The sequence below is a fragment of the Mytilus californianus genome, unplaced genomic scaffold (genome assembly GCF_021869535.1).
Source record: "Mytilus californianus isolate M0D057914Y unplaced genomic scaffold, xbMytCali1.0.p SCAF_3, whole genome shotgun sequence".
In the NCBI taxonomy this organism is placed as follows: Eukaryota; Metazoa; Mollusca; class Bivalvia; order Mytilida; family Mytilidae; genus Mytilus; species Mytilus californianus.
The window spans coordinates 125,189,315-125,261,403 of NW_026262679.1; the positions used below are offsets into that span (position 1 = coordinate 125,189,315).

Below are 72,089 nucleotides of genomic sequence, written 5' to 3' on the forward strand. Positions count from 1 at the left end.
AAATAGTTGAGTTATTAGTCAATCTAAAATATTAAGCTACTTAACCTATAATTTAAACAAATTATGTTAAGTGTTACCTTAGTGGCAGGAATACCTGAATTAACGACTATTCTGCAAAGTAAATGTATGTCTATACAAAAAATATTTTTTTACAATTTCGTGCATGAATAGTTGTGCTTTTGCTTAAAATACTTTTGGCAATATCGCAATATCTAGTCAAATGTCTATGGAAAGCCAACGGGGTATGGCATGGTATTGGTAGCAAAAATTTGATATTTTTCATTTAAATGCAATATTTCTTATTTAATTGGTATGTTTCTTCATTTAAATGCAATATTCTTTTATTTGAATGGTATATTTTTTCATTTAAATGCAATATTTTTTATTCAGATGGTATAATTTTTCATTCAAATGGTATAATTTTTTATTCAGATGATATAATTTTTCATTCAAATGGTATAATTTTTCATTCAAATGGTATAATTTTTCATTCAAATGGTATAATTTTCGTTCAAATGCAATATTTTTTATTCAATTGGTATAAAATGTCATTTGAATGCAATATTTTCTATTCAATTGGTATAGTAGTTTTTTATTTATATGCAATAATTGCATTATGGGAAATTCTTTGACGTCATAAGGTCAAATTTCCAACAACGTTTGTGATTGGTCGGTAATTGTTTGGATTTCTCCCCTTTCTTTCTAAACTCGAGTGACCAAGAATTAAAAAACGCGTCAGAATATCGCCCCTCTAACTAAATTTGGCGTTCGTGCGAGTTCGTGCACTGGCTGTTAATGCCAATAATGGCCAGGACGAGCAAAAAATGCGAGTGACAAGTAATAATAATTAATTTGACACACAACTTGTTCATGGATAGAAACAGATGCCTGCGTGCATGACAAAAACACCTCCAATGAAAACCTTTTCTGAAGAAACTCTCCTACAGTCTACACATTGAAATAAAAAAAAAATACATAGCTAGCCCCCCTCCCCTTTCTAAGTCCAGATACATGTAATCATGACGTTCTTTAGTGCTATATCATTTTTTACTTATCTGGATCCTCAGAGACGTTGCAGGAAGGCACACATGAAAAAAGAATAAAAAGCATCCAGGACGTTACAATTATTTGGACTAAGCCCCATCTTTTTTACTACATGTAGAAAAAAAATCACCTAATTACGACAGCAGAACCAGAAACCCACAAGTAGAGACATAAGCTGTTATACTCCGGAACTAATTCTTTAATAAAGACAATTCAGGATAAATTGGAACCAGTTACTAACCCATGTTACAACAATAGTCCTATGACATAGGACTTCACTATATGAGGCGTGAACTTCATATTTAATACTATCTATAATATGTGCTCTCATGTCTTATGCTGCAAATCATTTTACATTTAGGATTCGTTGCTGAGCTTTTTTTTACTGTTCTCGTCTCCGAATCCCTTAAATAGATTTTTTTTCAAGCCCCACAGTAGTTCAATAATTACTATATGTCTTTGCATAAATAAGTATGCAGGGCATATTTCAAAACATATTCTATCTTCAGGACTTTTAAATGATTTACTTTCCAATACTGCATTGGGAAAGGGGGGGGGGGGGGGGGGGGGGGGTATACAAGTTTATTTTGTGACACATTATATAATATAATTAGGTATCCAACAAATTATATGATTGTACGTTTAGCTATTATCTAGACCCGTACAAAATGTATATAATTAGACACATTTAACAGGGGCGGATCCAAAACCTCGGTGTCTAGATGGGGGAGGGGGGGTATAGATTCAAATTTAGATATTTGTATAGAGATTTATATATGCGAGTATTGGCAGTAATGGTTATGGTGTGTGTGTGAGGGTAGGGGTTTCAGATCAAAGATCGTTTCTGTAATTCTATATCTTTTAGTTTTTACCATTTCACTCTATTCTTTATCCTTTGATCTCTATTATATTTGTCCTAAACATGCGTGACATATTTGCCACTGGACATAAGGCAACCAAAAGTCAATCAACGTATTCTGTATATTTCATCATTTTTTTATTATGTTATCTATAGGTTTGGTCCCGCCCCTTTTCTATTTTTTTGCACATTAGGGACGACATCAAAAGTTCAATGTAGGATAAAAAAACTTAATTCATATAGTTTTTTGCACTGACCCCCTACCCCCCCCCCCTCCCCTAACTTAATTTAGGGAAAATTGATTGACCAATAAGGATATACATAAAATTGATGTTAATTAAACAAAACTTGCAGCAATTTTGACCCCCCCCCCCCCACCAAAAAAAAAAACTATTTGAATCAAGTTTTTTATCCTTCATTGATTTTCTGATGTCGTCCCTTATCCTCTCTATGTAAACCCAATTCATGTCCTGATAAATGGTGACTCATGCATAGCATCATATGTGGTTATTAAAACAAGAAACATATTCATATTATAATAATTAATGTATGCAAGGACTTATAGATAGATGTCATTAGTCCCAGGTCATGTAATAAAGTAGGTCTTATAAAAATACAATAGCATTTTAATTTTGATTATTATATATACATTTATATCATGTTTATATATTTAATAATGCCATTTTTTTTGGAAAAAAAAAGGGTAGGGGCAAGGCGTTTTTAAAACATATCAATGGGGCGCGTTTTTTTTTTTTGTTCTTCGGAAGTGAGCCAGAAGAAGTCCATTTCTGTTTTTTTTTTTTGCATTGGGAAGATCTTCTGGCTCTCTTCCACCTCTTCTTTTTTGATAGGTTGACGGCAGAGGCACATAACAAACATGGCGTCGTTCAGTCTAAATGAAATTAATAAATTTATGAATGCAGATATATTAGAATGTGAGCTGTTTTATAAACGATTTTATGGTATGACAGCCTTAGTAGGACATCCCTGTAGGACGATAAGCTGGATAAATATAAGAACTACACGAACAAAAACAGTTAAGGGACGATTATTTGATATTCTAGGGAAGGGATTTTGATTGATTGGTGTTTAACGCTACTTTCAACACTATTGGGCTATTCCGTGGTGGTCAGTTTAAATTTATAGATGAAGAATGGGGAAGGGAAGAGAGGGCATTATTATTCATTTAAATCTGTCGTTAATCATGCCTATTTTTCAGCTCTTACCAGGCAACCATATTCATATATGAAATCCTTCTGTCCCCCACCCCAACAAATAACAAATATCAAATGGTTTTCCTCTTATTTAACACAAGTTTAAATTGATTGATTGTGTGTTGCTAATTTTAACGCCCAGTGAAAATTATTTCATGCTTGTTCAGGAAAACACGAGTTTAGAAGTCACGTATATAATATAAAAATGAAGAGATGGAATATGATTGCTAATGAGGCAACTATCCACCGGAGTTCAAATATGAAGTGGATGTAAGCAATTATAGATAAGATAAGAAAAATTTATTTTAAGTCGGGTTACATGAAATACTACAAACATAAGCTCTGTAGAGCTTTTTGCCGTCATGTAGACAAATGCTTTTTGTAGACAATCGTAAGGCCTTCAACTATGACAAAAACCTGATACTGTAAAGTCGTCTATAAAAGGCCCGACATGAAAAGTGTGAACAATTCAAACGAAAAAACTAACAGCCTAATTATACATAACAAAACAATTTACAAAATATCAAATATGAGTCGAGACAGGAACCAACGACAACCATTAAACTACAGGCTCCATCCCTGGGACAGGCAAATAAAGAATATGGCAGGGTGGATATAAAAACGAAGATGTGGTATGATTGCAAATGAGACAACTCTCCACAAGAGATCAAGTGACACAGAAATCAACAGCTATAAGTCACTGTACGGCCTTCGACAATAAGCAAAGCCTACACCGCATAGTCAGCTATAAAAGGCCCCGAAATCAAAAATGTAAAACAATTCAATCGAGAAAACTAACGACCGAATTAATGTACAAAAAAATGAAGGAAACACAAATATGTATAACCAAGCAACAAACGGCAACCACTGAATTACAGGCTCCTGACTTGGGACAAGCACATACATACAGAATGTGGCGGAGTTAAACATGTTAGCGCGATCCCAATCCTCCCCCTAATCTGGGACAGCGGTGTAACAGTACAACAACATGTTTGTGAGCAACCCATCCCGAAGCTGGGACAGTGGTATAACAGTACAATAAAATAACAACCTGCACAAATCAGCAAATTAACTCAAAAGATCGGTACGAGACACACAAAAAAAACTAACATTAAGACAATAGACACAAAGCACCGACATAAGAGTATTTGCAATTACTGGAAGTTTGCTCAAACCTAATTACAACTGGTACTGAAATAAATCTTGTTTTCCCAGACTGAGTTATCAATCAGTACACAACGCGCGGCAAAGGATTAATTAAAAAAAGAAAACAGTCTGAGAAACGTCTGGTTTACGTTGTATATAGATATAAGAAGATGTGGTATGAGTGCCGATGAGACAACTTTCCATCCAAGTCATAATTTGTAAATGTAAACCATTAAAGGTCAACGTACGGTCTTCAACACGGAGCCTTGGCTCAAACCGAACAGCAAGCTATAAAGGGCCCCCAAAAAATTAGTAGTGTAAAACCATTCAAACGGTGTCTAATCTATTTAAAAAACCGATATACTTGCATATAAATCCATATACAATGAAACGGTTTTTGAAAAGTGGACCGAACGTTTTGACCATCGAAATTTTGCAATAGAAATACTAGTTATGACCACAAGATTTTAACAGCCAGTGCAGGACTCGCACGAACGTTAGATTTAGTTAGAGGGGCGATATTCTAACGCGTTTTTTAATTCTTGGTCACCAATGTTTAGTAAGAAAGGGGAGAAATCCAAACAATTTCCGATCAATCACAAACGTTGTTGCAAATTTGACCTTATGACGTCAAAGAATTTCCCATGATGCAATTATTGCATATAAATAAAAAACTACTATACCAATTGAATAAAAAATATTGCATTCAAATAACATTTTATACCAATTGAATAAAATCTATTGCATTTGAATGAAAATTATACCATTTGAATGAAAAATTATTCCATTTGAATGAAAAACTATACCATTTGAATAAAAAATATTGCATTTAAATGAAAAAATATACCATTCAAATAAAAAAATATTGCATTTAAATGAAGAAATATACCAATTAAATAAGAAATATTGCATTTAAATGAAAAATATCAAATTTTTGCAACCAATACCATGCCATAACGGGGTCAAAATTCTTACTTCGTAACTTGTCAATTTGTAACTTGTAACTGTGTGATTTGTCAATTTGTAGTGATGTTTTGTAACTTAATTGCCGATTCGTAAAATGTCGATTGGTAAATTGTCAATTTGTATATTGATGTTTTGTAACTTGTCGATTCGTTAAATGTAGATTTGTAAATTGTCAATTTGTATATTGATGTTTTGTAACTTGTCGATTCGTTAAATGTCGATTTGTAAATTGTCATTGTTGTATTATGCTAACGATCATTATGACGACAGATGGCGCTCGGTTTCTTCTTCGGTGAATCAGCCTTCTGTAAGTAGGAGCACTTCCATATGGAGTAAATATATATACCTAAGTAATTTAAATCAATCATATATGTACAGCAAATGCATCTAAAAGAACACAAATAGAATAATAACATTTTTATTTGTATATGGCATGTATACAGAACATTTTGTTTTCTGAAGACGACAGGTGGCCGTATCGTTCGAGAACGGAAACTATATAAAAATACAACCCAAATAGTTCATTCCTTCCACGTTAATCGATCTCTCCTACTTGCGAGGTTAATGGTGTAATCGTATATCAGCGGAACATAGCGACTGAATTATTCGGGTAAATAGATATAAGGAGATGTGGTAATAAAAAGAATGATTGTCAATGAGACAACTATCCACCAAAGTTCAAATATAAAAGTCGATGTAAGCAATTATAGGCAACGTACGGCCTTCAACAATGAAAAAAAAAAACAATCCATATAGTCGGCTATAAAAAGCTACATCAGTACGTAAAAATCCAGGTAAAAAAGGGTTTCTATTAATCCTAAAATGCTATTATCAAACCATTTTATTCTGACTGAGTCCTCAGAGGGAAGGGCTGACATACATGTATATGTATAATATATTAATATTCATTTGTACATGCCTACTAAATTTTTTCTGGTCATGAAGCTAAGGATTGCCACAACCTAATTTTTCGTTCTATAAAAATTTACAAAACAAAAAGAACAAAATTTTCCCGATTCCCTCATTATCAACTGCTGTCGATCGGATCGTTAATTAACAGTTGATTCACGATGTTAATCAATAACATTTGTATTATATAAGCTAAATATTTTGAAATTTGCATTTCATATGAAATAAAAATTATTTTATGAATCATTCTAATATCCAATTGACGAAACCATGTTGTTGTATTCCGCCTGGCTCTCTGTCGAACAGTGAGCCAGGATCCTAGGCTACCCCGTCTCACAGTTTGCCACCTTATTACTCTTCAAAATATTCCCTGACAGCCCTCCCCCGCAACCCCCCGCCAAAACCCCAAATCATGTTCAAAGATTTTCATGGGGGAAATGAAATTAGGGTAAGCAGATTGGAGGTAATTGCTTCGGTCATGCAAATGGCGAGATCTTCTATCTGACAAGTCAAAGCGGCAGGGTGTCACTTTGGTAAAAAGTCGGTATAGGTGTGTAATAAAAAAGAAACTGTTTCATAGTTTTACAATCATGGTCATTGACAAAATATTCAGAGGAGACAACTCCTAGTATATGTCGATCCAGTGCCATGATCATTCTAGATCTGTATCTGTATCTGTAGGAATACGTTGTGAATACCAATACTGGCTTGAATACAATGGTAATAAAAAGAAACTGTTTCATAGTTTTACGATCATTGTCATTGACAAAATTTCCAGAGGAGACAGCTCCTAGTATATGTCGATCCAGTACCATGATCATTCTAGATCTGTATCTGTATCTGTAGGAATACGTTCGGATACCAATTCTGGCTTTAATACAATGGTAGAGAGAGCGCAGATGATTTATTGACGGTGCACGCGAGCAGTACTAGTATCTAAAGCTGTCAACGCTCGGTGTGCGCACTACTGTGTCTTCAAGGAGGTTCCACTCGATTACTGTTTTTACGAAAAATGAGTTGGAATGTGGGATTTTGATCGCTGAAATCTCAAAACACTTTGTGTAGTTCTTGATCTCTTTTTCCACAATATTTATTGACTGATAATTGTCAAATCCCTTGGCAGCAATTGTTCTTTTTGGACGAGCTTTTTTTTAAATTTGTCAGGTTCTATAGCAAGAACCAGCCCCTCAACCACTTCGTACAGAAATACTAGCAGCTGCTTCTGGCTTAAGCGTTTTGTCTGTTTGCCTTTGGTGAGCGTGTTTGAGACGCAACCATCTTCTCTGGATTTGTAGCCTCCTCGTTATAAAACTCACAGCTTGTCGCTATATTCTTTCAAGCTTTTTGATGTTCGTAGGGGTCCCATATACTATTGCTTCATACTCCATTATTGACCAGTGAAATATATGCGGTTTTCTTGCATTCTGGTCGGCAATATCTCAAATTCCTTATCAGGAATCCTAGTCACGGTTGAGTTTGCATTCTTGGCTACGATTGAAATATGAATCAAATATGGGTAGTCCATTTAAGTTCTCGATAAGTTTTCTGGTTCCTTTAGATTTTATTACAAAATATTGCATATACCAATACAGTTTTAATATATAGTATACATTAACTTAGTGACTCATTTAAAATAATTACTTCATTCAATTTGTTTTGCAAAGTACATGATATAAAACATTTTTATCTTCATTACTCGAGAGCCAAATAAATAAAGACTTTTCATCCATTTCAGTGCTTCTTGTATTAAAAAATCATTAGATATAAATTACATTATTTTCCAATATCTTAAGATTATAATATTAAGGAATAATAGGTGATAACCCATTTCTCCCATCATACATTTAGTCCAAAATTTGCGGCCCAGAACAATATAAGTTTGAATTTTCCAGCTCAGTCTTATATTTCATGTATTTAGTCTAATTTTGACCCGGTCAAATATTAAGATGAAATTTCCTGCCAAGTGAAAGTATTATATTTGCGAAGTTGATAAGGGAGCCAAAAAAAATAGTATATATGCCAATACACATAATTAACAGCGCCTTGATAAGGGAGCCCATTCCAGCGACACATCAGTATATACCTAAATACAGGAAGTGACACACCCCTCCCAGGTGTGGTGACCAGTACGGTAGACATACATGTTTATTCTAGGTCAACTCTATATAAAGCTGAGTCCCTGGTATATGCCATATAAACCGAACAATGTATTTATCTATTTTTTTTCTTTTATTTGTATATGCTGTACATAATTCATTTATAAAATTACTTAGGTATATACTCCACATGGAAGTGCTCCTACTTACAGGAGGCTTATGCACCGAATAGGAAACCGAGCGCCATCTGTCGTCATAATGATCGTTCGCATAATACAACAATGACAATTTACAAATCGACATTTAACAAATCGTCAAGTTACAAAACATCAATATACAAATTGACAAATTACAAATCGACATTTAACGAATCGACAAGTTACAAAACATCAATATACAAAATGACAATTTACAAATCGACATTTAACGAATCGACAAGTTACAAAGCATCAATATACAAATTTACAATTTACCGGAATCGACATTTAACGAATCGACAAGTTACAAAACATCAATATACAAATTGCAATTTACCAATAAAGAATTTTGAAATCACACAGTTACAAGTTCACTGTGTCTTAACTACCCCGGCAAAAAATGTTTGGACTCGATAGTATCTAATGTCCGGCACGGTGACGGACAATCAACAGACAGAGAAAAGGTAGAATTTCTGTTATTTATTTGTTTTTTTAATGACATTGAAGAATAAACATACACATATAACTATTTTCGATAGTGTGATGTAATATTTTCTACAACCGTTCTAGATTAATGGAGAAATAAGTAAAAAGGCACATGAAAATGGTGAATTGAGCGAACCTTGCTACGAATTTGTTTAATTTCTTTTTAAATTGTGCACATTGTACGGAAAGAAAAGTACGGAAAGAAAGATATTAACACAGAGATTGCATGGCTAGTCATTATGAGCACCTCAATATTTGCATTTCTGTGCATGGAACGAAAGAAATGGGTCATGTCAAAATGGAAGGACCCTGTTTCGTCAATGTTGTTTATTACATAAGGACTCGGTTTTGTCTCAGTAAAGGACCCGGTTTTGTTTTGTTTTGAAACCACAAATCTATGAAAAGCTACGTTAACACGGATCTGAACATTGCCCATCGGAAGAAATTAAATATGTGAGTCAAAAAGATGTTATAAAGATGTTATTGCAATACAAACATGTCGTGTTAAAATGTATTTCAAACGGGAACTTTTCGAATTAGGGAGTAGATATTTTTGAATGCTATACGTATACCTTATTGAACTTATCTTCGAACTAAATTTAAATGGAAATAAATACTTTATAGCATGTACTTACATTTATTCATTATGATATAAAAAAGAAGATGTGATGTGATTGCCAATGAGACAGCTCTTCACAAGAGAGCAAATGACACAGAAATTAACAACTATAGGTCACCGTACGGCCTTCAACAATGAGCAAAGACCACACCTCATACTCAGCTATAAAAGGTCCCGAATTATCATTTGTGAAACAATTCAAACTAGGAAACTAAAGGCATAAATTATGTACAAAAAAAAAGAACGAAATACAAATATGTAACACAGCAACAAACGACAACCACTGAATTACAGCCTCCTGACTTAGGACAGGTACATATATATATATATATATATATATATATATATATAGCGGGGTTAAACATGTTAGCGGGATCCCAACCCTCCCCCTTATCTGGGAAATTGGTGTAACAGTACAACATAAGAACGAACTATAAAAATCAGTTGAAAAAGGCTTAACTCATCAGATGGATACAAATAGAAATACATGTCACAAATGTTTGTTTATTTTCTATACTACTGTAATGGTGTAAAAATTATACTACTGTAATGGTGTAAAAATAAGAAGATGTAGAATGATTGTGTTACCATATCAATTTATCAAAAGAGTAAGGATAGTATGCTTTACTATACTATACGCTATGTTTACAATATATTTACTCATTCGTTCATCCATTGACGGACAGTGAGAGAAAAAGCTCCGTTTTGAAGGCCGTACTTTGACATTTTTATTTATTTCCATTTAAATTTAGTTCCAAGATAAGTTCAATAAAAGGTATACGTATATAGCATTCAATGGTTTACTTTTACAAATTGTGACTTGGATGGAGAGTTGTCTCATTGGCACTCATACCACATCTTCTTATATCTATTAGAACGTTTTGGATATCTCAAATCAAAATGGTTGCCTTTCGAAGGTGTATTTTATGTCCGCTTCAAAATACACAAGTTCTAAACTTCCCTATTAGAAACGAAATAATGACATCATGCCATGCTCATAGCTCATTTTAACATAGGTAGGTAGGCATTATATTTGTCAATATTTTATACCTTGCTAACGCTTGGTTTAAAAATTTTAACAAATATAATGCCTACCTATGTTAAAATGAGCATTGAGCATGGCGTGAAAGAATTATTTCTTTTTATAAAAAAAAGTTGGTTTGCAACATTATAACGTCCAATATCTTCGTCTTCGTAGAACAACCTAAGTGGCAATTTAGCCCGTGAAAAATGACAATTAGACAGCTTTCCATCAGAGACCAAATGACTTAAAAGTTAACAAATATAGAACTCCGTATGACATCCAACAATGAGAAACACCCATACGGCATAGCAAGCTAAAAAAAATGCCCCGAAATGAAAACTGGAAAAAAAAACTAATGTGAAAACTAACGACCTGATTTATGTACAAAATAAAAAACGAAAACAAATACATGTATGACATACAGCAACAAAAGACAACCACCGATTTACAGGCTCCTGGATTTGGTACTGGCACATACAGAATGGCGGGGTTGAACGTGTAAGCGCCCCCTCCCCCCCCCCCAAAAAAAAAAACAAACAAGAAAAAAACTGGTATGAACAGCACAACATATGAGCAAAAATTCAATGAGTTGAAAAAGGCTTAGCTCATTTGATTACATAGCCCCTATAGTAAATATGCGATTGGCGGCTGTCTCTGTTTTTTCGTCTTTTATTAAATTTTATGATGGTATACGATATAGTTACATTATATCAGTGGCGGATCCAGGGGGTAGAGGGAGTACGCCGACCCCCCTTTTTTGGCTAGAAATAATTATTTATCATGTTTTTTACGATTTATAAGATATTTTTTAGCATAAAATCGTTAAAAAAGTTCCCCTTGCTACGCTCGGCGGTATAAAATCCGTTTATGAATACGCCCCTTTCAAAAATCATGGCCTCACTCCGCCCTTGCATATTGACAACTTTAAACTTGACCAACGTGCTTAAATTGTAGAACATTTGTCAATGAACGATAATCATTATACAATGAAGAGATAAACCTATATATAATAGTTGTACTATATAGGACAGTTGTTAACAGCTTGATACTAGTGCACTAAAGAATTTGTTAATGTTAAAAAAAAAGAAGAAAAAAAAGTTATAAAACAACGTTTATTTATAAAATTACTAATCAAATAATCATCATTGCAATTTCCGTATGGCCTAAGGCTATTATACTAACTTATACTTAGTATTATTGTAACAAAGAGGGGTAAACAGATTTTTAACGCACTATTATTGTGATCGATTCTGCATGCATATACATTTTTCTTATTCTCTTGCTTTATAATGAACGTTTAGTTTCAGAATATTTATTTTCAAACGATTATAGTCTCTCCCTTTAAGTAGAGCGGAACATTAAAAAAAACATATTGTTGTCCCAGAAAATATCAAATGTGCGTCCTTAAATTTTCAAGGCCGTACACTATTTGAGTTTGAACATTTAAATTTACATAGTTGATATAAAAAAATCTAATTGCGTTACAAAACCTTCATTTCTTTTTAATTTTTCCTTTTTTTTTATACAAAACAAAATTGAAATTTGCTTTGTTCTAATATAGCAGGAATTCAAGTGTTTACGGATTCAAAAAGGTTATAAGTTATCCTCTGAAAGAAAATGTTTTTCAACGATCCCTCAGCTGTTGAGCGCCATATTTTAACTTTCGTCGTGCGATTATGCATTATTATCTATGACAAAACCGGGTCTGCTTTGTGAAAGTTAAGGACAAAACCGGGTGCTTTAATTTTGACATTACCCACTTTTTTCATTCCATGCACAGACATGCAAATATTGAGGTGTTCATAGTGACAAGTCTTGAAATCACCGAGTTAATATCTTTCTTTCCGTACCTTTCTTTCCGTACAATGTGCTCAATTTAAAGTGAAATTAAACAAATTCGAGGCAGGGTTCACTCAATTCACCATTTTGAAGTGCCTTTTTACTTATTTCTCCATAAATCTAGAACGGTTGTAGAAAATATTACATCACACTATCGAAAATAGTTATATGTGTATGTACATTCTTCAATATCATTAAAAAAACAAATAAATAAACAGAATTTCTACTTTTCTCTGTCTGTTGATTGTCCGTCACCGTACCGGACATTAGATACTATTGAGTCCAAACATTTTTCGCCGGGGTAGTTTAGACACAGTGAAGTTACAAATTGACAAATTTACGTATTACGAATTTTCAAATTACAAAGGTACAAGTTACAAATTGACAATTTACGAAGTAAGAAATTTGAAATTACAAAGATACAAGTTACAAATAAGTAAGAATTTTGACCCCGTTGGCTTTCCATAAATGTATTCATGGCAATTCTGTGATAGTTTCTATTAATTCATTCATTTAAGACACCTATTTATTGTTACAGGCCGTGTTGGCCCTAGATACCTTTTTTCCGTACGGTGCCGTTGTACTCCTGTCTCGTTTGCGTATATCCGACATAGAATTAGGCATTTCCAATTCTCGTCACACCGTAACTGTTGGTTATTATGTTGTTATGTTGTTGTCTTTTGGTTGTCTATATCGTTTGGTTGCTGGCCACAGCATATCTCATTATTTTTATTGTGAATATCATTTGTCACAGTCGGTGCACGAACTATGGGATCACTGTTGAAGGTCTTTACCCGATATCTGGTACAATACTTATCTTCGTGACATTGCAATTATTTCGAACATGAACATTTAATACTGGCTGATGGAATATTATATTTCAGGGATTGTAGATCTGAAAGGTGGGGTAATATGTAAAATTTAATCAGTCAACGTTGTCTGTTTACAGGGGTATATAGAAAACATGATACCAAACGACAACGAGTACAAGTACACAATGTAGTTTAGTCTACTAGGTGGGTTATGGGATAGATACTATCAATTGTTGTTAAATACTCAAACAAATCATGGAACAGGTAACGAAACTAATACTGAAAGACTAGTTTGTTACTTAATTGACAATCAAACTATTAAGTATTCCTTAATCAGAATTACTTAATACATAACTCATATGTTTGTATATATATTGACAGTTATGGGTAGATATTGATAAATATTGTTTTTCAAATTTGACTTATTTCACATGTTGTCATGTCGGTGCTTTTATAACTTACTATGGGTTTTGATTATTGTTGGAGCCCGTACAATACCCTATAGTTATTTGCATGATCGTCCTTTGGTGGATAGCTGTCTCATTGGCAATCATACCACATCTGCTTAATGCTAAATCTATACTACATTACATGTAATGGTTTATCTATAAAAATGCTGATATGCAATAAAATTTCCTTGCATGAAGAAGACCTGAAATATCAACTTTTTATAATATCCGAATTTTTAGAATGTATGAATTGGTATATGAATTCCTAATGTCTGTCTAGTCAATCTTTTCCCGTTGTTATTCATGACATGCATAGCATGCACTTCAAGTCCATGATAACCTTGTGTTATTGGCCAAGGCCAGTTCGATTAGTTTAAGATCAATGTTGAAGGTTTAAATTAAGTCATCTGGTATAATAATGCTTATTTTTTTGATTCACGTCGTGGAAAACAAATCCACGTTTTATGTTAGTCATTAACCTGTTGACTGATTTAGTGTGATTAGTGATACCTGGATATTTCACTTAGAATAATAAGTAGATGAATAGGTCTTTTACATTGGTAACTATTCAGTCTGGGCTTTCTAATGAAATCACCAATGTTGAAAATAATAGAATACTTTAAAAATCCTATTGATGCTTGATCAGCATTATTTTTAAATTCTGAATTGTCTAAAAATTTCTTGATAAAAACATTCTGATTTTCTACAAAAAAAGAAAAAAAATATATATCGAAAGGTCATGAATATGATCAAAGTGTTAAATACATACTGTACAGAGAATTACATAAGAGTCGGCTTACTGTAAAAAATCAGTGTTGGGAACTTACTGTACTGAGGAACAAGAGTCGGCTAACTGCAGGATTAAATTTTCTTATAGAATAATTTTAATAGTATTTCATGGAATCTGTGTTGACTACTTCTTACTCAAAGTTTTTACTCTCAGTACACGAATTTCTACGAAATAAGATAATAACTGATTCAGCAAACAGAAACTAAAAGCATTCAAAAACTCGTCAGAAGGTACAACTCTTGAAAGATGAAGTTAGACTGATTACACGTTTTCCCCTTTTCTGTATGTTTTGTCGTATAATCTAAGACACGACGTGTGTTCCGAGAATGCCGAACTCAGTGCATGTTAAAGAACTTACGCAACATCTTACCAGACAAATGTGATCTTTTAATGGCAAAATATCTGACGGTATATAGTTGTAACCTTGTTTTCCCTTATGGTACATCCATTTATATATATATATTTTTTTATATTATTAATCGAATATTTTTAAGGATTTTTGATTCGTTAAAACTTGATCACATGTACATTTGTATTTGCTCAGTTTGCACGCCAATACTGTTGTGTTTAGCTTTTCGTAGGTCAAAAACAGCATATTGCACAGGGCATACAGCATGTTACTAAAAATAGATTCTAGAAATCCCCAATTTTACATTGTTCATGCTATAGTCAGTGTTGATTAATAATATAACAATTGTAGCCTTTGGTTGAGGTCAATACGATGTTATATCGACCCAGAGAAGCATATCGACCTCGGACTTCGTCCTCAGTCAATATGCTTCTCTTAGGTCGATATAACCTCGTATCGACCTCACACAAAGGCTATAATTGTATAATATCATGCAAACTGAAAGTGTTTAGTGCATCTTGTCGCTTTGCAAGATTTATGTCCGATATAAACTTATCGGAAAGTTGAATGAAAGCTTAAGGTTAGCTGCAGCAAAGTACAACAAACAAACTTAAAGAACAACACACAAGCTTAAATGATAACACATATTTAACTATGTTCTGTTAGTTAAAGCTGCAGGTATAATTATACATATTAAACTATGTTCTGTTAGTTAATACTGCATGTATAATTATACATATTAAACTATGTTCTGTTAGTTAATACTCCATGTCTGATTATAGAGGGGCCTGATGGGGGGGGGGGGGGGGGGGGGGGGGGGGGGGGGTCTCATCACGATTCACGAGTTGATTTTTTTGTCAATCACGATTCACAGAAAATAAATTTCCATGATCACGGATCACGAAAATATAAAAAAAAATAAATCTGTAGAAAAACAGATCACGATAGCGAAAATGCGCCGATCACGAAGAACGAAAATAACCCATCAGGCCCCTCATTATACATATCAAACTAAGTTCTGTTAGTTAATACTGCATGTACGATTATTCATATCAAACTATGCTTTTTTTTTTAATTAATACTGCATGTATAATTATACAAATTTTGGTCGGCTATTTCCACAGTATGTTTGGCTTAAAGTCCATAAATTGGAGTAGTTTTCATATGATATAATTGAATTCCATCGAGCGTTGTGTATTTACAAAGAAATATCTCTGCTAATCAAAGAAGTTTGAGACAACCTTTACCCGCAGTGTTACAAACTGAACAGTACTGCTTATTCTGTAATTTATACAACTCATTAGATAATGAAGTTTGTATGTGACTGGTAACATTGTAACCATAAAAGCCACAAAGTCAACATACCATTACATTGTGAGGCTTGTACGTTTCTTTGCTTATTTTTCCCCCCGTTGTTGTACATGCACGCAACTAAGGCAACCTTAAAAATGTACAGATTCTCAGACAAATAGTACTTTAACTTGTGATGTCCAAATTACAACTGAAATCGACGTTATATTAAGTGAAAAAAATCGAAAGTCCCGGTTATATAAAATAGGTTGATCAGAGAAATGAACGATTTATTTAGATGTTTCCTTGGCCTACTCAAAATAGTTATCAGTGTTGTTTCAATAGTATCTTGATATTGGTCTTGGCGTTTCTAATGTAGCATTCTGTATAACAAATAAAGGCAAAAGGTTAATACTGTTAACCTGAATACTCCTTTCCATATACAACGAGCATGAAATATTTGCCACTGAACGCAAGCAAAAAACAACCAACAAAGCAATAAATTTAACGTTGTGGTATCTTTATACATGTAGAGCTTGTTTTAGGGCCGTATACAATTTATCATTCACCTTTACTCCAACTTCATTTACACTAACATCGTGAATTGTGCCATCGTTTTTTTTCATCCATATATATGAGATTATTATATGGTAGAAAGTACTTTCACCTATTTTACATAGAAATTTTATTTGTTGTGTTACAAAAATAACATCTTCTTTCTGTCAGCTTATTATGTCTGGTCCATTTACGAATTACAACATCAGTTTTTTCATAATGATATGTAGGCTGAGATAGTTATTTGATGTTGCTAATAACTAACTTGTTTAGTGTGTATTTAGACTGGTATGTTTGTGTTGTTTCTCGCTTTGTTTTTCATTTAAGTGTTGGGTTTTCCTTGCATCGACAAACTGGTGTTCTCTAACCTGCAGTAGTTTTAAATGTTGTATAATAGTAGTTTTATGTTATCAAAAGAGTTTTGAAAATAAGATAACATATAAAGTAAAAAAACAAATTTCATTTTTTATACAATTTTTATTTCGCTCTAGATTTGCCATTCAGTGACATTATGCCATACTCTTAAATTCTTTGCCAGCAAGAGGTAATAATAACAAGATGAAATGACAACATCATGAAAAATAGATTTGAAAATATAGAATTTAACATTTCAGCAATTCAACAACAATTTCAACAAACTTTCATACAACAAAAACAAAAACTTAACACAACATCAAAATAATAAAAAAAATCTTCCTCTTTCTTCTTTCGCCATTTTCATTAAATGAGATATGAGGTAAAGGCAAGTAAATTAATAGGCATTTAGAGTAATCTCCCTTTGACTGGCCTATTAGTGAACAGGTTTGGTAAACAAAGGCACAACTGTAAGTGTTCAGGGGAAAATTCAGCAGGGAAAAAAGGGGGAGTCAGATCTAAGGTATAAAAAATAGCACTATTAATCTCAAAAGAAAGAAGTTAAAGCATGAAATGAAGAAAAGTGCTAAAATATTGTTAGTAGAGCACCGGTGAAAATATTATATGATTTGGGATTTCATGGCCCTACTTACTAATAAAAATAAAAATTGCTGCCAAAATTTACATAAAATTAACAAAATTTGAATTATTGAAAGTTCTACATATAATGATATACCACATCGCTGGATGTCAAAAAATAAATCCTCCTTCAGTTGTTTGATTACAATTGAGGGTCTGAACTCAGACGTTTTTTTCACAGGGATAACACGTTAAAGCTAATTTTACATCAATTAAAGCCTTATATGATAAGTACACAAATTGAAATTCAACAACAGCTTTGAAAGAGAAATAAATAATTTGAGAATTTACTTTCTCCTCACCTCTAAAAGTTAGAAGTTGACCCCAGCGATGCGTCTAATAATTTAAGCACTACTTGTATTTGTATACATATATAATCTACCAGTTTCCCTGATATATTTCTGGTAACAAATTCATAATAATAATATTTGAGCATGAAAAATGTAAAACACGACAATGAAAAAATGTTTAAACTTGTTTACAAATTTGACATTGTTGTAGTTACTATGGTTGGTAAGTTTATTGCACCAGGCCCGCTAGTGCATGCTGGTAGAAAGTCTGAAATAGCACCAGTTGTTGACGGCAAGGACACGCTTGATGATAATGTTTTAGCTTCTTTTTTCATTTTTTGTTTTAAATGTACTTTAGCATGTCTTTTCTTTTCGTCACTTCTTGCGAATTTCTTTCCACAAACATCACATGAGAAGGGCTTTTCGCCAGTATGCGTACGCACGTGCGTCGTTAAATGATCACTTCTGCTGAATGAGCGCATGCAGATCCGGCAGTGAAACGGTTTCTGACCTGTGTGGATTCTGATATGTCGTGTAAGTTCATCACTTCGAGAAAAACGACGATCACAACCTTCAACTGGACATGCGTATGGCCTTTCGTGTGGCGGTGTTTTGCTTGGTCTGTTTGGGTACTTTCTCGGTTTAACCGGTAAAAGCTTAAGAGTGCCTTGTTGATAAGGTGTATTTAACACTGACGGTAATGTTTGTTTTTGTACAATGCTCGATGATGTGCCAGGTAAGCTGTATTCTTGTGACGTAGTTGGTATAAAGTACTCTGGAGACATACCGGGCTCTGTTTTGATGAGAGGGAACTGTCCCTGATGTTGAAACCCAGCTTCCGAAACTTGTGGATTATTCACTTGTAATGCAGTGAAGTTCGGTAACTGAGTTTGTTCTTGTTCTACTGTCCATTTAAAGTCACTTGTTAAACTTATATCCTTTGTATTGTACTCGTCAGAGAAATGTAACACAGTTTGGGGTACGCTCTGTGGTACTGATACGGACATCGTGGCGGTTGGGAAACTCATCGCCATTGAATGTGCACTATGTTGTTGTGAACAAGAGCTCAATATTTGAGGTTGTTTTATCTGCATTTCGTATGATGGTGGGCGTGAGTACGGTGGTGGTGGGCTCGTATACTGATTCAATGATTCTTGCAACATTTGCATTTGTTCGCAAACCGGTATGTTGGGTTCCGGAGAACATGGAGTAGACTGTGTTGAACTAACAGGTGATGCAAATCCTGCAGAATATGTGTCGCTAGCTTCTCGAATCCCCATTTCCGGTGGTGGTGATCCAGTTAAAGAGTGTTGTGAAGAAGTCGATGGAGCGGGACTAAAGCGAGGCTGCTGTTGTTGCTGCTGTTGTTGTTGTTGCTGAAGATATTGCGACAACTCAGCAATATCGGGATACTCCTGTTGTTGTTGAATTTGTGGCACATGTGAAGAAAGTTGTGCTTGATGGACCTGGGCAGCTTGCGTCAAAATGCTCAAAAGAGGTGACAGTGGAGCAAAGACCTGCTGTGAACTTGATGGTGGAAGAAGATGATCTGAGCTTGTAGATACAGGTGCTACCGATGATGCGACAAGAGTTCCTTTGTACTGTATTCTATGAGTAAATTGTGATTGTTGCTGTTGTTCGTCTTGTTGTTGATGTTGTGGATGAAGTTGTTCCAATCCAGATTCTTGTCTATTAGCTCCCTCTGGCTTGTCTGGGAAAGCAGCCTTTAAGTTTGCTGTAAATATAAAGGATAATAACATTTAAAATACTATTTTGTAATAAAAGAAAATTAAAGGTTAATCCCTAGTTATTTTTAGTTCATACACCCCCTTCACAGTGTCAGTATGTGGGACAATACTCAATTACTATGAAGAAAAAATGCTTACGTTTAACTGTAAAATTTATTACGAATTCATATGTAGTATCTTTTGCAGACCGTGGCATTTCACTTTAAGTTTTACTGAGTATATTTTTTTTCAAGTAATGAGTGTTCATTTAAGTGCTGGCATTACTTCAAAATATGCATATGCGTCATTACAAGTTCTATGACGCAAACAGTATCTTTTTCTATAAATAGATGTTGCAGTATTCATTAGCTCCGCCTCTTATGGTATATTTCATGTGGGCGATTTCGATAGTGGGTGTCTAAACATAAACAGAACTCCATGTGTTTCTTACTATAATTTGTAAAATCACATGTTTTTGCAAATCAAACTAATTTTCAATACTTGAAATGTATAAAAATGACCAAAAATATGCTTACAATCAAATAATTTAGTGCGACTGTTGTCTGCGCATATTCAGACCTATGACGCACGAAGATTTACTTCATAATCGACATTCTTTTCCAACATTCCAAGTCATATATGACAATTTAGCACAAAATCTAGATATTTAACAAAATTTACAAATTTGTACAATTGACATCACAATATTCAATATAGTTATAAGATGTTTACATCACAAGTAAAGTTTAAGCTACCGCATATGTAGTAGAAATATGCAGGCAAAAAATCAAAGTTCAACAGCCTGAAACTATGAATGAAATAAAATGACCTACCAGTTGCAGTAATGGGAACCGATTCCCAAGGCTCTCCACAATTAAAAAATGTAACATCCTGAGTGTTGCTTGTAACTGGTGTGTTAAGATTATCATCCACAGACATAGAAGGCAAACGGCCTCCTCCAACTCCTTGTGTGTTATCAATATCAAAACACAACTGAGCTATAGTGTTCACTTGGTCTGCCAAAGCGACCTGGGATAACGTATCAAGTCCGTCCATAATCATGTTTATAAACAAAGTAATGATTCACAAGTATTATATAATATTGTCCAATAGTAAAAATTCATAAGTCGAGATTAAACGACTACATTCGATGATCAACTCAGCTCTATGAATGAACAAATTCTGTTGTACAAGGATTTATGAATGAAAGAATAATTTACACCACTTGCCAAATAAGGAAATCTAATTAATATGCTAACCAATCGTATCGCTCTGCGGTTAGGTTGCCTAGCACTGTCTCTTGGCAACGATTGGCGTCACATTGACGTCAAACATAAATAATAGATAATCACTACTACTACTATTTACTATAAAATATATAGGTCAGTCAGAAATATCACCTTTTGGAATATTTTGCATAAAAAATAAAAGTCAAACTATTATCTATAGACATTTATCCATGTATTTTTCCAAATTTTAGCGAGAGTCATACTTTATTTTTCAAGAAAATCCACGTAGTAAGTTTTTACACATGAGTAAATTATTCTCGTAAATTTGACCTTTGATCTTCCGATTGCCATATTTCCTTATATGGGAGACAAGGTCGAATTCCAAATTGTGACGTCAAACTCGGAAAGGAAACAAAATGTCCATATAAGGAATATTGCTTCGGGTAAATTCGTTTATTCTCGTAAAACCGGATTAGTAGTAGCCAATTATAGAAGTTTCCGTCAGGCGGAGTTTTACGAAATTTAACGAGATACAGAAAATAACTTCGTGACGTCAGAGCAATTTGCACCGGTGTCAGAGCATATTTTGTTTTCTAGTGGTGGAAGAGACTAGAAAATATTAACCTAATCCAATCTTAAAAATCTATTTTTACTAGATCGATGACTCAAAAATGTCTATAGGATTAATCAATGAGATAAAACATCAGTCTAAAGATAGTTGGAGGTTATAAATAAACTCTGCAATGATGAGGAAAATGGCTGTTCTGTTGCAGGATCAATCTTTCCGTGGGCAAATTCGTAAATAATAGAAATGAAATTCTAAAATAGATAACCATTTGAATATGCCTACATAGATATATGCCAACAAAATATCATAGGAGATATGTACTCCAAATGGACTAGAGAAAGTTGGACACATGTCCTGTCACTGTTATTTTTATTTAATATTATTTTGTTAAACCTGTTTGTGTCGAATTATAAAATACAGAAGGAAAGAATAAACAAAATACTCTTGAAATTCTTTTTTTTCTGTTGGAAATCTTAATCATTTACATTCATCAAAACACAGTTGGGTTTATCAGGTGAATAAATGGAAGTAATGCTGTCCTTTGCAAAAAAATAACAAAAATTATAATGGCACTCAAACAACTGAAGAGCCAATTTTAATTGTAATGAGGCTAGATGATAATATCTGTAATATTATACTTATACATGTATATAAATATTTATATATTTACTGTGGAGTCTATAAAGGAGGGGGGAAATAGAGAGGTGGAAGGTACAAAAGGGATAGAATAACTTTCATAATACTTGTATATTATAGACCATATGTAAAAATATGTATTGGCCAAGGCATTTTATGCAATTACTCAGTAACTGAAGCAGGAACTGCTAAGTATTCTGTTTTAACCTGCATCAGGTGAATGCCAATCTAGTTACCAATTGATTCTGTATGCCATTCTGTCTGCCTGTCAGATTAAGACTAGGTTCAAATTTTCTTGGCTTTTATATTGAAAAGGAATGATTTTATATTTGGTCTGTAGCTTGATAATGTTGAGTTGTAGCGTGTAAGCTATTTTATTATATTCCGTACAGCTTATTAATTTTGCGTTCTATAGTGTTCAAGCAATTTTTATATCTGCCATGCAGCTACTTCCTGGTTGCCAATAGTTTGAAATTGAAATCAATTGTACATGTATCGACATATAGGTCTTGATTCAACTATTTTTTTCGTGTCCATGACATCATCACTTTATGATGTCCTTGATTTTTTTTTAGAAAACTTGACGTTTTTAGACAACGTAATATCAATGCTTGCTATAGAACTGTTTATTTCATAAAAATTAAAAAAAGGTTTATTTTTATATGATAAATTTGAAACATGTCAGTATAACTTGATGATTTCAAATGACTTTAATATTGCTCTTTAATGATGATTTTTACCAATTAATTGTGTTTTTGCCTATTATCATGATTATCTTGAAACTATAATGGATAGAGAGAAACTTCAAAGAGCAAAAATAATCGACAAATAAGTTCATATTGCTGCTCAAATCTGTATGGGAGTTCGTGCCCTTAAACAAGTTTTTACTATATTTACGTTTTTGCCTATCATCTTGAAAACTATAACAAATAGATTCAAATTCAAATAGCAAAAAAGATCAACAAGACAAGATCTACAAATTAGTCAACATGGCCTAAATCATGAGTTGTCTTTTTATAGGAGTTATTACCCTAAAATGTAAAGTTTTTTACACTTAATTGTGTTTAGGGCAAAAACTATGGAAATTAATTCTAATTATATTATAGTCTACAATGTTGGAGAGTGTCCATACATTATTGAAGATGCACATAGACCTAGGTGAGCTATACAGGATCTTTAGAGCCTCTGTGGATATGAGAATAGTGTGAGGGTTGAGTACTAACTAACCCTGCCACCAGTTTGTCCTTGTCAGTGGTTTGCAATGTCTTTTAGTGCTTACATTGACAACTTATCTAGAATTGAGCAATGAAGCAAGTGCAAACAGTACATTGATCTCAGGTCAGCTTTTTCAAGTTAAACTTGAATTGTAGGGTTGCTGTTCCCTTGACCTTAAGAGGGTTACACAATTAAGATGCTGTCCTTTTGAAAATTAATCTTCAGAGTTAAGTTACATGTATTACAGAAATGAAATACATATAATTTTTGACAACATTAAGATGAATCTTCATATTTTCTTGTTATACAATTGTTTACAGAATATTTTTGAAATATCTTACTTCATGCAATTATATTGAAGAGCTTATCCTTTAAATTAAGACTACATGACCTGAGATACTAAGACTGTATACAATTTTCCATCATTGGAGACTAGCTAGACTGACTTTCAGGTGTATCTTTTGTGGTCTTAATGGGTTGCTTGGTTGCTGTTTCACTAGCCCCAGTTATTAATACATGTATTTCAATCCTAGTGATCAATATAAATACTATTTAAAGTAGGCCAAAATTTTATTCAATTTTTGTGACTGATTATCAAACATTTGACCTTGTATCTTTTATCTCATGTCTAGGTCGTTACTAACATGTACCTTTATATCTATATTGTTTTATTTTACATGTATCTATAGACAATCCACTTATAAATCTCTCTGTTTTTCTGTTTGGAAGTTGACAGGAAACCAAAATATACACCTGTACACTAATGTATGACAAAGGTCAGGGGTGATGTACATGTATTATCTTTACACCTATTGGTGTATCTGATGGTGTAATGTGTTGGTCAACCTGTATATGTAATAATGTAGACTTCTTTGAGAGAAGGGGGTTGCATTTTAATGTACTTGAGGGGAAATTTTGAGTGAGGGTCTGTAAAAGCCAGTGATTGCCGTTTATATTTTAATGGGGAAAATACACACAAAAAATATACCAAAAAAATGTTGTATCATTTGAAATAGCAATACTAAGTGATTTTAATCTATGTCAGACTTGGTTCACTTGAAATTTTACAATAGAGTAAACAGTGGCGGATCTAGGGGGTGTTTCTGGGGTTGAAACCCCCCTTTTTTTGGACGTTCAATGCATTTGAATGGAGACATGGTTGGAACCCCCCCTTTTTCCTGGGTTGTGAACCCCCCTCCCCCCCATTTTGAAAATGGCTGGATCCGCCCCTGGTAAACATCAATGAAATAGTACAATTTGCTTTTCATGCAGAATTGTTTGTTATAATTTTTCCATTTGAAATCAGGGAGGTTTGTTGGATTGACTTTTTGTGCTAAAACTAACAATACAAAATCTTCAAAATATTTTACAGGAATTTTACCCTGGATTTGGTCTATAATTTTACATACATATATATTACCCATACACGTATAATATACAGTAGCTGACCCAAATTAAACAAAAGCCCATGATCTGATGTTGATTTGATGATCTGTTTACAAGCATGAAAGACCATAAAAAATATTAAATACTGCTATGTTCTTAAATTAAGAATAAATGCTTAATTCATATAGTATGGCAGGGGGCTTGGTGACAGAGTGGTGTAAGTAGTCAAACTGCTGTATCACTAGCCTGTCAACACTGTGATTGTGAGTTCAAATCTCGCACATGGTAGGTGCATTCAACTCCAATCTTAATTGACAATAGGAATGTCAGTTTTCCAACCGAAGATTGTGGATCTCTCCGGCACTCTGGCTTCCTTCGCCAATGAAAACTGACAGCCAGGAAAAAGCACAATAGTGGTGAAAGTGGGGTGAAACAAATCCAATCAATCATACATGCATAGTATGACCAATTTGTTCTGTGCTGAATATATGTACTTTTAGTTTAATTAAAAATGTAAACATGTGAATTCTCTTTAAACTCTCCGTGTGGTACATGTAGGTGTACACTTTTGTTCCCTGAATTGACAACCGTTCTGGATCAGAGTATCATGCACATATTGATTTGTGTTTTAATGGTACATCTGACATCAAGAGTATTAAAGTACACCTTTTACAATTCAATGGGCCCACCAATAGATATCTGATCTCCCACAAAATTAACCCATAATTACTTGAAATAAGCATGTTACAGGCTTTCAATAAAGACACATGTTACAGAATAATATATTTTGCTTCAAATGACCTTTTTAAGTGTATAAGTTGATTTATATTTTACCTAGTTTTATCTGCTTATTGACTTTAGGACAAGGAAAACAAATTCAAATTTAACAACTCTGTCAACGACACAATTAAACCATTGCATTTTTGATGATTTTGATAATACTTTTTGAGAACGTGGTTTATATGAATTGCGTTTTTCTATCACAAATTTAGCCATTAAGAAAAAATTCTGATTCTTTAAAAACAATACCTATATACCTTTGCTTTAAGTAAAGGTATATACATGAATACTGTAGTTTTTTTTTTTGAAAGAAATTTTGAATTTAATGTCCAAATTTTGGAACACAGGGAAAAACTTCACACAAATATAAATAATCTCTTTGGTATATCTCTAGTGACATTTAATATTTAATCAAGTTCTTCATTAATACTCTTCCATCAAACTTGATAATACCTGTAGTATTAAGTAAAGCTGATAATAACCAAAATAAATACATTTTGTTTTCTGTCAGCTTATAATATTTTGTATTAATGACCACATTTTGATAAGTAATTTGTTTACTTTGTATTTCTATGTTTACAGATCAACTCTCACCTGTCCTGACCTAAACAGTGTCTAGATAAGGCCCAGACTGAACTGATAACGAAGTAGGACAGTGCAATACAGATGGTAAATGATAAAAATAAAAGGTACAAACTGATGATTTTCTTTTTGCTCCATATTTAAAGAGTACACTATTGTCAAAGATTCCATATATGTATAATGATTTTTTATTTTTGCATGTAATTATTGTTATTTTTTGGCATGTTGTACAAAAAATGACATTTAAACACACATACAAAAAGTAACATGACAACTGCATGACAGTCTTAAGGTATCTAACAAATTTGAATGAGAAGATTTCAGAACAAGTCAGTATTGCATTTGTTTTTCCATTTAATGCAATAAGTTTAATGACCGAACCAAACAAATATAGAAACAAATTTGAATATACTGTAAAACCTTAGTGAGTTTAACCTTTGGGAACTTATTTTTTATGCCCCTGCTGTCACCTGAGAGGGCATAAAGTGTTACCCTTGTCCGTCTTTACGTCAGTCGGTCCCAAAATTGGTTTCCGTTCACAAACTTTAGTTTGCCTAAATCAAATGCTATGAAACTTATACACAATGCTTATAACCACAAAACACAGATCAAGTTCGAATTTGGGTTCTCGAGTTATGCCCCTTTATAACACTATATGCATGCGGGGGCATCATCTGTGTCCCATGGACACATTCTCCATTTATTTTAAATTATCAAGAATTTGGATTTTACAGGTTACTTTAGATTCATTGTTGGGTGGGGTGGGGGGAGGGAAATGTGGATTTATGTGTACAACAAATATAATTGTTCAACAAACAAAGATATTCTCTGGTTTTTGTTTTCTGAATTTAGTTAAAATCACAAATTAAAGTATCCAAAAAAGTACAATTTTTCCTTGATCCACAAAATTGGTACGTAGAAAGTAAATGAATCCACAGTTAAAAGAATATATATATAAGAACCGTTAAGGTAGGTTTTACTGTATTGATATCTGACACACTTTATGAGGATAGAAATGTCCTCTACCGTCAGGCGTCAAACGGTCATTTTCGGCTACCGTTAGCGTCAAATTGGTTATAATTTTATCGTGATTCGTCAGAGGTCTCAAAAATTAACCGTTACCGTTATTACTGTAAAAACTTTAACGTGATTCTTCAAAATCAGTCGATTTTTTTATCGTCATAAAGAAAACATACATTTTATCGTCATGCACCAAAAATTACCGCTAACGTCATTTGGCAAGATTTTTTACCGTTATTCATCATGAAAGTACCCCCATTATGACCCTCCTTTATGGTCATGTTGTCAGATCTGTAGGGTGACTATTGATAAGTTATATCACTTTTAATTCCTGGGGCAATAACTTTTCCTTGGCACATCAAGCACAGATAAAACATGCAATGTGAACATGATGAATCTACACAGATTAAAATGAAAGATCAGGCAGGTAAAAAGTGTATATAGTTTGTCTTTATAATGTTCTTAATGAATCCAATGATCACTCAATAGTTTAACAAGAAGAATATTTAGTAGTTTTTTAAATCATTTGAAGATACAATGTCTGGAGGTTCATTATTTAAAATTTTATTAAATAAGGGGAGATTACTCAGATAATTTACTATTATGAAAGAATGTACAGTAAAGTAAGCTGTTTTTTATTGGCTCCACAAATGCTCACAATACATTTTTAGTATTCAGATTTCAAGTTAAAATAACTCATTGAATAATTGATGTAACAAAATTATTTTCAGGTGTTTTTGTATTTTTAATTTTACAAACTCCACACCACCTATATCCTTAAATAAGGTTAGGGTAACACACATTATTAATTTTGCCCAAAATTTATAAATTCTGCTTACAAAGAAACTATGCTGCCACAATTAAACAATGATCTGAACATTATTCAGCTAATAAATATATGGGTATTTGTTTTGCATCTGTAAAATTATATATGTTTTTTACTTTAATATGGAATGCATGAACTGAATAAGCCATCAATCAACCAGTTAGCATACAGAATTTCCACTAACATCATGTCATATGTTGGAGTTGTTTTCTTTGGAATTGTTGGAAGTAATGAAATTATTAGTTTTTAAATGGCTTATAATAGTAATATGATTGAAATCAAGAGTGATTATTTCAGTTATCCCATTACTCTTATGACATAAAAAAATTCAGTCAATGTTCATTTTGACTTTTAAGGACTTGAACATGTTGAAAAAACATTAGACTTTTTGTCCATCATGGCTGAATTAATACAATTCAGTTGTACTGCAATCAAAACGTAATAATATTTTCTTAATTTGAACTTTCAGGTTGGTTGGTTGAGATAACCTGATAAATGGTCCAAGAAAACTCTCACACAATGTTTACATGTACATACTAGTCTGAACTTAAGTAATATTTATTTATATTTAAAAGTATAAACATGATCTTATTGATAGTAAACCATAAATATTTTTTGTATATTAATATTCTTTTATTTATTTATTTTTATTATAATTTTAGATGTATGAGTAATTCAGTGTGCAAACTATATATTGTAGGTGTAGAGGCCTGTGAAGGGGATAAATGTCACTGTAACCTTATTTTAAGCCTTTGATGGGATGAGAGGATCACTTTGACATAATTTTGTACCCTCAGTTCCAAACCTGGAGCTTGATTAAATTAAAAAATATGAAGCACAAGAACAAAGGTAATTTTCACTATAAAAGACTGATAATGAGGCTTTACTAAAGCTACATCTACATGTATCAAATGATATTGATAAGGCCAAATATAGAATATAATTTCCTTTCTCCTTACCTATCAATCATTAAAGTTTATACAAATTGTATTTATCTTCAATTTTTAAAGTTTTTTTTAAATGTCATCTATGAACATTATCCTACATTAAGTGTTTGTCTTGTCCTGATGATGGCTTGGTCATAAGGTATTAAGCAAATAAATGCCCATATGGTATTTCTTTTTGCTTAGGCTGAATGTTAAGTGAAGACCACAATGACAAGGACAGGACTCAACAATAATATTTTTCAGATTTTCTGGTACTAGAAACAAATTTGGTCTGACAAGTAAATGGCAACAAAGGCTATTCTGATGGCATAAGTGTAATTAGTCATGACCTGTGTTACACAAACATACTCAAAGATTTAAATTTCGGGTAACATTATAAAAAGAAGATGTGGTATGATTGCCAATGAGACAACTCTCCACAAGAGACCAAATGACACAGAATTTAACAACTATAGGTCACCGTACAGCCTTCAACAATGAGCAAAGCCCATACTGCACAGTCAGCTATAAAAGGCCCCGAAATGACAATGTAAAACAATTCAAACGAGAAAACTAACGGCCTAAATTATGTACAAAAAATGAACTAAAAACAAATATGTAACACATAAACAAATGACAACCACTGAATTACAGGCTCGTGACTTGGGACAGGCACATACATACAGAATGTGGCGGGGTTAAACATGTTAGCGGGATCCCAACCCTCCCCCTAACCTGGGACAGTGGTGTAACAGTACAACATAAGAACGAACTATAAAAATCAGTTGAAAGAGGCTTAACTCATCAGATGGATAAAAATACAAATATACAAATACAAGTGGACGTGGATGGGTACTTGTACATCCAAACAACAAAAAGACACTAAGTACAGATCTGAGAGTACTCGCAGTTACTGACAGCTAGTTCAAAGCCACTAACAACTAATAAAAAAAAATCATGCATCTAAGACTAAATTAACTTGTTACTCCATTAAAATGTGAATAAAATGATCTTTAATTGGCGGTTAACTTTCTCACCATATAATTCCATTGTGCAATTCATTTTTTTGTATTTTGATTTGAATTATTTTACATTTCCACGTCCTAACTTATCACAAACATTGCCATTGCTTTACGTTGGGGTGGGGGTATCATTTTGTGAGATTTGCTCACAATAACTCTTGTGTAATAATAATTTTTACAGAATTTCATATCACACTTATTGTTTAGTATTGTCAAGAATTGCTGGATTGCTGTCAGTTGAGATTTATTTTAGAAAACATGACAGTTGAGTTGATTACTACACTCTTGGGCAAAGTATGAACTGGTACATGTATCAAAACTTTTTGACCCTTTTCAAAATGAAAACACTAAAACTCAGGATTTTACTTGCTTCTTTTGGAATCACTTTTAAGAAATTACCATGTGAGAATTTATCATCTTGGTACATTATAATAACTTACTTCCATGTTTGTACCATATTTTAAGATATATCTTTTAATTTTGAAATGTTCCCACCAGCACCAATAATCATTCAAAATTCAATGACAGGATTAGTTTTTTTGTTTGGTTTCTTTGTTTGAACTATATTCTAAGCAATTTAATTTTTGAAAATTACTAGTCTTTAAACGTGATAAAAACTGCTATCTCAATTTTAACTTCTTTCTGTTGAAGTACCAGATAACAAATTGACAACTGGAAAATATTTTTTTATAAAAATAATATAGGACTGACAGCCGTAACAAGTAAATAATCAGAGGAATATTTCTTAGTGAAATAGGATCTCTGTTGCCAAGTTGTCCCTAGTTTTTTTTTTAGGATAAGGCTATATATATTATATATATCTATAAACTTACAAAATAAAGCACATATTTTTGTTTTCTTACCAAATCGATATTTCTTTGATGCCTGTTTAATGTGTTTATCTGATTGTTTTCAACGTACGACTTGTCTTTAATGGTTAAAATAGCTATTAAAGAAGAAAAATATAGATAATATATATGAAAAAAGATTGGCGATTTTGTGCTAAAAAATTGATATTTTTCCGATCACAGGAGGACATACGCCATCTACGCCCCCACCAGGATCAGCCTCTGCCTTTATTTCTTCTCTATTCTCAAAGAAAACAAACGTGCAAGGATGTGTTTACACTTGCACTTGAATTATCATTAAATCTGTAACATTCCCTGTACACACATAATGCATGTAGGTGTTTACATGTGTGTAACAATTATGTCAGTTCGTAGGTGTATTTCAAGGTAACGGTAATTATCAAAGTATACTACAATTTTATAATGACTAATGGAAATTTACTTATGTTTGACAATCAATGTACATATATTTTCTTTTTTAATATTTATCATAGGAGTTATTTTGCAAATGAAAGATCCTATGATCTGTGGGTGTTGACGTATGGTTTGTTGGAAGCAGCATTACTAGTGGCATTTCGACTGGTTACTTGCTTTTGGTTTGCAACAGTAAAACCGGCAGTAGCCTCTAATTCTGATCAGTTTCTTGTTATATTTGGTGTGATTTATTATAGTACAATTTTGACCTGAGTACTTGTTAGTTTGTACTGTAGTTTAACAGTAAAACCTGCATTATAAGTCTGACTGAGTACCTGTTTAAGTTTTGATAAAAACAGTAAAACCTTCACTATAACTGTTTATGTTTGTCTAGGTACATCAACTTGTGGTTTTGTGTTAATTTTTAATGAAACCTTATTCTGTTAGCTATATAGTATTTATATTTTACATCATTTGAATTTGCTCTCAACTGGAAACCTCATAACTTGTGGTTCAGATACATGATTAATTGTTGGTTGCTTAACACCCAGATGGAAGGTTCAAATACAACAACAAAAAACTATTTTGTGGACTATGCTAACTAGATACATTTTTTGCTTATTGTTTATAACAGTGAAACATGTTTAAAAATCAGAGTCTATCATTAATTGAGTACTATTTTGAAACCTGCTTCATTTAATTCTACATATTCATGTAGAACTCACTTCAAATGCAACAAAAGATCTTTTAAATGGTCAGCCAGGTAGGTTGTATATTTTGAAAATAATTAAAAGAATCACATAAACTTATAAAAATCCCAATTTGGGTTGTTGGTGTTATAAAGAAGTTTGTTCTGAATCCCCATCCCCAAACACACACTTACACTTTTTATTCTTCAACAGTACTTGCTAATGATATAAAGCCTGGAAGAGACCTCCTGGTAGTCTTAACTATCTTCGCACAAACTTTAGGTTGAATTGTTAACCGTCATTCATGTCATTATAACATGCTACTGGACGTTAAGCAAACAACAATTAGTCAAACAAAATTAATCGTACAATTACAAATTTTTTAAAATGTTTTAAATGGATTTATATAGCCTGTTTGTTGACTACCAGTTACAGTCTGCTGCAGTATTGATTTAAACGTTCTTCAAATTTAGTCATCTGTGATAACAGGATGAATTACATCAATTTCAAATCAGATTTAAAAAAACAATATTCGGCTTACGATATTACTTTTATATTTTTAATTCATAAATTAATGTCACACATAAAAGCATTTACATCATAATCAATATGATTTATAGTAGTTATCAAGGTTAAAGAATGTATTTATCACGAATTTACAGCATGTATTACAGAACTAGACAAATTGTTTTACATGTAGGCATTTTCAGACGAAAGTCTTAGAATGCAAGATTTAGGGATTACAACCTGGCGGCGGCAACGGCGTAAACTATTTGTTTAAAGCTGTATATTTCAGATGGTAGAAGACCTTGTTATTGATGCCTTATGTTACAAAGTTTCCGTCTGTCATATGTCTGTTGTCCTTGAAATCATTTTCATGGTTCAGACTGCTTGAACAAAAATTTTTTGGCATGTGAATTTCTCGCTTATTATGAGTTATAGGATAACTATATTTGGGATGTGTGTTCCTTGCAAGGTCTATATGTCCATCAGACAGGAGGGTTCACTCGACCTTGTTTTATGGATCTGTGATCAGGGTTAAGTTTACATGGTCAGGAGCGGATCCAGCCATTTTTAAAAGTTGGGTTCCAACCATAGGTCCCCATTGAAAAGCATTGATTGTAAAAAAAAAAGGGGGTTTCCAACATGTACATGTTTGTCTGGCATGGTTCATCTGACAATGACCTCATTTTCATAAAACATTGATACTGTTAATTTTATATGATACGTGTAGTAAAACGTTCATATTACAGTCTTTCAACATACATTCAATCATCAGTAAACCAGGAGAGACATTTCACCATACATAAAATCTTATAGCCTGTAAAAGCATTTATGAGGAGTGTATAGTGCAGCCCTAGTATTTACCAATGAACCCTGTAAACAGTACAGGTGACAAGGAATTGACATTTAGACTTGTAAATTTTTCCCAATAAAACCTGCTGCTTGTATTTGAATACAATGACGACAGCAACACAAACTTTCAAAGTGTTAATTTATAAAAATGCTGGCTACCTAGAACATTTAATCTTTTATATAGGTTGGTTATGTGATGCTGGCTACCTAGAACATTTAATCTTTTATATAGGCTGGTTATGTGATGCTGGCTACCTAGAACATTTAATCTTTTATATAAGTTGGTTATGTGATGCTGGCCACCTAGAACATTTAATCTTTTATATAGGCTGGTTATGTGATGCTGGCTACCTAGAACATTTAATCTTTTATATAGGTTGGTTATGTGATGCTGGCTACCTAGAACATTTAATCTTTTATATAGGTTGGTAATGTGATCCTGGCTACCTAGAACATTTAATCTTTTATATAGGTTGGTTATGTGATGCTGGCTACCTAGAACATTTAATCTTTTATATAGGCTGGTTATGTGATGCTGGCTACCTAGAACATTTAATCTTTTATATAGGTTGGTTATGTGATGCTGGCTACCTAGAACATTTAATCTTTTATATAGGTTGGTTATGTGATGCTGGCCACCTAGAACATTTAATCTTTTATATAGGTTGGTTATGTGATGCTGGCTACCTAGAACATTTAATCTTTTATATAGGTTGGTTATGTGATGCTGGCTACCTATAACATTTAATCTTTTATATAGGTTGGTTATAAATTATGTGATGTTGGCTGCTTTCTCAATGATGATTTTCACAAAAGACAAAATAAAGTTCTTCCTGAATATCGGTTCACATAAAAATCCCTGTTTTCTCTGCCGCTAAGACCTATCAATTCCTGTTATCTCTGCCGCTAAGACCTATCAATTCCTGTTATCTCTGCCGTTAAGACCTATCAATCCCAGTTATCTCTGCCTCTAAGACCTATCAATCCAAGTTATCTCTGCCGCTAAGACCTATCAATCCCTGTTATCTCTGCCGCTAAGACCTATCAATCCCTGTTATCTCTCTGCCGCTAAGACCTATCAATCCCTGTTATCTCTCTGCCGCTAAGACCTATCAATTCCTGTTATCTCTGCCGCTAAGACCTATCAATCCCAGTTATCTCTGCCGCTAAGACCTATCAATCCCTGTTATCTCTGCCGCTAAGACCTATCAATCCCTGTTATCTCTGCCGCTAAGACCTATCAATCCCTGTTTTCTCTGCCACTAAGACCTATCAATTACTGTTTTCTCTGCCGCTAAGACCTATCAATTCCTGTTATCTCTGCCGCTAAGACCTATCAATCCCTGTTTTCTCTGCCGCTAAGACCTATCAATCCCTGTTTTCTCTGCCGCTAAGACCTATCAATTCCTGTTATCTCTGCCGCTAAGACCTATCAATTCCTGTTATCTCTGCCGCTAAGACCTATCAATCCCTGTTTTCTCTGCCACTAAGACCTATCAAGACCTATCAATTCCTGTTATCTCTGCCGCTAAGACCTATCAATTCCTGTTATCTCTGCTGCTAAGACCTATCAATCCCTGTTTTCTCTGCCACTAAGACCTATCAAGACCTATCAATTCCTGTTATCTCTGCCGCTAAGACCTATCAATCCCTGTTATCTCTGCCGCTAAGACCTATCAATCCCTGTTTTCTCTGCCGCTAAGACCTATCAATTCCTGTTATCTCTGCCGCTAAGACCTATCAATTCCTGTTATTTCTGCCGCTAAGACCTATCAATTCCTGTTATCTCTGTCGCTAAGACCTATCCTATTGAATATTTTATCAGAATGCTGTATGGTTTTTAAAAAAAAGTTTAAACTCACTTTTGAAATGACTATACAAGTAAAACCTTCAATCCTTATGAAAACCTAAGCAAATATATAGTTTATAGTATTTGTTAAAATACTGTGCTGCCAACATTTTCAAATCTTGATTTAAAAAAAAAACACTACACGATTGACATTCATGACATACACTTTTTTAAGTGTAGTCTTTTATTTTTAACACAAAACCAGGTTTAATTTTTTTAGATACTTTTTAATAACAGCTTTACAAGCATTGACCAAAGTTTATATACATTCAGCCTAAATTCAAATTGATAATTCACTTCAATTCAGATTCAGATAACTATCAAATCTGCATTTTATGGAAACTCATGATGTTCTAATCCTTAACAAAGATGAAAAAAAATTAAATGATTAAATTAATTGATTTTTGTGACAAAGAGTAATTGTAGGAAAAATGTGAGAGTTAGGCCCAAAAATTTAGAATAAGTCATATACCTGATCAACAAGCCAATATTGACATTCTAAATACATTTTAAAATATGAAAATTTACATAAAGTAAATATTTTTTGACTGTTAATTGTTTGATTTAGGGAGTGAAAAGAACATCAGAAGTATGATTTACGGTAAAATATTTTACTTCCTTCTGGGAAACATTGGAATATACCCTTTCTGGGAAACATTGGAATATACCCTCTCTGGTAAACATTGGAATATACCCTCTCTGGGAAAAATTGGAATATAGTAATACACTCTCTGGGAAACATTGGAATATACCCTCTCTGGTAAACATTGGAATATACCCTCTCTGGGAAACATTGGAATACGCACTCTCACGGAAACATTGGAATATACCCCTTCTGGGAAACATTGGAATATACCCTCTCTGGGAAAAATTGGAATATACACTCTCTGGGAAACATTGGAATATACCCCTTTTGGGAAACATTGGAATATACCCTCTTTGGGAAAAATTGAAATATACACTCTCTGGGAAACATTGGAATATACCCCTTCTGGGAAACATTGGAATATATCCTTTCTGAGAAACATTGGAATATGCACTCTCTGGGAAACATTGGAATATACACTCTCTGGGAAACATTGGAATATGCACTCTCTGGGAAACATTGGAATATACACCTTCTGGGAAACATTGGAATAAACCCTCTCTGGGAAAAATTGGAATATGCACTCTCTGGGACACATTGGAATATACCCCTTCTGGGAAACATTGGAATATACCCTCTCTGGGAAAAATTGGAATATGCACTCTCTGGGAAACATTGGAATATACCCCTTCTGGGAAACATTGGAATATATCCTTTCTGGGAAACATTGGAATATACCCTCTCTGGGAAACATTGGAATATACCCTCTGACCAAAAAGGTTGTTATGAAAAGATATTTACATGTACACATTTTTTCATAGATAAACCTTGTGGTCTTGATGTGGCTATTGGTTTTTTTAACCAAAAACTGTCAAAAATCATTCAAACTTACAATTTTCGTTTGCAATTTGTGCACCTACAGTGCCACAGTGACTTAATTATTGATGTAATATGCCCAGATTTTATATGTGTCAGTTTTTTTTTTTAAGTCTCATCAAGTTTTATGATAATGAGTAAAATTTTTGGGCCAATTTGAACCTTCATGAACCTTCACATTAAAAAAAAGAACAATTAGAAAATTAGAATAAAAAGCAGGCAATGCTTGAAATGCCTTATTGAACCTAAAATTTCTCAAATCATTGAGAAGATTTCATGAATGAAAATGTAGGCATTAGCTAGGTTCATGCAAAATTATGTAAACAATAACTGTAGAAAAAACATATATTGTCAAAAAAGAGGCAAACAATTTGACTTTTCAAGATGTCCAAAACAGCTGTTTGGTAGGGTCATAGATAAAGATATAACAGAAAATATAAAAGAGTCTCCATGTAAATTTGAGAAAGAAAGAAATTATGTGGCATGATATTGAAAAAAATCAGAAAATAGACAAGTGAAAGAAGACCTGAATATAGTACAGACAGAATTCAGGTCAGATCTGTGAGAGAAAGCCATACGTAAAGGTTTGACGTCATCATTCAACCAGAGATCAATACAGTGTTTTACATTTTGTCCTGAGATGTTTGTATAAAATAGACAATGATTGCAAAATCAATAAAGCATTATGGCTACAGGGTTGGTTAAAATGGCTTCATTTGATCGTGTAGTTCAGAAACAGACAAGTTTATTAAATAAACGGGACGTTTTATGCTATTTTGGAATAATATTGCTATTTTATAGATGAAAATATCAATACATGTAATAGCAAAGCAAAAATAAAGTTTAGTATTGGTTTTGCACAGATTTTATTGGAAGGAAATGGGTTAATAATCAAACAATACACTTTTAGTTGTGCAGAAATCTAACCAGACAAAATTGGATCTATTCAGTAAATTATCAGTACAAGTGACATATCTATTTTACTTAATATTGATACAAGCATCATGTTACTAGCCATTTATGTCATACATGTACACGATATAATAAATAGGAAATATGAATTAAAGAGGTCCTCTTTATCTTACATGGCTTACTAAATTGTTTCATAATTTTTCACTTAGCAAGATTTCTCCATTTAAGGATTATAAGAATTGAATTCAATTGACAACGTATGAATTTAGAGCATTTAAAGTTTGATATAAAAGAAAACTTATAAACAATGATAAATATTTTTTTTTCACAATTTGCCAGTTGAACATAGTTTCTACAAATATGTAAATTATTTTGTACATTGTGGAACATGTATTTAACTTTTAACAAGGTGTTAATTTCAACCACAGAAATATAACATAGCCTAGAAAATTGTTATCAAAGTTTGAAAAATTTGGAAATGAACCATTGAAATTTTGATTAAAACTCAATATGCCCTTTGACATGGCTACCTCCATTTCTAGAATAGAAAGTAGACCAGTTAGTTAAAGTTAAAAGAAAATAAAAGAAAGTCCTGTAAACAACTAATATATTACTGCCAATTTATTTCAAAATAAAACTTTGTAGGACCAAACAGCAATCATGCATGGTCACAGACATTACAAGTATAGCCCCTGGTTACATTGTATATCAATATTTGATATGGAACCATATTATCATTGTGATAATTTGTAATCTTATTCATACCTTCATTAATGGGAATAATTGATCTGAAATATTTTCTGCAAATTACAGGACAACCAAATTTTCACTAGGAACCCCAGATTTGTAGTCTAGGTGGGCAAAATAGAAATGACCACTAGGCTAAAAAAAAATTTGGAGAACTTTGCAAATCTGGTTTCAGCACAATGACAATAAAAACTAATATATAAGTAAGAAAATTGTATTATAGCATACAGAATAAGAGTTCACTTTTGATCCCAAAAGGAAACACAAGACTCATTTTAAGTGTTGAAAACAAACGGGCAAGAAAAATTAAAATGACATAACATACATGTTTAAAAATATACAAGTTTATTGATGAAAAGGATGCTTCATTAATAACTTCACCTTCAGTTTTACCATTAAATGACAGTGTACAACCATACTATTAATTAATGGTTCCTATCGGTTCCTTTGGCATACCACTAAGGGAACTCGAGGGCGAATGGCTAGCAGGATTTAATTTTACAGATCGCTCAATGGCTTTTAAATCTAACCAATATATTTATGTAGCACATCACGCTGAGTGAGGAAACAAATCCTCCAATATTACTGGTTAGTTTGATTAAACATGCTTACAGTAAGTACTTGTAAGCTATTGATTTACATAGGTAGGACAATGATCTCTTAAAGTAGTTAGATATTCAATATTATGTTAACATTGACAGTATAGCTTCATTATTCAGTTCATATTTTTTAGATCAGCAATTAGCTTTTCAATTGTACATGGACAACTCTTCAGTTATGCATTTTGTTACTGTGGGTTCCTTTATTTGCGTGGGTAGCAATTTTCATGGATTGAGAAAAAAAATGAAATTTTGTAGATATTTGATTTCTTGGTTTTGCAAAAGTTTGTTTTTAATTAAATTTATATTTTGCTGTTTCCCTATTCCAACAAAATGAAGAAATTTGGTACCCAACGAAACCACAGTACTCCACATTTATGGCCTTTATTATGACAAAACATTTCTTTTTCCTTTCTATTCTATCTGGCATTATCTGTATTGTAATGAAGTATTCCTGTTATCCTCATTCAGGTCATCAACGTATTCGTTGATCCCCATTTTCACTGGCTGCAGGGGTTTGTTTTAGGCATACAGGATATTAACCCTATTTGTAACATTGTCTGCAATATTGATTATAATTGTGTGATGCAGGTAGAAAAACTTTGTTAGCTTTGCATTTATACAAAAGAGTAAGATCTGTGACATCAATATAAGGAGAAAGGGTATGATTTCCAATGAGACAGCTTTCCAATAGAGTTCAATTGATGTGGATTCAAGGAACTACAGGTCATCCTACGGCCTTCAATAATGAGAAAACCCATACTGTATAGTCAGCTATTAAAGGCTATTATTATTTTGAGTCAAATATTGGCCTATTCGCCCACACTCTTTTCTTAACAACTTGCAAAAATATTGATATTTTGATATTTTTATAGATGCTCTATAAAATTATACGATTTTGCAGGAAGTGTTGTTATTCATCAAAATGAAAAGACAGAATGTATGAAGAACCTATGGAGAAAAACAACCAAAGAATAGCGACTCCTTCCGAAAGTATACAAAAGATTGCAACAGATTTGAGTCCAAAAGTATTATCCGGCATATTACAGGTTAAAAGTCAGGGCATTAACAAGTGTATATGATTGAGTAATTGACTACAGTACTTGCTCCATTTGTACAAGAATTAATTTCCCTCAGCATATTTTAAGTTATTGACACTATACATTCAATTTTATCAGTTTTTAAGGCATCAGATATTCTGTTACAAAATTCAAGGTCTTCAAACACCAATACAAAACCTACTCAACAACACCTCAAACACAAGACATCTAGACTCTTACATATCAACTGTACAAATGTTTTTTTCTTTCATCTGTTAAAAATGGAAGCTTGACAATATTTAAGATTTCCATAATAGAGTACATGTACACACAAGGAATGAAAGAAGTGCAACTTAATTGGATTATATTTGCCTGTCTTATTTTTATTACTGATTGAGCCCATTGGCATTGCTTGTGGATGAAATATAATTTTTATACAATGTGAATATGTATCTATGAAGTTATCTGACATCGGCATTGTATACAAATCACTTTGTTTGAACTGTCACAACAAGGTTTAAAAATGTCCCACAAATGGTAATATACTGTCATTTATATTTTGAATACGAAATAAGGAGATGTAGTATGATTGCCAATGAGATGACTATTTAAGACTGATAAGAAATTTATCAATATATATATTTGTCTTAACGGAAATTTTGGGAGCATTAAGAAAACGAGCAAATTCAACAGAAGGGGTTTTTAATTTTTTTATAGAACATGATTGAAAAATGTAAACCACAATATTCTCTGCTTGAATGGTGCAACAACAGCAGATATGAATACCAATTTGAATACTGGCTTTATTGACTGATGTAAGTGGTGAACCAATAAACCACACATATGTAAAGGAGATTTTTGCATTGACTTAACAAAAATAATATTTAGTAAACTTCCTCAATTTATCAGATTAGTATTCATAAACTGACATTTAATTCAGGATTTATAGATCATGAAAATGTTTTATATTAAGAACAGTGATTAGACTATGGAGAATAAAATTCTATTTAATGTTACATCTTAATCCCATTCAAAAATAAAACAATAATCCGATTTCATGACAATAAAACAAGATTAATAGTTCCAAAATTAGGATAGGTATAGCATAGATTCACCTGTGTGAATACAGATTGAAATGTTGTGTATAGCCTAAAGCAGTAGTTTCTTTATTGATATACATCATTCTGACATACAAAATGTACCTGTTCTAATTTCTCTTTTATGCTAGTCCTGTTGTCGATAAAAAGTTAATTAGACATACATAGAATATATATATATCATTTTATTGAAAACGAAAATGGTATATGTTCTTTTAAGTTATTAAAAATGAACAATCATAAAAAGAAAGTAATTAAAGTCTGCCATTGAAATGGTCACGGTAAATGTACATTAATGATGAATAATTAATAAGTAATTATTAGAGTTTATGGGTTATTTACTGGGATAGATGAAGTGAAGGAAAACAAGTCCCATAATAATATTCCAAGGCTAAGAATATTCATGTCTCTTCATGAGGGTCTGGATGGGGTTTAAAGATTAGAGAATACTAAGTCGGAAGAGCAAAATGAAGGACCAAAAAATAAGAATAGAGAATAATGAGGTGCTTAATTGTAAAGAATATAAAATAATGGGGTGCTAAATTATTAAGAATAGAGGGTAATGAGCTGCTAAATTGTAAATAGAGAGTAATGGGGTACTAAATTGTAAATAGAGAGTAATGGGGTACTAAATTGTAAATAGAGAGTAATGGGGTACTAAATTGTAAATAGAGAGTAATGGGGTACTAAATTGTAAATAGAGAGTAATGGGGTACTAAATTGTAAATAATAGAGAATAATGGGCAAAATGAATAAAGAATAGAGAAAATGGTATAAAAATTAAATTATAAAGAAAAGAATACCCTGTCATCCAGACCCTCCTTAATGGTGGTGGCAAATTTTGTAAAAGAGAAAGATATACATTATGATTTAAGTCTTTTTTAGGGTACCTGTTAGATTTATTGTTTTAAAATTTGTGTGCATTGCAAAATGGAGAATTAGTACCCTGAAAAAAATGTTCTGTGTACAGAACCTTCCGAAAGGTTGAAATGATTATGTTGTAATGTTAAGTTCTTAAAATGGAAAACCCAGAGGAGTACCACATAAACTTTCAAGGTAGTTTTTTAGGACTTTTATAATCTAATGATTCAACTTAAGCAATTACAATTGATGTAATGAATTCTGTATTTAAGTATATTTTAGACGTTCCTTCATTTTGGTCTACTTTTTAATGCATGGACTATTATGATGTCCTTATCTTACTTGGGTCTTTTGAAAGGAGACTTCATCTCATTCTGATAGACTGTGATATGCTTAGAGTAATCTTGGAGTTATCTCATTTGGATATTTTTTAATATGCACAACTTGATATTGTTGGAGTCCTTGCCTCAGTTGGGTCTATTTTGATTAGCATAGATATAATTTTTCACAGTAAAGATTAATTCCTCTTCATAAAAAGGGTTAGTTTGAGTTTTCTATGAATATCTGATCTAATCATTTGTTTATTTGTTGCATCTATTTGTAACATGCTCATTAGTATTTTAGATTACTCATATCATTTTTTATAAGCCTGTCTTTTGAAGTAACGTATTATGGTATACAGTCGTTTATCAGTCCGTCCATCTAGACGTTTGTCAACATTCAGACAATAATTCAAATTTGTTTTAACCAAGTCTCATGAAATTTAGGATTGCTAGAAGAAAGCTCCCTTTGGATTTTGATTTTTTCCAATTTTATCATTCCAGAGTAATTTGACTTTAACTTTGGAATAATTGATAATATAATGAATTTCTTACCTACTGTGAATTTATATAATTTTAAAAAAAAATGGATTGAAGATAAAATTTTGATGCCCCCAGTGTCGGCAACAGGGGCATTAAGTGTTACCCTTTACTGTCCATCCTTCCGTCTTTCCGTCCTTCCATCCGTCCCATTTTTGTTTGTTTGAAGCTTGAGCAGGGGCATTCGTATCCTCAGACACATTCTTCTTTTATTTTTCAATTACGTAATCAGTGACACAAATGAAAAACTGGGCCATATGAAATTTGTATTTAGTTAAACACTTAAGTTTGTGGTTCACCATTACCCACGAAATCCACAAAAATGTGATCCCCATATATATATATATAGCGGTATATATGTATATGATAATAATACACAGTATGTTCACCTTATCTGAAGTATTGACAAATGTCTGGATGGACAGACTGATGAACTACAGTATACCCTAATATGTCACTTCAAAGACAGGCTTATAAAAAATGATATGAAGAACTAAAATACTAATTACTTATGAGTATGTTACAAGGAATCATTGCAATCTGATTTTGTCAAGAAACTGTAACAGAAACTTGATAATTGTAAAAAATACTAATACTTTTAAAACACCAGGAACAGTTGAACTTGAAATATTATAAAAAGTCACTTTGATTCTAATATTCTATATCTACAGATCAATTTACACATTTCTAAAATATCATTTAAATCAAGTTAGGCCACAGATTATTTTCCCACAGTTTCACAGATATTATTTCGGGTGACTGCTTTTCTATGAAATGTTTACAGTTAATACTTCAATTCAAACAATTATTTCCTTGAATAACAACACCTACACTGTGCAGTCTTGTAAACATTTAGTGTTATTTTTTGTATGTGCTTTTAAAGCCAAAACTTGCATATTTACATTACAAATTCTGTTGTTTCAGTAGCACTTTCACCTTTTTTATTAGGTTAATTTGTTAATGCTTTGCTTTAAGATAACATTAGATTACAGTGTTCATAAGCCTAACACCCACTTAACATGTAACTTTTTTTTTTATTAATTACAGGATTTTAGGCAATATTCTATTGCTTCATTTGTTTTTGATGGTTCCAATTTTTTTAAAGGTATAGAGTAAGAAGAAAAAATGGTGAATACTTGTTGATTATGTAGTTTTGATAAAGTAATGCACACAAACCTTACATAAAATTGTATTTTGTTGAAAGATGCTAAAACTACCTTTTTTACCATAAAAAATGAATAATTGAATAAAAAAAAAGCTTATGTGCTATAACAAACCCAAAAACGATAAACTGCAATAGCCTTGTCCATCCATCATTTATTCATCTGCACTTTTGTCGGTTTGTCTGTATAATTTTCATACATTTTACTCGGCTTCAGTTCTGTAGTAAGGAACTTTGACAATTCCTTGATATTTTTTATTATACCCATTGAGTTTTGAATTGTTTTACACAAGTCTAATAACAAGTGGGAGGTATACTTTGACAGGAACTCCTTGTTTTCAGCCTATATCAAGGAATACATAAATGTCTTAAAAATATTATTTATTTAAATTGCTGACATGGCTGGGGTTATTAAATACTATTTATTTCAATTGCTGGCATGGATGGGGTTAACATGCTGTCAGTTCTTCTTTCTCCCTCAAAAAAGAAAAATTAAAATGACCAAGACTTTTATAGTCGGATAAAACAATGTTCAATTGACCCGATTTTTATACCTGCACATAGGAAATAAAACTTCTTTTGAATACAGACTGCTTATTCCGTATAAGTAAGGTAAAAAAACCAAAAAAAACCAAGATAAAACCATGATGTCTAAATAATCTCCCACTCAGCAAACAGTGTTTAATAAACCCTCACTTTTATAAACCCTTACAGTAAAAAATGTCAATGCAGCAAAAACATTCAGACAGCCAAATGGAGAGATGCCCTATTTTTTATTTCCATTAAACAGTCCAAAAAGGAAGAAGAAAAGAGACATTACCAAAAGAGAAAATGTAGACTAGCCTGGACTTCTGTCTCTCCTGCAAGAAAAGGGGGCACATACCTCAATTTCCATTTCCCCTCACACAAAGTAGTAAATAACACTTTCTTTAGGAGTAATACCACCATTGTTTTTTCCTATTAGTCTTTGTTAAATTTTCATAAAATTGGCCTGAGTAAAATTTTATCCTGTCCATAACATTTCATTGCATATAAGGTAATAACCATGACTGGAAGTTAACCAATCAAAATTTTTACCTTTTTTTTCCTGTTTACAAGCTTTAGTAACCATGTAGCCTCAAGTTTTAAAAATATTTTATAGAAACACCAAATAAAAAAAGAATGGTGCTTTGAAACACCCAAGATATCTGTTTATGACTCAGAATTTTTTTACTGCAATGAAATGTAGGATTAATTTCCTACAACTGTCAAATTCAAGGGAATAATTTTTTTTCAACCCTTTTTCGTATGAAACCGGATGTGATGAACTATGATTTGGTGGTATTACACCTATAGGGCCTTAAAGAGAGTTTGTTGAAATAATTGCTTGATACACATTGACAAAATATATTTACAAAGTAGTTTTTCAGATAGGAAACTTAATTGGAATTTCTTAACCATGGAATTGACAGTACTTTTTAATTTTTAATTCATGATCATGTTTTCTGTTAATTATTTGTTCTTATGAATATTCCATGAGGACTAAGTCCAAGTTTATTAGAATAGGTGTGAATTTAGTATAGAAAGTGCAGGAAAATCCAGTCTCTGTTGTGTTATGATGTGGTTGTTTTTCAGTTATGCTCTATCTCTATATATTTTAATTAAAGGTTTGAAATGGGAAGATATATATAAAATGAATACATATATTATTTTCTCATTAAAAATTAAATTATGGAAATACCATATTAGTGTGTATTTTGAAATGAACTAAGATGGGACAGTGAACAATTGGGCCAGTAAATGTACTGCTTTTTACTTTTATGAAAACCAAATAAAAATTATTTTTCCTTCTTATAATTTGGTTAAAATTATTATTCAAAGAGTCAGGATTTAACAATTTTTCAATTTTCTTTTAATGTTCAACTGAAACATTGTATTTATTTAAAATAGGAAATGTAGTGGAATCTGAAGTCTGTATGTAAATGTATTTCTGTTGGAGTAACTATCTTGGTAATGTTTTTGTCCTGTAAGTTTCAGGAAAAGGCTGACCATCAATGTTTTACATTGAATACAACTTTAACAACTAACAATTCACATTTACACAAAATAAACAAAAGCAGTTTAGGAAAGACAGAAACAGAACTTATTTTTATGAACTGCAAAAGAAAAACATAAAAGTTGTGTTTTAAAATGAGATGGTCCCTTTGGAAACACTGAGATATATTTACATCCAAATTAATCAAAAGAAGGACATCACTGCACTATATATGACAATCACTTTACTAAAGCTATGCACAAATGAGCAAGTTTCAAATTTTTGATCATCTAGTGTTTGTCATTTATAGTCATTCATTACTTTTTCTAATTTGCTGTTGAACCAAATTAGCAAGAAAATGCATGAAAGGTCTTCAAATAAAAAAAGTCACACATATTCTCAATGACCCAAAGGAAAATCTATATATTTCACTTCCTCATTGGTATTACAGTGCTAATCAAAATTTCGTTATGTGATGGATGTGTGGAAAACAGGATGGCTTAAATGCCACCTAGGCTCTCATTGACACCTACAGAAAACTTTCAAATCACATTTATCTTGATGAAAAAAAAAAATCAATTAAACATGATTATCAGATATTTGAACAGTCATGACATTTGAGATTGACCACTATTGACCTTTATTAACGTCAACATTATAACGTCATAAATCATCAATGATGGAAATGGGCACCTGTTTATAGAATAATTAATAAGAAATATTATATTCAAATAATATGAATAAGTAAATGACCTTATGTACCTTCAAAAGATTTTAAAATCCTATGCAAGTATCATTATAATTTGTTATAGTACCCGGTACATTAGTATCAGCAGATTTGCAAAAGCTAAAAATTGCCACCTCATGATAGAAATTAAAAAAAAAACTGTATATCATGTATATACAATGTAGTACCATAATTGTTTAAAATGAAGAATATTTGACCTATTATGATTTGTTCTAATATTATTGTGTGTCTGAAGAATATGGAAGTTTAAAAAAAGGTTTCTGTAGACAGATTGCTGTCTTTTTTGTCTATAACAAATGTTGGAAAAGCTTTAGAAAAAAAAAATTAGTTGGCTTTGAAACAGGGATAATGATTAATTTAGACTGACCCATACATTTCAAGCATTGGTTGGTCTTAAATTAATAGAAATAATCTAATCTTACCCTCTCTTCTGTAAATTTATTAATCACTTTTCATTTTTTGCAGTGACTGATTTCATTTGAAGATGAAACGGGGGTGTAAAGTAGAGGCAATATCAAAGACATTGCGCAATACCAAGAATACAAAGTCATTGAAGTCACCCAGGAGAGTAGGATTTGGAATAGTTCTCTGTCCTACACACACTGTAGTAAGAAATTAAACCACACAGAATATTTGCGTGGTAGAAATTTTGTGGTTTAATCTGCATTGGTTCAATTTCAAACATAATGTTTGCATTATGATAATGATGTATTGATTTTTATTTTCAAAGTACACTTTTGATTGATTATTTTTTTGATAATTTGTGAATGGTTATCAACTGAAAAGCTTTTTCTTATAAAATTTTGACCCAGTGTATTCATCAATTAGTTTATATTTAAAAGTTATAATACAAGGGTTGACACTTTATGATACATTATCATAATGATTGACAGTTATTAATTAGTACAAGTCTGTTACAACTTAATAAGATTTGAAAGTGTAATAAGTTATTTAGCTCTAAAAGACAGGAAGATTAAAACTAAAGGGATCTGGTGATTGAGTATATAGGGATCTGATAGATTGACTCTAGATTGACATTAAAGGGATCTGATAGATTGACTCTAGATTGACATTAAAGGGATCTGATAGATTGACTCTAGATTGACATTAAAGGGATCTGATAGATTGACTCTAGGGGATCTTTTTAGATTGATCCTAAAGGGATCTGGTAGATTGACCCTGAGAGATCTGTTTATTGACACTAAAGGGATCTGTTAGATTGACCCTGAGAGATCTGTTAGATTGGTCTGTTTATTGACATTAAAGGGATCTGATAGATTGACTGTAGATTGACACTAAAGGGATCTGGTAGATTGACCCTGAGAGATCTGTTAGATTGGTCTGTTTATTGACACTAAAGGGATCTGTTAGATTGATCTGGTAGATTGACACTAAAGGGACTTGATAGATTGACATTGAAGGATCTGTTAGATTGGTCTGATAGATTGACACTAAAGATCCTTATTTTTTTTAAAGTGGTTCATTACATGTAATATGTTGTGTGAATATGTTCACTTTACAAATCTGATGGAATAAATTAATTAAAGTTCAAGTGAAACCTATCAATCATATCTTTAAGTTATTTTAAAAGATCAACAAAGTAGTAAAAGCAATCTAAATATTGGCAATTTTTTATGGTTTTTAAAAATTTACTATTGGCACATAGACCAGGAAAATACCCCAATGTTAGAATATCTCATAAAAAGTTGTAAAAACTGGTACAGTGTTAATATGCTTATGTTTGGCATAAATATAGCTGATAAAATATTGCATATTTAAAGTCAGGGATGGAAAATTTTGTCAAAGAAGAACTCGTATATATATATATTTATCAAATTAAATGTATAGGACATTATAACATTGAATGTATAAGTATTTATTTTAAGAATATTTCTTTCGACTCTGTCGGCTGAAAGTTCATGGTAAAATAGTAATAATGGGGTTTAAATATTATTAAATAGTTTCTATTATACTTTTATGTTAGAATATATGCATTGTATAGTATTAAATTTTAACAAAAGCTCATTAAATGTTATCAAACCTGTTTGACATTCAACTACTGATTTTCTTATCAAGATGAATAAAAGGAGATCTTGGGTACACATCAAAAACCAAAAGACATCTAGGGTTTGACATACAGTCTTAAAAAAAAGGTCTTTACTATATGCATGTTAATCTCTAAATGACCCTGAGTCTTGAATTGTTTTGAATAAATTTGATAGATGATATCAAAGAGCTGCTATCTACATTTAATCCGATAAATAAAAGCACAGAGATAAAACAAAAGACAAACACTGGCAAGATTCATTTGAGTCTTTGCACAGATTTTGTTTGTGATTTGGGTTGGGTTGGGTTGGGTTGGGGGGGGGGGATTATTATAAGAGTTTTGTGCAATAGATAATGTGCAGTCAAATCACCTAATTTTGTAGTTTTGGCCATATGGCTTATAAAACAATGAATGATAAAAGCATATAAGTGAAGTTCCTCTTGCTGTTTTGAGAGGACATTACCAAAGTAACTTAAAATTGTGTTATACACCAAACATGCAATAATACATACATACATACATCTAATGTCGTTTTTCACAGGATAATCAAAGTTGTTAAAACTAACTCATTAAAGTTGTGTGTACAATACATGCCGGAATAAAATTACCTAAAATATCTTGGGCTTATCATATGAAATAAATAATTTCCTTTTTCTACGAAATATTATCATTTTACTACAAAACTTGATATTTATTGTATTCAATATTTGATCAATATTACCATACAGTTATATGTGGGTTCTATTTGTTATTCAATTTTAAGTATTTCCTTGTACAAAGTAAGATGTAATTTCCGATGACAAGGACAGGAAAATCGTAGAAGATTTCATAGAAAGATTATAGAAATATATGCATTTGTACAGGAAGCTTTAAAGGGTCCATTTATGCAAGGTATTGTACATGTATAGGACAGGGTATTGTACACTTATAGGACAGGGTATTTAAAGAACTGAATACTATATTCAGTTATAATTCATACTGTCAAAAAAAAATCAAATATTAAAAGATGATTCAGCTTGAGTTATTAAAGTTAACTTTCACAAAAATAACTATGCTGGAAAATATTCAACCAGAATAATCTAATTCTTGAAAACCTGTCCTTTTGACATTGGATAAAATTCCCTAACTTGAACAAAAAGTGTGAGGTGTAACATGATTTAGATAGCAGTATTGAATATTTAAAAAGTTGCAATACTGCTAGCTTAAGCCTATTTAGTATACTGTAGCTGTTGTTTCAGTGGATACTACTAAATCCTATTACTTTAATTCACTCTTTCTATTATCTGTGCTAAAAGTGAGTAGACATGGAATAGTTCATTTTCTAGATCCTCTCTGTGGCCAAGTCGAACAATTAATTAGTTATATATCTTCAGATATCAAATTTACAAAATGATGTGTGTATTGCCATACTTGAAAAGAAAAAAAAAATAATTGAAACATTTTCAAGTTGCAGACAGAAGTGCATGATGTATGAACTTCTACTTACGAAGTTATGGAAAAGAGAAACAATATGATACTTGTATGTTTCTTTGCCCATTGTACAAATACATTTTGATTAAAGTTCACATTGTAAAATTGAAAGTCGGGTTGTTGTCTCTTTGACACATTCCCCATTTCCATTCTCAATTTTATTACAACTCAGTGCTCACAAGTACAAAAGAGAATAGTTTATACATTATAAATAAATATTCTGATCCTAGGATCATTTTTTATATGGATAAGAAAGGGATTAAATCAGCAACAATATATATTTTTTCAGGAAACCTTGAGGATTAGCTTTGAGAAATAGAAGGTATCAGACAATTCACCAAGTTTTTAACTGCTTCTGTCATGAAATAGAAGTTCCTTCATAATATAAGTACCAAATGGAAGAAATATTCTGTATAATATGTTTTCCACTGGAACAACAAGAACAGAATTCTTTCCTTAGGGAATAAAAGTGTATAGAATATTTGTTCCACTGGGTACAGATATTGTGGCATTTTGTATATAAGTAACATATGGAAGAAATATTCTGTAATATTTTTTCCACTGGAACAAGTAGTACAGAATTCGTTCCTTCCAGTATAAGGGGTATAGAATATTTGTTCCAACAGGTACAGATATAGCATTTGGTATAACAAAGTTTCAAGGGGAAATAATGTTAGGTGGAACAAATATATGCTTACACTTCTACTTACTTTCAATACAATTAGCTTTCATTTAATAATATTTCTGAACTATCAGTTCCCTAAGGTATCATTCAGCCAGGAGCAAAAGCAAAAACTATATGTGCTTAGAGTTTTCTCCTTTTTCTAGTATAACAAGTATATAAAAACCACCTACAATTTTGTCGTTATTCATTTTCTACAAAATGTGCTAATAAGAGTGGGCGTTTTAGGCAAGGAAGGGAAACCCTAGATGCAAGTATTGTTTATTTTGGCTGAAATGTTATATTGAATATTCTGTTATTGTCTTACAAATAAATAAATTGATTTAAGATTAAAATTATTGCCTTTGAAGTCATTGGTTATTGCTTGCTCAGCATGAGAGGATAACATTTAAAACTGGTTACCAGCTGATCCATGTGTTAAATGTCACTTTATTAACAAGATAACCTCGGTGGTCGTGTGGAGGTTGTTGGTTCGGACATTGCTCTTGTCAAACCAAAGACTTGAACATTATGGCTGCCTCTCCTCTATTCACGTAGGATGAAGACTAGTAGGTCCAGTCTGGAAAATGTGTGTGGGAAGTTTGCATGTCTTTTTATACGACTAAAAAATTTTGAGGTCGTATATTGGTATGACGGCGTCGTCGTCGTTGTCCGAAGACACATTGGTTTTCGCACTCTAACTTTAGTTTAAGTGAATGGATCTCTATGAAATTTTACCATAAGGTTCAATACCACAAAAGGAAGGTTGGGATTGATTTTGGGGGTTATGGTACCAACAGTTAAGGAATTAGGGGCCAAAAAGGGGTCAAAAATAAGCATTTTGGTAACTTCCAGACATAACTTGTGTGTTAGTGTATGGATCTCTCAGACATTGTACCACAAGGTTCCATATCACAAAGGGAATGCAGGGATTGATTTTGGGGGTAATTGCCTTAAAATTTTAGGAATTAGGGGCCAAAAATGGGGCAAAAAACAAGCATTTTTCTAGTTTCATGATAATAACTTGTGTGTAAGTGTATGGATCTTTCTGAAATTGTACTACAAGGTTCCATATCACAAAGGGAAAGCTGGAATTGAGTTTGGGGGTAATTGCCCAAAACGTTTAGGAATAAGGGGCCTCAAAGGGGCCAAAAATAAGCTTTTTTCTAGTTTCCAGACAATAACTTGTGTTCAAGTGTATGGATCTTTCTGAAATTGTACTGCAAGGTACCATACCACAAAGGGAAGGCTGGGATTGATTTTGGGGGTAATTGCCTCAAAATTTTAGGAATTAGGGGCCAAAAAGGGGCAAAAAACAAGCATTTTTCTAGTTTCAGGACAATAACTTGTGTGTAAGTGTATGGATCTTTATGAAATTGTACTACAAGGTTCCATATCACAAAGTGAAAGCTGGGTTTGAGTTTGGGGGTAATTGCCCTAAACGTTTAGGAATTTGGGGCCAAAAAGGGGCCTAAAAACAAGCATTTTCTAGTTTCCAGACAATAACTTGTGTTCAAGTGTATGGATCTCTCTGAAATTGTACAGCAAGGTACCATACCACAAAGGGAAGGCTGGGATTGATTTTGGGGGTAATTGCCTCAAAATTTTAGGAATTAGGGGCCAAAAGGGACAAAAAACAAGCATTTTTCTAGTTTCAGCACAATAACTTGTGTGTAAGTGTACGGATCTTTATGAAATTGTACTACAAGGTTCCATATCACAAAGGGAAAGCTGGGTTTGAGTTTGGGGTTAATTGCCCTAAATGTTTTGGAATTTGGGGCCAAAAAGGGGCCTTAAAACAAGCATTTTCTAGTTTCCAGACAATAACTTGTGTTCAAGTGTATGGATCCCTCTGAAATTGTACTGCAAAGTACCATACCACAAATGGAAGGCTGTGATTGATTTTAGGGGTAATTGCCTCAAAATTTTAGGAATAAGGGGCCAAAAAGGGGCAAAAACAAGCATTTTTCTAGTTTCAGGACAATAACTTGTGTGTAAGTGTATGGATCTTATGAAATTGTACTTCAAGGTTCCATATCACAAAGTGAAAGCCGGGTTGAGTTTGGGGGTAATTGCCCTAAACGTTTAGGAATTTGGGGCCAAAAAGGGGCCTAAAAACAAGCATTTTCTAGTTTCCAGACAATAACTTGTGTTCAAGTGTATGGATCTCTCTGAAATTGTACTGCAAGGTACCATACCACAAAGGGAAGGCTGTGATTGATTTTGGGGGTAAATGCCTCAAAATTTTAGGAATTAGGGGCCAAAAGGGACAAAAAACAAACATTTTTCTAGTTTCAGCACAATAACTTGTGTGTAAGTGTATGGATCTTTATGAAATTGCACTACAAGGTTCCATATCACAAAGGGAAAGCTGGGTTTGAGTTTGGGGGTAATTGCCCTAAACGTTTAGGAATTTGGGGCCAAAAAGGGGCCTTAAAACAAGCATTTTCTAGTTTCCAGACAATTACTTGTGTTCAAGTGTATGGATCCCTCTGAAATTGTACTTCAAGGTACCATACCACAAAGGGAAGGCTGGGATTGATTTTGGGGGTAATTGCCTCAAAATTTTAGGAATTAGGGGCCAAAAGGGGCAAAAAACAAGCATTTTTCTAGTTTCAGGACAATAACTTGTGTGTAAGTGTATGGATCTTTATGAAATTGTACTACAAGGTTCCATATCACAAAGGGAAAGCTGGGTTTGAGTTTGTGGGTAATTGCCCTAAACGTTTAGGAATTTGGGGCCAAAAAGGGGCCTTAAAACAAGCATTTTCTAGTTTCCAGACAATTACTTGTGTTCAAGTGTATGGATCCCTCTGAAATTGTACTGCAAGGTACCATACCACAAAGGGAAGGCTGGGATTGATTTTGGGGGTAATTGCCTCAAAATTTTAGGAATTAGGGGCCAAAAGGGACAAAAAACAAGCATTTTTCTAGTTTCAGCACAATAACTTGTGTGTAAGTGTATGGATCTTTATGAAATTGTACTACAAGGTTCCATATCACAAAGGGAAAGCTGGGTTTGAGTTTGGGGGTAATTGCCCTAAACGTTTTGGAATTTGGGGCCAAAAAGGGGCCTTAAAACAAGCATTTTCTAGTTTCCAGACAACTACTTGTGTTCAAGTGTATGGATCCCTCTGAAATTGTACTGCAAGGTACCATACCACAAAGGGAAGGCTGGGATTGATTTTGGGGGTAATTGCCTCCAAATTTTAGGAATTAGGGGCCAAAAGGGGCAAAAAACAAGCATTTTTCTAGTTTCAGGACAATAACTTGTGTGTAAGTGTATGAATCTTTATGAAATTGTACTACAAGGTTCCATATCACAAAGGGAAAGCTGGAATTGAGTTTGGGGGTAAATCCCCTCAACGTTTAGGAATTTGGGGCCAAAAAGGGGCCTAAAACAAGCATTTTTCTAGTTTCCAGACAATAACTTGTGTTCAAGTGTATGGATCTCTCTGAAATTGTACAGCAAGGTACCATACCACAAAGGGAAGGCTGGGATTGAGTTTGGGAGTGATGAATCATAAGGGGGTTCAAAAAATTTGGGGGAGAGATTTTTTTTTTCTTTAAAATTTTCCATTTTAAATTGGTTATTTCTGATTTATATATAAAAGCAAATAATAATATGGTTTGAATAGGTAAATTAAAATTTTTTAAGTTCTTAGACCACATTCATTCTGTGTCAGAAACCTATGCTGTGTCAAATATTTAATCACAATCCAAATTCAGTGCTGTATCAAGCTTGAATGTTGTGTCCATACTTGCCCCAACTGTTCAGGGTTCGACCTCTGCGCAGCAGAGCATTTTATTTTATTCTGTTACTTTATGAACTTGCATGTTACAAATGCTACTCTGCGTGTTAATCTAGTACTAAGCAAGGTTTATATTCATATAATATAAACTCGATCTCGTCCCGATAAGCATGTGATATTATCCACTTGACATTAAACATCAATCCATTATTATCATCGTAATCAATTAAATACACTTGCAATTTAACATAAAGTATGATATAAGTCTTAAGCAAGGTCTCAAAGTTGATCAAACTGCTATTAGATACCAGGAATTAGGGGAATACTTGTACAGATATTTTACCCTCAAGAGATAACAGGCATTTTGAGATGAGAGAACTGTATGCCCAGCTTTAAATCCCCAGAAGTCTTCTAAATTTGTACATTTAACAGACTGCCGTCGACACCAAATGTACAAAGAGACAAACACCATGCATTACGATATGACTCTCAATCTCTGACGAAGTCCCTTTCTAAGGACAAGCACGTGTACACTAGTTATGCTTTATCCTTCCCCCTCTCTAACTCCCGATTGTCTATAACGAAAAGGTACTCAGAAGAACGCACACTTTAAAACAAGAAAAACAATAAATAATTGGATACAATAGAGGACAGAAACACTGAAAGCAATGTTAAAAGTTGCTTCTGTCTCGAAACCTTTGATGCGGTATTTATAAATATATAAATGATACTTGATGTGGTTGTTGCCATACGGGTGTATCAGATTGACGCTTCGGAATATCAAAGTTTGTCTATGAAAGATGATTTAGGGAGCAACCATTTAACTTCAAAAAGGGGGAGGGGGGTTATGGTTATTTGTCTTGAGTCAGATTTCGTGCATTTTTTTTTAGTTTTTCGACGCTATCAATCAAATTATTTTTTCAAAATTTAACACTATAAGGTATGGGGAAAATCTGGGTTCAGAATTTTTTTTTGTCATCTGCTTGACCACAATATTTTTTTTCATCATATTGGGGATTAGAATATTTTTTTAGGGAAAAACCATACCCCGCCCCCCCCCCCCCCCCCCCCCCCCCCCCTTGAAGTTAAATGGTCGTTCCCTTAGAGGAAAGTTGATGTTCAGTAACTGTAGAGCCTAGTTAGGTTAATTACTTCCCTAGTTCAGTAACTAGAGCCTAGTTCGGTTAATTACTTCCCTAGTTCAGTAACTGTAGAGCCTAATTCGGTTGTGTCATTAATTCGGTTTAATATTGATTCAGTCCATTTCACACTTCCTCTTTTTTAAAGAGTGTTCTGCAACTTTAGGAATAGTATAGTGTGGACTCGGTCCAAATATTTTTAGTAATACATGTATGATTAAATCTGACAAGTACAAAAAAGTCGGTATTAAGTAACCCAATATTGTAACCTTTAAAAGTATTAATATATCTTAACCTCATCTAATGGCTTTATTGACCACAACAATTTTAATACTCCGAGTATGTACTTGTGTAATTATTATAAACGGCATTCTACGTCAAGGTCAATGTTTTTGTGAAATGAATGAAGCACTTCTGAAAATAGTGGTTTCGGCTAATCCTAAACACAATTGAAAGATTAATTCTTAACTAAGATTTTTTTTTATACGAAGGTTTAATAGTTTAAAGTGCTCAAAGGCTGAACTTGTTGAGAAATTTTTGCTGATCTTTGCAGATATTTTAGTTTTTATTTCATTTATTCACATCTTTTTATTCTCCTTGTTTTTATATTGGGTTTATTATTTAGACACCAGAAGTAGAAATATGTTACAAGTTTGATTGATTGATTGTTGTTTGTTTAACGTCCAGTATATAAATCTTGCATGCACGCTCAGGACGAGACGTGACAAGTTAACAATAAATGCAATAGGTTTGTCCTTCAATAGGAGATCCACCGGGATTACGAAAGAGAAATTTGGAATACCACAGAAAAATGAGAATATAGTGGATAGGAACAAAATGTTAGCCCTTTGAACAGGCCAACTACGGACCCCTAAAAAATTGTAAGGGTTCTTAACGACCAAACGGAAGACCAACTTTTGCAAAGGATTTATTGCCTAACTGCGGATGTAGATGGGCGCGCGCCCCTAAAAAGCTTATTTAATTATGCTCACGTCGCAATAAAATCGTTGTTTTTTGAATAACCATATGACATTTAGAGATTAGCTTACAGTCTTCAACACAAGACCGTTTTCTTTCTAATATATGCTGAGCTCTAAATCGGCCCGAGTTAAAAAAATAAGTGAATAAATTTAACTTTTTACCGCTACCACTTCAAATTTTGTTTGGGGGTCCGCGGGCCCCCTTTTTCAAAATCCTGGATCATCATCTGGCTTCAGCTTATTTTACAAAATACTTTCTTTAGACCTGTAATACTGTGCCCCCTCAGTCGTGGTTTATTGATTTTGAAACTATTGCATTAAGTGTATTATTCGATCAGTTTAAGTTGAACCACTGATGGTAAGTCAATGATATTTGGTATGCAGTTGTATTGACATTAGCACATTTAATTTCTATGGAAATTAGTTAACCCTGTCCCCCTCAGTCTTGGTCTATTGACTTTGTTAAAATTTGTTAAAGTTTGTGATCAGGTCAGTTGAAGATGAACCACTGATTAGTAAGTCAATGATAATGGGTATGCAGTTATATTTAGAGTAGCATATCCCATTTTCAAGGAGATTCGTTGGTCATGTACAGAGGCGGATCCAGAAATTTTCATAAGTGGGGGCCCACTGACTGTCTAAGAGGGGGTCCCGCTCCAGTCATGCTTCAGTGATTCCCTATATAATCAACCAAATTTTTCCCACAAAAGGGGGGCCCGAGTTCATTGACTGAATGTTTGGAATACTGAGTTTAAATGTTAAAGTACTGCCATTTTAATTTCAACATGCATTTTATTATCAAAATTACATACAGGCGAGACATATCCCTGTGTCAACCGTTAATCAATCAATCAGATAAAGTCATGGTTAAAACTTGGATACACATTCCACACAAATTGTAATATTTTACGTCCATTTAACACGTTTGCTATTCTCACCATATTAATTAATTTACAACTGCTCCACGAAGCTGTTACTATCGTGTATGAATTTCATTGCTTTCCTCTATGTTTTCACAATTTTTTTTAATGTCCATTATCACACTTTCTCTTCTGACGTACATAAAGCAAAACCTCACGGATTAATTAAGGATGGCATTGGTTAGTTTCATTCACCAATGTATATATTACGATTCAAAATGATTTCTAAACATTTTTTGGGGTTAGATTGTACTACATTTTTCATAAAATCCAGTCTGTTTGATTAAACCGTCTTACCTAGAATGGGTACATTTTACTGAGCAATTGGCAAATTATTTTGAGGAATATTTCTCTGAAAATCCAATTAAAAGGAGGAGTATGATCAGAGCCTTATATAACCTCCCAAATTACAAAAATAGTAAAGTTCTTCAAGATTATCAAACATGTTTCATTTAATGATAAATGAATAGGGTGATATAAAATAAATATGGACCATTTATTGATATGTTACTATCATGAGGCTGAAATAATATGGACCCTTTATTGATACAGTCCAACTTGTTATGTTACTATCATGAGTCTGATATAATATGGACCCTTTATTGATACAGTCCAACTTGTTATGTTAGTATCATGAGGCTGATATAATATGGACCCTTTATTGGTACAGTCCAACTTGTTATGTTACTATCATGAGGCTGATATAATATGGACCCTTTATTGATACAGTCCAACTTGTTATGTTACTATCATGAGGCTGATATAATATGGACCCTTTATTGGTACAGTCCAACTTGTTATGTTACTATCATGAGTCTGATATAATATGGACCCTTTATTGATACAGTCCAACTTGTTATGTTACTATCATGAGTCTGATATAATATGGACCCTTTATTGATACCATGGCAAAAAAAACGGAAAACGACCAAAAGACGAACAACAAACAATCTACAAAGCTAAAGAATAAGCAACACGAGCCTAACGACCAAACTGGATGGTATATCCTGTGCTCCAAAAGAGTAAGTAGATTGCCTTTTTACTCATTCTTCTTGGTAAAATTATACATGAGCCAAGGTCATTAACAACAGGGGCGGTTTTAGGATAATTGAAACAGGGGGCGTATAATCAAATCTGTCAAATTTTTTGGACCTTTTTTTTTGCTACAAAACATAAAATAATTGTGAAATGCATAAATTGCCATATTCATTACAATATAAGCAGATTACGATAGCTTTTTTCTTTTTCTTTTTTTTTGAAAAGGGGGGGGGGGGGGGGGCGTACGCCCATTACGCCCTCAACTGGACCCGCCCCTGACCAAAAATATAAGATAAGATAAGATAAGATATTTTATTTCCAATTATGGGCCCCAAAGGGCATAAACATTACAACATCAATAATTTTTCATAATACAATACAATGAGATAAAAAAAAAAAAAGTTAAACGAGAACTATTTAAGTTCTTAAAGAATACGTAGATAAAGAATCTATAGTATGTTGTTTTTTTTAATACTAATGCATTTTATTGCAAGTGTGGTTGATATAGATAACAAACAAGCAGCCCAAAAAGAAAAAAAGAAAAATAGATATCCACATATGTATAGTACACAAAAAGTTGGATCAATTAAATATATAATAATTAGCCAAAAAGAAAGTAGAAATTAATATATTTATCCATGTAATTATATGTCTTTATAAAATTTGATAGATTTATAATACTTTTTGATTTTCGAATTCCACGAGCAAAATAAGTGGCTCTGTTGTACCTCCTCTTTCACAGTTTTAAATATGAAAATAAGGAGATATTGTATAGTTGCCAATCAGACAACTCTCTATAAAGCACAAAGAACAAACACATGAAGCGTAACGAATGTTTATGCATTTCATACGATACGACTTTATTGACTATTCCATATACTCGAAATATTGTTTTACGTGTTTTTGTTGTTTTGTTTTCAATATTTACTTTAATCACAACGTGACTATTATCCATTGATAAAGAATTATTTTTTACATTTGAATCTTTTTGGAAATAAAAAAAAATGGTTATTTCGCACACAAGACATTCCAATTTACTAGGCGGACGAGGTAGGAATTTGATTGAAGAGACCCGGACAACTGCCAAAAAATGAACGGAAACCGTATATGTTATTTTCACAAATTTTAAAAAATGAAGAAATTTCCCTTAAAATGTTATTCTAGTCTATCAATTGCTGTTGAAAACAGGTTTGGTACGTTATTGAACAAACCTTGCATATGTTTGTAAAACGTTTACATCGGAAGACATCCACGATAAAAATTAAGTAATTGGTACATGAAAGTCAATACGTTATTATAATTTTGAATTGTTTTGATCATATCTCACGGTGTAAGCGAACTTTAAAGCTTTGCGAATTACCGTTGAAATATACATTCTTCAAAGACGCAGATCTAAACTATATTGTTACACAAAGCACTGATAAATTAAAAAATATACATAACATTAAGAAAACTGTTTACTTTGGAGATTATATGAAAAGTGTAAATATTTGTACAATGCTGTCTAAATTTGACTTATTTGAAAATGACAAATATGTACTGACAACATTAAGTATAATTTCGTTTCAAGTTCAGTCATATTCCATATGATCTGTAAGTCATTTTACAAAGGGAGTTATAGGTACCAGCTGATGATTGGAATGTGGTCGTCTAATCAAGGAGTTCATATAACCTCCTTGGTCTAATTCTAATTATGGATAACAAATATCTCTCTCTTATAGTCCTTCATTTCCGGACACAAAAGGGTTAATGTGATCGTTCTTAATGACTTGGCATCTATCTTTACATCAGTCCCTCATAACAAAAATAAATCTGTGAAACAATTTGATCACAGTCTGTCATCCTCTAATGCCTTTTAAAGCATTATTTCCCTGTAGAATAACCTACCTGCCCATTGTAACTACAACTAGAACATAAGGCTTAAATCATTTAACTCCTGTAGCATCCAAACTTTTGGTAAATAAAACACTGATGATACCTGTTATAATTTTGGTTGATGACCGTATTAGTACCCTCATCTATTTCAATCCCCGTTACTTAAATAGAAATGGACGAGGCCCATGGCGCTTGATTGTTTTAAACTTATTACTTAGGAGTCGGACTTTAAGATTGACAACTTTCAGTTGACTATTGAAAACCGGTAATAACTAAAACTAATCTATTTACAACATAGACAATGGAAAGGTGCCATAACTTAAGATTTTATTATAGCCCATTCGCGTCTCCATAGTAGGAAACTTGCTACGTTACTTGGTACATGTATTCTTTTTTTGCAAACGTGAAATGCAAATAAAAACTAATTATACGACTTTTAACATTTGTGTAGTATTTATGATAACGTGCTGTTTATACAAAACTATTTGTAGATCGAATTGTATTGGCTACAACTACTACAGATTATAGCTATAAACACTATATATATATGAGTAATGCACTCATCAAATGTATTGACCGAACTGCAGGTCATTAAAACCTCTTTAAAACACTTTCTAGAAGAAACGAACATGCATTTTTGCAAATCAGGGTGTATAACTATTAAGAAGATCGAGACGTTGTGTCCCCATTTGATCTACACAACCAATAAATATTATATTTTGTAAGACTCGCTATAAATATTTGCGAGAGATGTCACCACAGTTGCTGGAGGGCTGTAATAACATTGTTAAGAAAATATTTTTCCTTTATCGTGGATGATCATACAATTATAATATCAGTGACATGTTTTGACAGACTTACAAGTCGTTTTGATGCTCTACTTGTCGGCAATATTTGTAAATAGACATAGAATACATTGGCATATTAATTAAATGTATTATTTTTTAGATGGAAATGGATTCTGTTGTTTTTTAGCATAAAGAAATTATTAAAAAGCTGTTTATATAATCATGTTGTAACTATTTCTGGATATCGTATCACATTGTTATAGATCAAAAACCGTTTACCATGCTGTATATGGACACGACGAAGTAATTTATCTGACTTGTCAGAAGTCGAGTGCTAATTTTTACAAATAAGTGAATTCTCATGTGCGACATATTACATTACAGGAACATTATTGCTCATAAACAAATATGACAAATGCAGACATAGAAATGGGGAGGTCTATTTAGTCCAATTAATAATCGTTCCACTATAGTCCACTGCTATAGTTCAGTGGGCCTCTTCATTAACGCTTGGTTGTAGAAATTAATGTAATGATTCAGGTATAATTTGATTTATTTTCATTTCATAAGACATGGTAGAATAAGTCGTAAGGAGATACGAATGGGACAGTTAAAAAGTCATAAATCGAAGGGTAGACTTCACTATAGAAACACGTAAAGAAAAGACAACGATCTACAAGGCAACGCACGACTGAAAATTAAAAATCAAGAAATAAAAAGCATAACGAAAAAAAAAAAAAAACGGGAGAGGGGTCAAATTATAGTGTAGTACGATCTATACATTTCCACTTTAGTTTTAACTGTTCTTTAAACAAGATATGTATGTTTATTGAATAACAAAATGTATTCGTTGATTTTCAGTTTCATGTCTATAAAGAAATAACATCAAAAAATGTGGTGCACACTGAATAACCCGCGTAGGTTATTTCGAATAGACAGAAAAAATATTACAGTAATTCCTTATAATTTAATTCTAAATTCCAATTTTAAGGAGTAAATTTTGAAAAAAACGTTGGTGACGTCACGGTCACATGACAAAATTATGTCTATGAGCTGATAGACAAAACACTTTCAGCCGATCAGAAGACGTGTTACATCCAAAATTAAATTATTCGAACATATACGAAAATTTTGAACTAAATATTGCGCCATCTGATATGTGGTATTGCGGTGTTATTTGTCTGAATCTTTGTAAAATCACAACCCTTTTGATATAAGTCTGGAGGAAATATTTATTAAGTTACTTATTTAATTTGCAGTTTTCATTGCAGAGAAATTAAAATGATTAAATCATTATAGATACGTGCATCATTGTGAACCCTCTCAAGACTTAAGAAACAGGTTGAACATCTCAATGAAATTAAAGCATGAAAGCAAAACAGAATATTAAGTGAAGTACACTCCAATTGAAATCCGTCTTGTTCAATTCCAAGATTGTATACATATTGTATGAACTTTTATATAGTGTTGAAAATGATATGTTGAACTATAGATGTCTTTAGGTTTCCATGTGTTGTTGGGTTGTTGTCTCATTGACGTATACCTCACATGTCTTCCTATGAAAGAACAAAAATACTTTGCAAGTTAGGAGTTTAACCGTTGGTTTATAATTTGTTTCCGATGTCGAATGGACGTAGAGAATTATATCTACCGACAATTAGTTATGAATAAAAATTTCGGAAATAAAATTTCACTAAGAGTGAACCCAAGCAGTTAGTTCCGTGTCGAAAAAAATAAATTCTTGCAAAATCAAGGAAAAAGCCAACCCATGGCCTTATGGAAGACTAACAGATATTCGCCATACCAAGCTGAAGAGCTGAGAAAAATCCATTCAGAATATAACTACCTGAACTGAATATTGCCATAATTTGTTCAATTATATGCCATTTGACGTTTCGGGCAACAATTATGATAGTCACGGTGAGATCAATGTCGTCACGAGATCAATGTGCTAATTATAAATTGGCATTTAAAGAAAAATATCCAATTATAGTAATTATATCTATCATATATTGTTTAACGATGCTTTCGTTGGAATTGAGCGCATTGTCAAGTTTTACGCCCGATGAACATATATAATATGAAAATTGTGTAAATTTTTAGCTTAATAAACCATTGACGAATGTAAGCAGAAATAATCACTTCTATAAATGGATTACCTGCTACAGTTTAAAATTAACTTAATGATGTTACTAAAACGGTTGTTTGATAAAAGCTTGTAAAGTATAAGATACAACCACTCAGTATTTTTCTAATAAAACAACTGAAAGTTTTCATACGTTGAATTAAAAGCATTTTTTTATTTACTTCACACAAGATTTTGTCGAACTATGAAAGTAATTATAATTTTGTCTTTATTTCTTTATTTCTAACCTTTTTTTGGGTATTTGTGCTATAGTTGAATTATACATATTCATTTCAGATGATGAATAAAAAGAAGTGTAATAAAAGATATTTATTCCTTATTCCTTATGTTTAAAATAGTTTATGCTATAAGGGAATTAATCCAACTTGAATATTTTGAAAAGATCTTGTAAGTTATAGGATTATCCCCCTTAGTTCATACACATTGCACTATATATGTTTTATGGTGGTTAAGACAATGTTGATTGTTATGAATTTAACGAAAGGGTAGAATTGAAATGGGATCTTGTGGCCTTTTAAGCTTAAGGGAAAATGTGAGATGCTTAAACAGTATAGGAAGCATTTGGAAATTATTTGGTTTCAAACATAGTTGCATGTAAAATCATCAATGACTCCCAAAGAAATAACCGTTCAAACTAAAAAAAAAAAAAAAGAAAAAAAAAACAACAACCATTGCTGAGTTTCGGGGCGACCATCTCAAGAGAAAGAAAACAAAACGAAGTGAATTTCAAAAGGTTGCAGATATATAAAGAACGGAGGAATACTAATACATTTTCTGCATTCAGGAGTTCAAGTTCTTTTTCGCCGATGATAATATACAATGCTAAAAAACAATCAGTTTTAAGAAAACTGTGTTCATTCACTAAGTGTATTAATAAAAAGGTTAGTCCCTCCATGTACAAACGTTAAGCACCAGACTGATTTCTTACTGTTTATTATACATGTATGTCATCATAATGTTGTATTTCATTTTACATTATCGTACTGCATCTGTTTACCCTCAACTATTGTATTTGTATTTATATTGTATTTGTATTTATATTGTATTTGTATTTATATTGTATTTGTATTTATATTGTATTTGTACTTTCTCTGTAAACTCGCTTTTAGTTTTTAGAGAATAAAGTATCTATCTATCTATCACAATCATAGGAAAATGCAACAGGCATTGACTGCGACAATACCAGATCGCGTCATTTCTACACAATGTAATTTAAATATCATAATGATTGATTAATAGTTCTGGCAGAAACTGTCATCATAGTTTGTATCACAAATAGTAAGAAGAAGATTGGATATAAAATCAGCTACCATGCTTAACTTGAAATTTTATTGAAAAATAATTTTTGAAGATTTATAGAACTGAAACGGACTTTGGTAATAAACTTCTCCCATCAATTACAAACTGCCGAAAGGGGGAAAAGATATAACTAAATACAGTCATTATCCATGTTCCCAACTTTGAACTGGAATATGGACATATATGCATGACGGGATTGAACTAATTTATACAGCACTCAACCCCCCTTTGACTAACAGTGTTGTTTTATTTAAGATAGACTTTATATTTTATACTGTACCTGGCACTTGGAATTCCATGTTATAGTCCATCTTCAGGGAAGATTTAGATCCTGAAAAAAGGATAGAGTAAATTTTAATTTTATAAAAATCAACTCGCAATTAGTTCTGAATAAATAATGCTACCTTTATCCCCTTGATATCTTCTTCGGTCATCTATGGGCCTTTTATTTGCATACTATACGGTATGCGGTTTGCTCATTGTTGAAGGCCGTAAGGTGATCCGTAACTGCTCACTTTTTTGTCCTTTTGTCTGATGAATAGCTGTGTTATTGGTAACCATACCACACAACACTTACAAAAAGACGGTATAAACAAAAAAATCTATGAAATTACAATCACCTACAAAACACAGCAAGAGATATTAGTGGCATAATTTGTGGGTAAAATTATAAATGACTAAAATATGCTTTTGGTAATTAGTTAAAATACACATGAATGACACGGATACACCGTTATTGTTCATTTAGCAGAATACTAGTGATGATTGTGGCTATTGTTTTTCAACCCCATTTTAGTCACCGGTACATAGCTTCGGATGTTTTCATATACCTTTTAGAAACCAGTTAGTACGCTTTGACTAAAAGTAAAATGAATTCAGTTAGAGAACATACAAGTAGCATCGACAGTGTGGAACTGACAATTATTTCACTAGTGGCACGGACATTGTTACTGGTAGTTGGGTGCACAACCCAAGAGTTGTACTATGCAATTGACCTAAAGTGTAAATAGTTTAGCATGGATACTGTTAATCTCTATAAGCAGACTCTGGCACGGAGATTGTTAATCTTTATAGGCATACTCTTGCACGGAGACTGTTAATTTCTATAGGCAGACTTTGGCACGCAGACTGTTAATCTCTATAGACAGACTCTGGCACGGAGACTGTTAATCTCTATTAGTAGACTCTGGCACGGATACTGTAAATCTCTATAGGCAGACTCTGGCACGGAGACTGTTAATCTCTATTAGTAGACTCTGGCACGGATACTGTTAATATCTATAGGCAGACTCTGGCACGGAGACTGTTAATCTCTATTAGTAGACTCTGGCACGGATACTGTTAGGCAGACTCTGTGGAATTGTTATCAGTATAGTTCATAATCCCATTAGTAGAATAAAAACTATTACTAAGCTCAATGGTATACACTGTGACACTCAAATAGGACCTGAACCGATCTAGCAAAATGTCAACCTTCATAAATGCAATATTTGGACTTTTTTGTTAATAACATTTTTAAATACTTTATAAATTATAGGAAACACTTTTGAAAGCGACGTAATTTGAGTAAACAAAAAGACAATATTCTTGCATGATCTATAGTTTGTACCGATGGCAATCATTACGTTTGAAATGAGATCTATAACATAGACATATCAGACAAATAGAACTGACAACCTACAGCAGCCGTAAATATTTTCAATAAAAAAAAGTGTAATTATAAACTTATTTCAGTTTTATCCAAGGCAAATTGCACTCTTACTTTATTGTTGATTATTATTCATATATTATTTATAATATTCATTTAAAAGCACTTTATTGTGACTATGTGTGTAGTGCATATAGGTTTTTCACAAATCTGCTATATGTCAAAAAGAGTTATCGCGCTTATTCTTGAAATTGTTATACAAATCTTACATAAATGATTAATCTGAATGAATGAAGAAAACAGAATCAAATGCCCTTAGAAGGAATCACAATGATTAAACAAAGGAGATTACAAAATTTGGTTAATGCTGGTCTTAAATGAATACGATTATATAACCTGGTCACTTATGTGTCTATTTGCATATTCTGCAATCAAGAAATTCTCGAGTCGTTTGGGCAGATACATCATGTTCAGCAGCGGTATTCGCGAATAATAGCAGTCGAGAGAGGGTAAAATTTCACGAGCAGCTAGGTGAAGGAAATTTCATCTTTATACTCCATGACATTGATCAAGAATCTTCGAGAAGGTTAAAAGGCATATGGTAACTCGCCTATATTGCTTGCATGGACATACATGTATACCACTTAAGTCAGATATTTTCAGATAGTTTTTATTACAACACATATGCAATGTTGTGGTTATAATAACAACACATATAAGGAAGATCTAAATTGTATTACTCGTACTTCAATAAGAAGATTACACGATCGTTCGTTTTTCATTGTTTTTTTGAAAACTCTTTGTTTTCCATGTGGTTTTCGCCTGGTTTGATGCCCTCCATTTTGACATTTAATGTCGCGTTTAAATAGAGTCCTCACTTTCTTCCTGTGACAAATGATTATTATTAGAGGAATTTATATTTATTGATTTAGGGCATGATCTCATGTACGAGATTATTTATTTTTACGAGTCCGTCTTTTGGGCATGTTAATTGTAGTGTCCGATCCTAGGACAAAATATCCGACTCTGACATTGGCTAAATCAGAAGAGCAATTAAAATGCATTTTATGATAAGGTCAGAGCAATTCCGATGGTATATGGTATATTTATTAACATCTTGTGTTAATTTATGATAGACCGTTTGTGAAAGACATAAGAGTGTCCTGTAAAAAAGTGTCCACCTGGACAGTTTTTCATAGAATTTAGGTGTTAAATAATGTCCATTGCCATGAAATATTGTCCCCAAAGTGGACAGAATTTTACAGCAAAAGTTATGAAATAGTGTCCATTTTATAGCAAAATGTTATGAAATAGTGGACATTATTTCATGGGGGACATTATTAAATCCTACAAATTGTTATTAAATTGTGTCCTCCAATATTGAAGTAATACAAAGGTCATTGAAATGTTTGATTATACTTGAATTTTTTATCAAATAAGAAAGATTGATTAGGAATTGATTAATATAAACAAACAAATAATGGATGAAAGTGAATATAGAGAAATTTAAATGGAGGCAAAACAGTCTCTATGAATATTTCTAATGATTTGATAATGTTTGTAATTAAATTATTGAATGTTTGACATGAACTTTAGAAAATGAAAACATGAAATTTGTTTACTGCATCTGTTACTTATTTGATTTTAAATATATTAAAAAAAATATAAATAAGACGATAAGGATGGCATGAGTGCCAATGAGACAACCATCTGTCAAAATAACAATGTATTAAAAGTTAGCAATTATCGGTTAAAATACCTCCAGTAGTAACATGGCAATGGATATTATTTATTACTTTAATCATATCAAAGACATTTTATTTCACAGAATTGTAGTATTAGATAATGTTCATGTTCATGGACACTTTTTCATACATAAGGACATTTTTTCATGGGAAAATTGTGTCCGGGACACATTTAAAATGGACAGTATTTACTATGAAATAATGTCCGGTGGACATCATTTCATGGGGGGCATTATTAAATCCTACATTTACGCTTTGGCAAATACATGGACCACGGCATATAATGTGAAAAAGAGAAAGCCTTGTGCGTATACAACGGCGGTGTATATCTAAATACACGTTTCTAAATATACAAATATATATCCGAATTTCATATAATAAATGAAATCACACGAAAAAACACTTTAGCTATCAACCAATCAAAACCCAGGATATTTATATAAGCTTAACATTTTTGTACACTCTCCTAGCTGATAAATTTTGTAGATTTTACAAAAAACTAAGTTGACCTTGTATATGTTTGTCTATATTTATTTCAGTACTTTGTTGTTACGTAATGTCTAATGTATTTCTCTCTCTTTGACGGCCAATTAAATGTTTAGATGTAATTGAGCGTTCTTGAAAAAGGTTCTTCCAATAATTAGCAATTTTGGCATCTCAAAATACGCTGTACCTACATTATACAAATGAGCGTTTGGTAGTTAAGGCCTCCGTATTTTTCAGATATGTTTAAGAATGGAAAATGATGTCTACACGTCTATTATTATTGATATTTAATATATCGGTTTTTATGTGCTATATGATAATCCTATTTCTAGAATATTCCTGTAAAATGCAATGTTAAACGTACTGTTGTATCTCTTCAATATTCGGTTAAACATCATTAAACCAATTTCTCTTTATATGTAGAACGAAAGCAAATAAAACTTATAATAGTTCATTTGACATACTTAAAAAACATCTTTTTTTCCATAAAAATGTTATTGAATACTGTAGTAAAACGTTTTGATATAGTAATGGATACCAGATGAAAAGGAAGGACAATTGTTTAAAAACACCAGTACTGACTGAAGGTATATATTCACAATAGGAGGATTCTGTTATGTTAGATTTATTCGGTATTTTAATATTTTAAGACTGTAATTTTATAGGTTTGCATAGTCTTATTTAATTTATAAGTAAAATGATAGGTTTCGAAGTTTGTTTTATATACTGAGTCATGCTGAAGAATCTGATGTAGACAAGTACTATCTTTAAAAAAGATATCTGACGTATTCAGCTGTGAGCATAGAGTTCAAAACAAACCACGAATCTTTATCAGTTTTTTTTTATCATAGTCAAAAAATTGCACACAATTTGACGTCTAAAGCCTGACGATTCTGAAAGTTAAGTATATACGCTTTTCTTTAAAGAATTAAAATATATACTGCAACTTGACATTTAGGTATTTTTTCAGAGATGTTACAATCTGTAATAAAATACAAACTTGAAACAGTTTAGAACCATGAAGAAATGTCAATTATAACTATATATCAAGCACAACTTTAACAATTAGAGATACAATTTATTTCGGTATGTATATCTGGGACGGACGGACGCCAAAGTGAGATGATCTATTTAATATAGCTTTTGACAAAACTAGTAATTAAATTTGCGATATATGTATTTTGACATTCTTAATTTCAAATATAATTGTTTGTACTCTCTGATTATTATTACGCCTTGGAAGTTTTAGACTGCACTTGCAAGTACACAGAATGGATAAGATATATTTATAGCACTCGAGCTATTAATAGCCTAATTGACCAGCATTAGCTTCAATGGTAGATTTAGTGAACCTGTCAGTAATATTTACCTGCTCATGTATTAAAGGCTAAGCCTGCAAAATTAAAACAATTTGACAGTGGTGATAGTGACACCTTCTTTCCCGGAATTAATTTTATTTATCTGGATAATTTCATTTTTAAGTTTGATTTTATTTCCTTTAGTGTTTTTCTTTTATTGTAGCATACATCTTAGTTTGTTGATGATTTGTTCAATTCCGTAATTTCGTCCCAACAGAGTAAAGATTGGTGACATCATGTATGCCGTTACCATCGTTAAACGTCCTAGCTTAGGTCACAAACCAAAATTATTACTGACTGTGTCAATAATCGAAGTACTGAAGTACTGAACATCGGATGACCGCAAGTTCTTGTGGATGGTCAAAAGCACTTGTCACAGAAAAAAAATCACATCTCTTTACCTGAAACTGAGGTTAATGTACAGAGATATATTTTTTTTGAGACAAGTTCGTGCGTGGATGATGAATAAATGACAGGAAATTCAACCTCACCGTAATAACTACTGTAGTGATACAAATCAGTATACACTGGTTTGTTGTTATATATTATATTAATATAACAGTTACATATATATATATAATTTTCATCCATTTGTATATCATTCTATTATACTATTCCAATAATAGTGCAGTGCAAGTGCATGGTGGACACTCTTCTGTAAAAATTCGATTTTTCTAAAAGATTGGATATGAGTAGGCATTCATATTTTTCCGCAAAAACAATTACAGAGTTACCGGTCCTTGCCGGGATTGTGGCAAAACGTTCTTGAAATATTCTTCCGCGTGCTTTAACACAATTTTTCGGTACGTGTGCATAGATATTAATGATTTTTGTTGAGCCTTTGACTTTAGTCGAAAAAGCGAGACATAGCGATCCTACATTCCGTCGGCGTCGGTGTCGTCGTCGTCGTCGTCGTCGGCGGCGTCCACAAATATTCACTCTGTGGTTAAAGTTTTTGAAATTTTAATAACTTTCTTAAACTATCCTGGATTTCTCCCAAACTTGGACAGAAGCTTGTTTATGATCATAAGATAGTATCCAGAAGTTAATTTTGTAAAAATAAAATTCCATTTTTTCCGTATTTTACTTATAAATGGACTTAGTTTTTCTGCCGGGAAATATTACATTCACTCTGTGGTTAAAGTTTTTAAAATTTTAATAACTTTCTTAAACTATCCTGGGTTTCTACCAAACTTATTATGATTAGATGGTATCCAGAAGTAAATTTTGAAAAAAAAAAGATCCATTTTTTCCGTATTTTACTTTTAAATGGACTTAGATTTTCTGCCAGGAAACAACACATTCACTCTGTGGTTAAAGTTTTTAAAATTTTAATAACTTTCTTATACTATTTTGGATTTGTACCAAACTTGGACAGAAGCTTGTTTATGAACAAAAGCTAGTATCTAGAAGGAAATTTTGTAAAAAAATAAATCCATTTTTTCCGTATTTTACTTTTAAATGGACTTAGATTTTCTGCCAGGAAACAACACATTCACTCTGTGGTTAAAGTTTTAAAAATTTTAATAACTTTCTTATACTATTTTGGATTTGTACCAAACTTGGACAGAAGCTTGTTTATGATCAAATGCTAGTATCTAGAAGGAAATTTTGTTTTCTTCCAGTTAACATTACATTCAGTCTGCAGTTAAAGTTTTTAAACATTTATTAGATTCATAAACTATCCTGGATTTTTACCAAACTTGGACAGAAGCTTCTTACAATCAAAAGATATTATCAAGAGGAATATTTTTATTGATTTACTTCCTCATTTTTGTTGAGCCTGCGATTAACAGAAAAAGTAGGCGAGACACTGGGTTCCGCGGAACCCTTACGAATTTTTTACTTATATATATATATCTAACGACAAAACATTTTCATATAATTAATTTATGTTTTAAACAAAAATATTTTTATCAGTATTCATTGAAGAGATGTATTTATAACAAACGATAAGGAATGTTAGTTTGCACTCGTTAATATCCGCGTATTTATCATGTTTATAGATCGGTTACAAACCCAAAACGAAAGTTACGTAATGGAAATCTAGGCGATAGCAATACATCGTCTAGGCGATAGCAATACATCGGAATGCCCTCACGGTCATCGCGATGTAAAAATAAAGACTGCAGACTGAACTCCTGTGTTGACTAAGGTAATGTGGTATATACCACGGAAAAATATTCCAGTTTATCTTACCTCCTATACACTTCTACGAATATCATTGGTTAAAAG

General features: G+C 32.5%; 1 protein-coding gene and 2 long non-coding RNA genes across 5 annotated transcripts; 2 read left to right on the forward strand and 1 right to left on the reverse strand.

Annotated features, from left to right (window-relative positions):
- Positions 1–17,101: 17,101 nt before the first annotated feature.
- Positions 17,102–20,842, reverse strand: LOC127736091 (early growth response protein 2-like). 2 transcript variants are annotated; one of them, XM_052246609.1, is made up of 2 exons: positions 20,488–20,842; positions 17,102–19,662 (listed from the first exon to the last, which is right to left on the reverse strand). In XM_052246609.1, the coding sequence occupies exons 1-2, from the start codon at positions 20,714–20,716 to the stop codon at positions 18,116–18,118; spliced, it is 1,776 nt and encodes a 591-aa protein (XP_052102569.1). In that variant the 5' UTR covers positions 20,717–20,842; the 3' UTR covers positions 17,102–18,115. The 2 variants fall into 2 exon arrangements, with proteins under 2 accessions (XP_052102569.1, XP_052102570.1); XM_052246610.1 differs by lacking the exon at positions 20,488–20,842 and adding an exon at positions 19,814–20,120.
- A 7,846-nt stretch (positions 20,843–28,688) lies between these two features.
- On the forward strand, positions 28,689–48,827 carry LOC127736092 (uncharacterized). 2 transcript variants are annotated; one of them, XR_007998799.1, is made up of 3 exons: positions 28,689–28,745; positions 39,625–39,769; positions 46,968–48,827. It is a non-coding gene; the product is annotated as an uncharacterized LOC127736092 (long non-coding RNA). The 2 variants fall into 2 exon arrangements; XR_007998798.1 differs by lacking the exon at positions 28,689–28,745 and adding an exon at positions 31,047–31,079.
- A 2,498-nt stretch (positions 48,828–51,325) lies between these two features.
- On the forward strand, positions 51,326–53,752 carry LOC127736109 (uncharacterized). Its single transcript, XR_007998804.1, has 2 exons — positions 51,326–52,709; positions 53,351–53,752. It is a non-coding gene; the product is annotated as an uncharacterized LOC127736109 (long non-coding RNA).
- The last annotated feature ends 18,337 nt before the right edge of the window (positions 53,753–72,089 follow it).

Bases quoted from the DNA above. Each gene is read 5' to 3' on its own strand.
- LOC127736091 (XM_052246609.1), bottom strand. From the start codon at position 20,716: ATGATTATGGACGGACTTGATACGTTATCCCAGGTCGCTTTGGCAGAC. The intron at 19,663-20,487 runs GTAGGTCATTTT...TTATATTTACAG, and splicing joins GGTTCCCATTACTGCAACTG to CAAACTTAAAGGCTGCTTTC.